Source organism: Triticum aestivum, chromosome 1A (genome assembly GCF_018294505.1).
Source record: "Triticum aestivum cultivar Chinese Spring chromosome 1A, IWGSC CS RefSeq v2.1, whole genome shotgun sequence".
NCBI classification, from domain to species: Eukaryota; Viridiplantae; Streptophyta; class Magnoliopsida; order Poales; family Poaceae; genus Triticum; species Triticum aestivum.
Genome location: NC_057794.1, coordinates 95,628,487 through 95,700,236, shown reverse-complemented (window position 1 = coordinate 95,700,236; position 71,750 = coordinate 95,628,487). Strand labels below are relative to the sequence as shown.

Here is a 71,750-nt window from a genome sequence, read left to right as displayed (position 1 = left end):
ATCAATGTAATGTACGCATGTATTCCGTATATAGTCATACGTGCTTATGGAAAAGAACTTGCATGACATCTTTTGTCCTACCCTCCCGTGGCAGCGGGGTCCTATTGGAAACTAAGGGATATTAAGGCCTCCTTTTAATAGAGAACTGGAACAAAGCATTAGCACATAGTGAATACATGAACTCCTCAAATTATGGTCATCACCAGGAGTGGTCCCGATTATTGTCACTTCGGGGTTGCCGGATCATAACACATAGTAGGTGACTATAGACTTGCAAGATAGGATCAAGAACTCACATATATTCATGAAAACATAATAGGTTCAGATCTGAAATCATGGCACTCGGGCCCTAGTGACAAGCATTAAGCATAGCAAAGTCATAGCAACATCAATCTCAGAACATAGTGGATACTAGGGATCAAACCCTAACAAAACTAACTCGATTACATGATAAATCTCATCCAACCCATCACCGTCCAGCAAGCCTACGATGGAATTACTCACGCACGGCATTGAGCATCATGAAATTGGTGATGGAGGATGGTTGATGATGACGAGGCGACGAATCCCCCTCTCCGGAGCCCCGAATGTACTCCAGATCAACCCTCCCGAGAGGTTTTAGGGCTTGGCGGCGGCTCCGTATCGTAAAACGCGATGATTTCTTCTCTCTGATTTTTTTTCTCTTCGGAAGCGAATATATAGAGTTAGAATTGGCGTCGGAGGGTTTCCAGGGGGCCCACGAGGTACGCGGCACGCCCAAGAGGGGGGGCGCCCCCCACCCTCATGGACAGGGTGTGGGCCCCCTGGTCTTCATCTTTGGCGAGGATTTTTTATTATTTTTTCTAAGGTATTCCGTGGAGTTTCAGGACTTTCCAAGAATATTTGCTTTCTGCACATAAAACAACACCAATGTAATTCTGCTGAAAACAACGTCAGTCTAGGTTAGTTCCATTCAAATCATACAAGTTAGAGTCCAAAACAAGGGCAAAAGTGTTTGGAAAAGTAGATTCGACAAAGACGTATCACCTCGCGAGGGTCCAAGCCTCGTGAGGCGGACGACGCAAGACCTCCTATGGAGTAGCCTAGCCAGGCAGGCTCACAAGGATCGGAGATATCAAGGCGGGGCAAACCTCACGAGGCCCTCGTGACGTGAGCCATGACGCACGACACCAGGCGGGCGCCAGGCGAGCGCCAGCGCATGCAGCGTACTTGTTTCCTCTTTGGTGCTAAGGAGGCTAGCACAGGCGAAGAGTACCGAGGCATTAGGCAAAGGTTTCTATATTGGTGCAACGAGACCAAGACCAGGAAGACGGCAAGACAAAGGTCATCGTGGAGCCCAAGACGGCGTCACCACCAGAGCTTTTCGCAGGCGAAGACCACTTTTGTCAGGATAGCTTGTACTAGCTGTCCCCCTTCAAATTGGCCCGCCGTTGTTGGCTCCCTTCCCGCTCGATATTTAGGAAGAGGACCAGGGCCTATATAAGTAGAGCTAGTCACCATAGTAGAGGCATCTCATCTTAGCTTGATCCAACCCGATCAAGAGCCTACTCACAAGAACACCTCAACCTCAGGAGGCTGTTCTTCCCTTCTACTGTTCATCATCAGCCCTAGAGGCAATCCACCACCACCACACTGGAGTAGGGTATTACACCACAACGATGGCCCGAACCAGTATAAACCTTGTGCCTTTCTGTGTTGCGAGTTCGTCGAATTCGTCCGCGAGATCTTAGCGAGTTAGGGCGTAGATCGGTAGGAAGGAAAGACTTCGCGCGCACCCCAGTGTTCGAACCTTATGGGTTTGCCAGAACCCCACATCCGACATTTGGTGCGCCAGGTAGGGGTGCGCTGGAGCTCCTCCTCCACCAGCCAGCTCGTCGACGCTCCTCAGCCACGATGTCCGGCGACTCAAGGGCCGGCTCCGACCGCTGGGCAGCCCGGCCAGCCCGGGCACTGCCGCCTGCCCATGAAGGTCTCGACCCCGCACTCCAGGCGGCACGGGCGCCGCCAAACTCGGCCGGGCGCGGGCAGCACTGCCAGGCATCATCCACCCTCACCCCATGGCAGGTACGGTCCGCCGCAAGAGCGGCGAGCCATGCCATAGCAACGGCGCCGCACTCAAGGCGGGAGTAAGCAAACATGCGGGCAGCTCTCACCGTGGCAAGGGAGCTACTGCGGTGTAGGCTGATGGAAAGCGGTCGGGACACACTGCTGGAGCGTGTTGCCGAGCTGCTGGATGCAGCGGCGTCGGGAGCACCACCCTTCTGCTTTCGACTTCCTCCCCAGGCCACTGCAGGGCCGCGCGGCGAACCTCACCACATCCGCGTGCCATCAACTACACCCGAGGGCTTCATCAACATCAGCACAGCCAGCGGCGTAGGGGGCTCCGAATCCCCCATGCCGCCCACGGCGGGCACGGGCGCAAGCGTCACCCCCCACGGTCCCAGCCGGATGTCGTGCTGTCATCCCCAGGGCGCCACCATGGGCCGAGCAACATGGAGCATGGGGCACCACGGCGAGGTGTTCGGGGTGACGGCCCCGGAAGCCTACGTGCCCCGCATGATGGACCAAGGGTACGCACCAGAGGACGACCCTGGCTCGTTCATTGGAGAAGATTGGGGAGAGGGGGCGCTAGGAGTCGAAGCCTTCCAAGAACCAACAAAGAACCACAACGATCGCACCGACAACGGCAACTACAAGGTACCGCTAATATCTCAGGAACAGGCTTATGCTAACCATGGGCTGTAGATGAATCAGGTTGCAGCGTCGATCGACGACCCTGGCACGGCGGCACCCGTTCCAACAAGGGAGACATGTTGGGCGCCACCGGGAGGGAGCCAGGAGCAAGGCCCCTTCCCAAGGCACGTGAAACCAGGGGACACCCGGAGGTAGGCCCTCTGTTGGGGTGGCTTCAACAACCCTTCCCCGGCAGAGGACCCGTGGTCGCCGAGGGAACCGCTGGCGCCCCCTTTCCCTCTTTTGTGTCGTCCTGGTGACCGGTCGGCTCAAAGGAGGTTGAGGGTGGCGCAAGGCGGGCCCCTCGTCTGGCGATATGAAGCAAGGCCGGTACCTATGAAGAAGGCCCGGTGCCTGTGAAGCTCGCCGCCCGTGACACTCTCACGTAATAATGAGTTGGGGTTGTACACGCCCCGGAGTCTCAAGAGCGCCGACCTCAGGCCCTAGGGCTCCCTCCCATGCCTAGTGGCAGCACTTAGCTCCGCGCTGGTGAGAATACTTGAAGACCCGAAGACTAGACTAGGTGCCAGACACGGCCTTTTGCTTTGGATCTCTCTTTCTGTGGCTTTGCTTTCTGGATCTGGACTTAAGTTGAAGCTGAATTTTTACCGATGCGCGCGGGGGGTGCCTTTTCTCGTTCGAGCCGTTTACTGCCTTGTGGATCTCATTCGGTTTGGGACTCATGTCCATCGCCTTTCCCTCGCAAAGCTCCTCACGAGCTGGATCGTGCAAAGCGCACGCTCGTCAAGCACGCGCTAGCACTGCGCCTGGTGCTCACCTCTTACGGGGCCCCCTCAAACGGGGCGATAAGCTCCGCAGGATTCTCAGGAACTCATCGCCTCACGACCCAGCCCTAAGCTGGCGCTGACTAAGGTAAACCACGTCGGGGAGGTCACCCCCAGCTTCATGAGCTCATGAGGACACATACCCACATCTCATAGGAAAGTAAAAACTGCAATTTTCTTACACGAGGGGCTCCCCGTCTCAATATGCTCTTACAAAGTCTTCCAAGGGCCACGCCCGAGTTTTGCGTGCAGGATGAAACAACGGGTAAAAATGGGATCAACCAGAGATATCACTCGCTACATCACCCACAGACGCATCACTCGCGTCGTCGTCATCTTCGTCGGTGTCGCCGCCGCCGTCGGCGACGCCCCTGTCACCGTCATTGACCACGTCACCTTCATCTGCGACGAACACCACCACGTCATCCTTCGAGGATGAAGGCCCTGATCAATGCATTGACTTGGTCCTCTACCCAACGCGCCAGGTCGCCCCGGACGGCCGTGGGAACGGGGGCAATGGCGGCGTCGAAGTCGAAGTTGGGGTCGTCATTCAGAAGGTGGCTGAAGACATGGGAGAAGGCGCGCTGAAGCAGGCCACGACCCCTCTCCTCCACAAGCTGTCGAGCTCTGGCAGATTGAGCCTCCAGGCACGTCACCACCTCGATGAAGAGGGTCAGATGGCTGGCGTAGTCATTCGAGTGAGGGGCCAGGGCGGTGTTGGCGTTGTTCCGAAGGTCTTGAAGCATAGGAGCATGCTCGCGCTCCAGCGTTCGGTGTTGGAGCACTTCCTCCCTATTTTGTCGTGCGATGGCCTCGGTATCATCAACTCGTTTCCGGAGGGAAAGTAGCTCGGCGCGGGCGGAGGCCAAGTCCGCCTGTGCCGTAACCAGGGTGGCGGTTGTGGCCTCCGCACGCCTCTCGGCCTCGTCCAACCTGGGCCTGAGGGCGGCGGCCCTACCCGCACCCTCCAGACCAGCGAGCTTCAGCTCCAAGTCATACCTGCCCTCCAGATCTACGCGAACCTCGGCCACCCGGCCATTGATCTCCTCATCGACTCCGGCCTCGCAGGCCCCGAAGGCATCTTCTGCTTGAGCGACTTGACGCTCCCTCGTCTCCAGTCGCTCGAGCTCGAGGCTGCGCTCGATGGCTTCCAGGGCCAGCGTCTCCTCGCGCTGCCGGACCTCCTCTTCCTCCGTAGGCGTCCCCCTTAGCTACCCAAGAGCGGCCCCGCGCGCCTCCACCTGCTGCTCAAGGGACGCGTTCCAGGCCTGAAGCCCCCACGCGCGCTCCTCTGCAGCCTCGCGGTGGCGATCAGCCTCGCAAGCTTCTTCCAAAGCTCATAAGCGGGCCTCATTGGCAATCTTGAGGGACGTCTCGGCCTTCGCGTTCTCAAGGTCGCGCTGATAGCGACCAAGGTTGATGGCCACACGCAGCTTGCGCCGCTCCTCCACCAACCGAAGACCTTCAGCCTCAAGACGCGAGTCGATGCCAGCAAGCTCTTTACCGAGGCGGCTCATCATGCCCATCGCCTCTTGGAAGAGCTCATGACGGACTATGCTGCGTCCGCGCTCGAGCTTGAGCGCTCGACCCGCCTTGTCCTCCACCTCGGGGGCTGCGGGTGGAGCATCAAGTGGCGCTCCACCTCCCGGTTGGGGGCTGGGGGCTGGCGCCGTGCCTGACGTCAGCCCATCCTCACGAGGAGCCCAAGCTGATCGAGGCTTGCTTCTTGAAGAGGAACCGAATACCGAGGTCACCCAGCGACTGCTCGTGAGCAGAGGAGGAGTCTTGGGCATACCCGTCAAGCTCCACGTCAGACCATGGGCGAAGGGAAGCCAAAGCACAGACTCAGCACGTCTCGAGGGTGGGGACGCCCCTCCGACCGACCCTGCTTCAGGGGCGGCAAGCAGGCCAGGAACGCTCAATCCCGACGGGGGAGTTGACGAAGAAGGAGGCCGCCTCTCGGAAGATGCAACAGCTTCAGCAGGAGGAGCCCTAGAGGACAGGCGTCAGGATAAGTAGACCACACGCAAAATGCCACGGCGACAAGATACTTACGCGTCAATAGCGATGTACTTCCATCGCTTCAACGGCCCGAAGATCCTGCTGCCACCGGGGGATCCCTTCCTCTTGCGGAGCTCCTCGACGTCCACACAAAGGCGACCGAAGCGCTGGACGTGACGGCCGGTGCACGGCGAAGCCGAAGAAGACCCAAGAGGGATGGCCTAAGGGGAGCCCGGCTAAGGTGAATAGCCCAGCTCCTTCCCACTTTGACCTCCCGAGGCTCCTGGAGCCTCAGCCTTGGGAGCCGCATGCGCATCTCCTCGGCAACTGATGCCTCAGGAGGGGGGTCGCAGGCCCCTGAGGACGACGCCACCGGATCACCACCTGACATGTGCTCCTCAGCACCTGAGCCGCCGGTCCCCGCCGCAGCTCGCTCCCCCGCACCGTCACCTGGGGCGAGCCCGGCGACGGCGGCGAAGAAGGGGACCATGATGACGGGGTTCTCGCGGGGCCCCACCAAGCCAACTGGTCGTAGCCCCCACTCATCAAAGGAAGGCATGTTTGCGGAAAATGTGACTTTATTCTTGCAGCGTACAACATGCAGTTGTTCCTAGGCATCTCGTCTGGCAGAGGGACACCTGGTAGGACCGTGAGCATTGTCTATCACGCAGCAAGAGGAAGCCCCTCCTTCTGAAACCTCATGTTGTCCTGTCTGCTGAGCAAGTCCCACATCGGGCGAGAATGGTGCTGGAGTGGAGCAACTCGACGCCTGACGAACTCCCTCACCACCATGGGTGCAGTCACGCCAAGGTCCTTCAACCACCTCAGCCTGACCCAGACGGGGGCAAGGCAGGGGCTCGTGAGCTTCTGATGACCCCGGCCGGAGTTTGGAATAGCAGGCCCCACCGGAGCTTGGAGCAGAGGGTTGAGCACGCCTGCGTCAACAAACACCCATCGCGTACGGAACTCGCTCGTGGATGAAGGGAGCTCGAAGTCGATCCCCGCGCCTGCCGTCGCAGCCACGGCCTGGAAACCCACGGACCCTGAGCTCTGTCGGGGACCGGTGAGATGCAACGAGAAGAAGTGGCGGAGTTGTGCCACGGAGGGGGCGATGCTCACCTTGGCCTCGCACACGAAGGCGAAGATGGCGAGAAGGGTCACAGCCTGAGGATCGAGATGAAGCATGTGGATCTGATAGTGCTCGAGCACCACGTTGAAGAAGGCGGAGAAGGGAGGAATCAGGCCAGCCCAGAGGGCATCAATGAAGATCGGAACCTCGGTAACTGCCCGAGCCATGATGGTGCGAGATGCGGGCTAAGCCGGTGTCTCTCCCCACTCATTGAAACTGGAGGCAAGCATGGGGCGCACCTTGTCCATGGCCTCGTCGTTGAGCACCCAAGGCCGGCCGAGCGCCGGCTCGATGGATGGAGGCGCAGTTGGCGAGGATAGAGGTTTCTTCCCCTTTTCGGCTTGTTTTGGCGCAATGGCGGTGAAGCTGGCGGAGCACAGGTCGGATTGAGAAGGTGGAGCAGGGCGTCGAGGCAGCAGGGAGATTGAAGAGTCGGGCGTGGCGAAGGAAGAATGACTGTGTAAGAGGCGGGGCCGCATAGCCAGGCGGATTCAAGGGCAGCGTGGGGAAGCGGAGACGCCCACGTCCAATCAACCACCATGCGTCAATCGAGGCCGCATGATTTTGGGGCCCATGGCGCACCGTACTTGGCCCTTGGCTTCGCCGCGAAGCCAAGCCCGAGCACACCTTGGGCCCGGGGGCTACTATCGGCATTCTGGGAACGGGGGTCCCCAGACTTGCCTGCCTGCGGCCCACGGCGTGGCTAAGCCAGCAGGCCGTACGACCCATCTTCATCAACAAGGCATCCAAGACCCTCGCAAGGGTCCAAGCCTCGCGAGGCGGACGACGCAAGACATCCTCTGGAGTAGCCTAGCCAGGCAGGCTCACGAGGATTGGAGATATCAAGGTGGGGCAAACCTCACGAGGCCCTCGTGACGTGAGCCATGATGCATGACACCAGGAGGGCACCAGCGCGCGCAGCGTCCTTGTTTCCTCTTTGGTGCTAAGGAGGCCAGCGCAGGCGAAGAGTACCGAGGCATCAGGCAAAGGTTGCTATATTGGTGAAACGAGACCAAGACTAGGAGGACGGCAAGATGGAGGTCATCGTGGAGCCCAAGACGGCGTCACCACCAGAGCTTTTCGTAGGCGAAGACCACTTTTGTCAGGATAGCTTGTGCTAGTTGTCCCCCTTCAAATTGGCCCACCGTTGTTGGCTCCCTTCCCGCTTGATATTTGGGAAGAGGACCAGGGCCTATATAAGTAGAGCTAGCCATCATAGTAGAGGCATCTCATCTTAGCTTGATCCTACCTGATTGAGAGCCTACTCACAAGAACACCTCAACTCAAGAGGTTGTTATTCCCTTGTACTGTTCATCATCATCCCTAGAGGCAATCCACCACCACCGCACTGGAGTAGGGTATTACACCACAATGGTGCCCCGAACCAGTATAAACCTCATGTCTTTCTGTGTTGCGAGTTCGTCGAGTTCGTCCGCGAGATCTTAGCGAGCTAGGGCGTAGATCGGTAGGAAGGAAAGACTTCGTGCGCACCCCAGTGTTCGAACCTTAAGGGTTTGCCGGAACCCCACATCCAACAGGACTAGGTACATCTACATTAGCTCTCTGAGAATCTTGCTCAATTCTCTTAGGGTGGCTGTCAGGATACAAAGGTTCCTGAGTCATTTTACCACCTCTAGTCATAACTCTAACAGCATTATCATTCTTCTTATTATTTAATTCATTGAGCAAATCATTCTGAGCCTTAAGCACTTATTCTAGTTGAGTGGTAACCATAGAAGCATGTTTACCTTTAACACTAGCCATATAATCACCCAAGTGTTCTAGCATATCAGCATTGTGTTTCAATTGTCTACCAACATAAGCATTGAAGTTTTCTTGTTAACAATAAAATTATCAAACTCATCTAAGCATTGGCTAGCAGACTTATAACGAGGAATATCACCTTCATCGAATCTATAGAGAGAATTTACCTTTACTACCTGTGTCGGGTTATCAAGACCATGTGTTTCTTCAACAGGCGGCAAATTAAGACCATGTATTTCTTCAACGGGTGGTAAATTCTTAACATCTTTAGTTTTAATACCCTTTTATTTCATAGATTTCTTTGCCTCTTGCATATCTTCAGGACTGAGAAATAGAATACCCCTTTTCTTCGGAGTTGGCTTAGGAGTTGGTTCAGGAAGTGTCCAATTATTTTCATTAGTCAACATATTATTCAATAACAATTCAGCTTGATCAACAGTTCTTTCCCTGAAAACACAACCATCACAACTATCCACGTGGTCTCTGGAAGCATCGGTTAGTCCATTATAAAAGATATCAAGTATTTCATTTTTCTTGAGAGGATGATTAGGCAAAGCATTAAGTAGTCGGAGAAGCCTCCCCCAAGCTTGTGGGAGACTCTCTTCTTCAATTTGCACAAAATTATATATTTCCCTTAAAGCAGCTTGTTTCTTATGAGCGGGGAAATATTTAGCAGAGAAGTAATAAATCATATCCTGGGGACTACGCACACAACCAGGATCAAGAGAATTAAACCATGTCTTAGCATCACCCTTTAATGAGAACGGAAACAACTTAAGGATAAACTAATAGCGAGTTTTATCATCATGTGTAAAGAGGGTGTCTATATCATTGAATTTAGTAAGATGTGCCACAACAATTTCAGATTCATTGCCATAAAAAGGATCAGATTCAACCAAAGTAATTAACTCAGGATCGACAGAGAAATCATAATCCTTATCAGATATAAAGATAGGTGAAGTAGCAAAAGTAGGGCCATATTTCATTCTAGCATTCAAAGACTTTTCTTTAAGCTTAGCTAATAATTTCTTAAGATCAGATCTATCATTGCAAGCTAAGAAGGCTCTAAAAGTTTCTTCATCCATAACATATCCCTCAGGAACAACAGGCAATTCATATCTAGGGGGAGAATATTCGTCATCACTTTCATCAATATTATCAGTTACAATAATTTCATTCTCTCTAGCCCTAGCAAGTTGTTCATCAAGAAATTCACCTAGTGGCATAGTAGTATCAAGCATAGAAGTAGTCTCATCATAAATATCATGCAAAGCAAAAGTGGCATCATCAATAACATGCGACCTATCGGAATCAATAGCAGCAGTGGGTATCGCAAGTTTACTGAAAACAGAAGGTGAATCAAGTGCAGAGCTAGATGGCAGTTCCTTACCTCCCCTCATAGTTGAGGGAAAATATTGGTTCCTTGGTCTTTCAAGTTCTTCATAATGATAAGCAGATATAAATCCCAAGTGACTCAAAGAATAGATCTATGCTCCCCGGCAACGGCGCCAGAAAATAGTCTTGATAACCCACAAGTATAGGGGATCGCAACAGTTTTTGAGGGTAGAGTATTCAACCCAAATTTATTGATTCGACACAAGGGGAGACAAAGAATATTCTCAAGTATTAGCAGCTGAGTTGTAAATTCAACCACACCTGGAAACTTAATATCTACAACAAAGTATTTAGTAGCAAAGTAATTTGATAGTAGTGGTAACGGTAGCAAACGTAATATTTTTGGTTTTATAGTGATTGTAATAGTAGCAACGGAAAATTAAATAAGAGCAGAATAATATAGGAAAAGTTCTTAGGCATTGGATCGATGATGGATAATTATGTCGGATGCGATCGATCATGCAACAGTTATAACATAGGGTGACACAGAACTAGCTCCAGTTCATCAATGTAATGTAGGCATGTATTCCGAATATAGTCATACGTGCTTATGGAAAAGAACTTGCATGACATCTTTTGTCCTACCCTCCCATGGCAGCGGGGTCCTATTGAAAATAAGGGATATTAAGGCCTCCTTTTAATAGAGTAGCGGACCAAAGCATTAACACATAGTGAATACATGAACTCCTCAAACTATGGTCATCACCGGTAATGGTCCCGATTATTGCCACTTCAGGGTTAACGGATCATAACACATAATAGGTGACTATAGACTTGCAAGATAGGATCAAGAACTCACATATATTCATGAAAACATAATAGGTTCAGATCTGAAATCATGGCACTCGGGCCCTAGTGACAAGCATTAAGCATGGCAAAGTCATAGCAACATCAATCTCAGAACATAGTGGACATTAGGGATCAAATCCTAACAAAACTAACTCGATTACATGATAAATGTCATCCAACCCATCACCGTCCAGCAAGCCTATGATGGAATTACTCACGCACGGCGGTGAGCATCATGAAATTGGTGATGGAGGAAGGTTGATGATGACGATGGCGACGGATTCCCCTCTCCGGAGCCCGAACGGACTCCAGATCAGCCCTTCTGAGAGAGTTTAGGGCTTGGTGGCGGCTCCATATCATAAAACGCGATGAATACTTCTCTCTAGTTTTTTTCTCCCTGAACATGAATATATGGAGTTGGAGTTGAGGTCGGTGGAGCGTCAGGGGGCCCATGAGGCAGGGTGCGCGCCCAGGGGGTAGGCGTGCCTCCCACCCTCGTGGACAGGGTGTGGGCCCCCTGACGTGGATTCTTCTTCCAGTATTTTTTATATATTCCAAAAATAATCTCCGTTGATTTTCAGGTCATTCCGAGAAATTTTATTTCTGCACAAAAATAACACCATGGCAATTCTGCTGAAAACAGCGTCAGTCCGGGTTAGTTCCATTCAAATCATGCAAGTTAGAGTCCAAAACGAGGGCAAAAGTGTTTGGAAAAGTAGATATGGTGGAGACATATCAGTACATGCTAGAGGCATTCATATGGAGTCATACTTTGTCATAGGTATCGAGTTTTTATTTTTATTTCTCTTGAGTTATAAGTAATAGAAGTGTGATCATCATCATTATTCATTTTTAGAGCAGTGCCCCAGTGAGGAAAGTATGATGGAGACTATGATTCCCCCACAAGTCAGGATGAGACTCCGGACAATGAGAGAGAAAAAGAAAAAAAGAAAAAATATAAAATTGAAAAAGAAACAAAGAAACAAAGAGAGAAGGGGCATTGTTAGTATCCTTTACCACACTTGTGGTTCAAAGTAGCACCATGTTTTTCATATGGAGAGTGTCCTATGTTGTCACTTTCATAAACTAGTGGGAATTTCTCATTATAGGATTAGATGCACACCCACTTAGTTTTCATATTGAGCTTTCATACACTTATAGCTCTTAGTGCATTCGTCGCATGGCAATCCCTACTCCTCGCAATTATATAGATTGATGGGCATCTCCATAGCCCGTTGGTTAGCCGCGTCTATGTGAGACTTTCTTACTTTTTTGTCTTCTCTATATTTACCCCTATCATCATACTCTATTCCACCTATAGTGCTATATACATGGCTTGCGCTCATGTATTGTGTGAGGGTTGAAAAAGCTGAAGTGCGTTAAAATTATGAACCAATTGCTCGGCTTTTCATCGGGTTGTGCATGATAAATACTTTATGTTAAGAATACAGAGCATGACAAGACTATATGACTTTGTGGGGATAGCTTTCTTTAGCGTTGATATTTTGAAAGACATGATTGTTTGTTGGGAGCCTGAGTATTGATCTTCATGATAGAGAGTCTCCTATGTTGTGACTTTCATATACTAGTGGGAATTTTTCATTATAGAACTTGGCTTGTATATTCCAACGATGGGCTTCCTCAAATGCCCTAGGTCTTTATGAGCAAGCAAGTTGGATGCACACCCACTTAGTTTTCTTTTTGAGATTTCATACACTTATAGCTCTAGTGCATCCGTTGCATGGCAATCCCTACTCACTAACATTGATATCTATTGATGGGCATCTCCATAGCCTGTTGATACACCTAGTTGATGTGAGACTATCTCCTTCTTTTTGTCTTCTCCACAATCACCTTCTATTCCACCTATAGTGTTATGTCCATCGCTCATGCTCATGTATTGCGTGAAAGTTGAAAAGTTTGAGAACATCAAAAGTATGAAACAATTGCTTGGCTTGTCATCGAGGTTGTGCATGATTTGAATATTTTGTGTGATGAAGATGGAGCATAGCCAGACTATATGATTTTGTAGGGATAAACTTTCTTTGGCCATGTTATTTTGAGAAGACATAATTATTTTGTTAGTATGCTTGAAATATTATTGTTTTTATGTCACTATTAAACTTTTGTTTTGAATCTTACGGATCTGAACATTCATGCCACATCAAAAATTATGTTTTTATCATTTACCTACTCAAGGACGAGCAAGAATTAAGCTTGGGGATGCTTGATACGTCTCCAACTTATCTATAATTTTTTTATTGTTCCATGCTATTATATTATCCATCTAGGATGTTTTATATGCATTTATATGCTATTTTATATGATTTTTGGGACTAACCTATTAACCTAGAGCCCAGTGCCAGTTTCTATTTTTTTCCGTATTTTTGAGTTTTACAGAAAAGGAATACCAAACAAAGTCCAATTGACGTGCCAATTTTTGATGATTTTTTATGGACCAAAAGAAGCCCCCGAAGTAAAAGATTGGGCCAAAAGAGTCCCGAGCCATCCACAAGGGTGGGGGCACGCCCTACCCCCTGGGCGTGTCCCCCTATCTTGTGGATGACTCGGAGACCCCCGTGACGTGAGACTGATGCCAAAAATTCCTATAAATACCCAAACCTCCAGAAAATAACCTAGATCGGGAGTTCCGCCTCCGCAAGACTCTGTAGCCACCAAAAACCAATCGGGACCCTAGATCCATCACTGGTGGCCATCTTCATCATCCCGGCGCTCTCCATGACGAGGAGGGGGTAGTTCACCCTTGGGGCTGAGGGTATGTACTAGTAGCTATGTGTTTGATCTCTCTCTCATGTTCTTGATATGGCATGATCTTGATGTACCGCGAGCTTTGCTATTATAGTTGGATCTTATGATGTTTCTCCCCCTCTATGTCTTGTAATGGATTGAGTTTTCCCTTTGAGGTTATCTTATTGGATTGAGTCTTTAAGGATTTGAGAACACTTGATGTATGTCTTGCATGTGCTTATTTGTGGTGACAATGGGATATTCACGTGATCTACTTGATGTATGTTTTGGTGATCAACTTGCGGGTTCAGTGACCTTGTGAACTTATGCATAGGGGTTGGCACATGTTTTTGTCTTGGCTCTCTGGTAGAAACTTTGGGGCACTCTTTCAAGTTCTTTGTGTTGGTTGAATAGATGAATCTGAGATTGTGGGATGCATATCGAATAATCATACCCACAGATACTTGAGGTGACATTGGAGTATCTAGGTGACATTAGGGTTTTGGTTGATTTGTTTCTTAAGGTGTTATTCTAGTACGAACTCTAGGATAGATTGAACGGAAAGAATAGCTTCATGTTATTTTACTATAGACTCTTCAATAGATCGATCAAAAAGGATAACTTTGAGGTGGTTTCGTACCCTACAATAATCTCTTCATTTGTTCTCCGCTATTAGTGACTTTGGAGTGACTCTTTGTTGCATGTTGAGGTATTGTTATATGATCCAATTATGTTATTATTGTTGAGAGAACTTGCACTAGTGGAAGTATGAACCCTAGGCCTTGTTTCAACACATTGCAATACCGTTTGTGCTCACTTTTATCATTAGTTACCTTGCTGTTTTTATATTTTCAGATTACAAAACCTATATCAACCATCATATTGCACTTGTATCACCATCTCTTCGCCGAACTAGTGCACCTATACAATTTACCATTGTATTGGATGTGTTGGGGACACAAGAGACTCTTTCCTATTTAGTTGCAGGGTTGTTTGAGAGAGACCATCTTCATCCTACGCCTCCCACGGATTGATAAACCTTAGGTCATCCACTTGAGGGAAATTTGCTACTGTCCTACAAACCTCTGCACTTGGAGGCCCAACAACGTCTACAAGAAGAAGGTTGTGTAGTAGACATCAAGCTCTTTTCTGGCACCGTTGCTGGGGAGGTGAGTGCTTGAAGGTATATCTTTAGATCTTGCAATAGAATCTTTTAGTTTCTTGTTTCATCACTAGTTTAGTCTATAAATAAAACTACAAAAAAAGGAATTGAGGTTGCCTCATATGCTTCATCTTTTTAATGTCTTTCATGAAAATAAGGATTCCGATAATTGTGCCAAAGTGTTAGAAGAAGAATGTATTAAAATGTTTGGCACTAAATCTTTGGATGATGAGCATGATTACAACGTTGTTAGTATGAATTCTTTGAATATCCATGATGGTAATGATATGCAAAGCCACAAGCTTGGGGATGCTATATTTGATGAAGATGATATTTTTTGTCCGCCAAGTTTTGATGAGCAAATTTATTATGATGAAAGCATCCCTACTATCTATGATGATTATTGTGATGACGCGTGTGTTATAAACAATAATGATATACATGAAACTTGTCATCATGATTTTAACTTTCAATTGGATTATGCCTCACATGATAGTTGTTTTGTTGAGTTTGCTCCCACTACTATTCATGAGAAGAAATTTGCTTATGTGGAGAGTAATAAAAATTCTATGCTTGTAGATCATGAAAAGAATGCTTTATGTGATGGTTATATTGTTGAATTCATTCATGATTCTACTGAAATTATGATGAGGGAGGAATATATGCTTGTAGGAATTGCAATAATATCAAGCTTCCTCTCTATGTGTTGAAAATCTTGAAGCCATGCTTGTTTTGCTTTCCTATGCTAGTTGATTATTGTCCCCATAAGTTGTTTGCTCAAAAAATCCCTATGCATAGAAAGTGGGTTAGACTTAAATGTGCTTGTCATATGCTTAATGATGCTCCCGTTATGTTTCAATTCTTATCTTTTATGTGAGCTTCATTGAAATCATCATGCCTAGCTAGAAAGGCATTAAAGAAAAGCGCTTGTTGGGAGACAACCCAACATTTATACCTACTGTTTTTGTGGGTTCACATGCTTATGCTACTGTAGTAATCATGTTTTATAGGTTTTGTTTCAATAAAGTGCCAAGTAAGACATTTGGGATGGCTTACGGTGATAGTTGTTTGATCTTGTTGCTAAAACAGAAAGTATGCGCTCACAAAAATAATTATCATTTTTTACCAGAGAGCGATAAAATACCAATTCAAGCCGCAGTAGATCAATATACTTTTTATCCTAGTCGGCCTAATTTTTCAGAATTTTTGGAGTTACATAAGTATTGGGGAGTTACAGACTACTACACATTGTTCTGTTTTTGACAGATTCTATTTTCTATGTGTTGTTTGTTTATTTTGATGAATCCATGAGTAGTATCGGAGGGTATGAACCATAGAGAAGTTGGAATATAGTATATATTACACCAATATGAATTTAAAATGAGTTCACAATAGTACCCTAAGTGGTGATTTATTTTCTTATACTAACGGAGCTTACGAGTTTTTTGTTGAGTTTTGTGTTGTGAAGTTTTCAAGTTTTGGGTAAAGATTCGATGGACAATGGAGTAAGGAGTGGCAAAAGCCTAAGCTTGGGGATGCCCAAGGCACCCCAAGGTAATTTTCAAGGACAACCAAGAGCCTAAGCTTGGGGATGCCCTGGATGGCATCCCCTCTTTCGTCTTCGTTCATCGGTAACTTTACTTGGAGCTATATTTTTATTCACCACATGATATGTGTTTTGCTTGGAGCATCATTTTATTTCATTTTGTTTTTCTTGCTGTTTGAATAATATACCAAGATCTGAAATTCTTAAATGTTATAGAGTCTTCACATAGTTACATAATTATTCAACTACTCGTTGATCTTCACTTATATCTTTCGGAGTCGTTTTTCATTTGCTCTAGTGATTCACTTATATCTTTTTAGAGAACGGTGGTGGTTTTATTTTGAAGAAATAGATGAACTCTCATGCTTCACTTATATAATTTTAAGAGTCTCTAAACAGTATGGTAGTTTGCTTTGGTTATGAATTTAGTCCTGATATGATAGGCATCCAAGAGGGATATAATAAAAACTTTCATATAAAGTGCATTGAATACTATGAGAAGTTTGATTCTTTATGACTGTTTTGAGATATGAAGATGGTGATATTAGAGTCATGCTAGTAGAGTAGTTGTGAATTTGAGAAATACTTGTGTTAAGGTTTGTGAGTCCCGTAGCATCCACGTATGGTAACCTTGTGTAACAAATTTGAAGCATGAGGTATTTCTTTGATTGTCTTCCTTATGAGTGGCGGTCGGGGACGAGCGATGGTATTTTCCTACCAATCTACCCCCTAGGAGCATGCACGTAGTGCTTGGTTTTGATGACTTGTAGATTTTTGCAATAAGTATGTGAGTTCTTTATGACTGATGTTGAGTCCATGGATTATACGCACTCCCATCCTTCCACCATTGCTAGCCTCTCTAGTACCACACAACTTTCGCCTGTACCATAAAACCGCCATATACCTTCCTCAAAACAGCCACCATACCTACCTATTATGGCATTTCCATAGCCATTCCGAGATATATTGCCATGCAACTTTCCACTGTTTCATTTATTATGACACACTTCATCATTGTCATATTGCTTTGCATGATCATGTAGTTGACATTGTATTCGTGGAAAAGCCACCATTCATAATATTTTCATACATGTCACTCTTGATTCATTGCACATCCCGGTACACCGCCAGAGGCATTCATATAGAGTCATATTTTGTTCTAAGTATCGAGTTGTAATTCTTGACTTGTAAGTAAATAAAAGTGTGATGATCTTCATTATTAGAGCATTGTCCCATGTGAGGAAAAAACGAGAAAGGCCAAAAAAACAAAAACAAAAACAAAAAACAAAAAAATGAGAGAAAAATAGAGAAGGGGCAATGCTACTATCCTTTTACCACACTTGTGCTTCAAAGTAGCACCATGATCTTCATGATAGAGAGTCTCCTAAGTTGTCACTTTCATATACTAGTGGGAATTTTTCATTATAGAACTTGTCTTGTATATTCCAACGATGGGCTTCCTCAAATGCCCTAGGTCTTCATGAGCAAGCAAGTTGGATGCACACCCACTTAGTTTTCTTTTTGAGCTTTCATACACTTATAGCTCTAGTGCATCCATTGCATGGCAATCCCTACTCACTAACATTGATATCTATTGATGGGCATCTTCATAGCCCGTTGATACACCTAGTTGATGTGAGACTATCTCCTTCTTTTTGTCTTCTCCACAAACACCTTCTATTCCACCTATAGTGCTATGTCCATGGCTCACGCTCATGTATTGCGTGAAAGTTGAAAGGTTTGAGAACATCAAAAGTATGAAACAATTGCTTGGCTTGTCATCGGAGTTGTGCATGATTTTAATATTTTGTGTGATGAAAATGGAGCATAGCCAGACTATATGATTTTGTAGGGATAAACTTTCTTTGGCCATGTTATTTTGAGAAGACATAATTATTTTGTTAGTATTCTTGAAATATTATTGTTTTTATGTCAATATTAAACTTTTGTTTTGAATCTTACGGATCTGAACATTCATGCCACAATAAAGAGAATTACATAGATAAATATGTTAGTAGCATTCCACATCAAAAATTCTTTTTTATCATTTACCTACTCGAGGATGAGCAGGAATTAAGCTTGGGGATGCTTGATATGTCTCCAACGTATCTATAATTCTTGATTGTTTCATGCTATTATATTATCCATGTAGGATGTTTTATATGCATTTATATGCTATTTTATATGATTTTTGGGACTAACCTATTAACCTAGAGCCCAGTGCCAGTTTCTGTTTTTCCTTGTTTTTCAGTTTTACAGAAAAGGAATACCAAATGGAGTCCAATTGACGTGCCAATTTTTGATGATTTTTATGGACCAAAAGAAGCCCCTGAAGTAAAAGAATTGGGCCAGAAGAGTCCCGAGCCGTCCACGAGGGTGGGGGCGCTCCCTACCCCCTGGGCGCGTCCCCCTATCTCGTGGACGACTCGGAGACCCCCCTGACATGAGACTGACGCCAAACATTCCTATAAATACCCAAACCTCCAGAAAATAACCTAGATCGGGAGTTCTGCCGCCGCAAGCCTCTGTAGCCACCAAAAACCAATCGGGACCCTGCTCCGGCACCCTGCCGGAGGAGGGATCCATCACCGGTGGCCATCTTCATCATCCCGATGCTCTCCATGACGAGGAGGGAGTAGTTCGCCCTCGGGGCTGAGGGTATGTACCAGTAGCTATGTGTTTGATCTCTCTCTCTCTCTCGTGTTCTTGATATGGCACGATCTTGATGTACCACGAGCTTTGCTATTATAGTTGGATCTTATGATGTTTCTCCCCCTCTATCTCTTGTAATGGATTGAGTTTTCCCTTTGAAGTTATCTTACCAGATTGAGTCTTTAATGATTTGAGAACACTTGATGTATGTCTTGCATGTGCTTATTTGTGGTGACCATGGGATATTCACATGATCTACTTGATGTATGCTTTGGTGATCAACTTGCGGGTTCCGTGACCTTGTGAACTTACGCATAGGGGTTAGCACACATTTTTGTCTTGGCTCTCCGGTAGAAACTTTGGGGAACTCTTTGAAGTTCTTTGTGTTGGTCGAATAGATGAATCTGAGATGTGATGCACATCGAATAATCATACCCACGGATACTTGAGGTGACATTGGAGTATCTAGGTGACATTAGGGTTTTGGTTGATTTGTGTCTTAAGGTGTTATTCTAGTATGAACTCTAGGATAGATTTAATAGACAGAACAGTTTCGTGTTACTTTACTATGGACTCTTGAATAGATCGATCAGAAAGGATAACTTTGAGGTGGTTTCGTACCCTGCAATAATCTCTTCGTTTGTTCTCCGCTATTAGTGACTTTGGAGTGACTATTTGTTGCATGTTGAGGGATTGTTATATGATCCAATTATGTTATTATTGTTGAGAGAACTTGCACTAGTGAAAGTATGAACCCTAGGCCTTATTTCAACGCATTGCAATACCGTCTGTGCTCACTTTTATCATTAGTTACCTTGCTGTTTTTATGTTTTCAGATTACAAAAACCTATATCTACCATCCATATTGCACTTGTATCACCATCTCTTCGCCGAACTAGTGCACCTATACAATTTACCATTGTATTGGGTGTGTTGGGGACACAAGAGACTCTCTGCTATTTGGTTGCAGGGCTATTTGAGAGCGACCATCTTCATCCTACGCCTCCCACGGATTGATAAACCTTAGGTCATCCACTTGAGGGAAATTTGCTAGTGTCCTACAAACCTCTGCACTTGGAGGCCCAACAACATCTACAAGAAGGAGGTTGTGTAGTAGACATCAGGGCTCCCGCCCCTCCGCCGCCATAGGAGACCATGGACCAGAGGGGGAATTCTCCTCCCCATCTAGGCGGGAGGCCAAGGAAGAAGAAGAAGAAGTAGGGGGGCTCTGTCCCCCTCGCCCCCGGTGGCACCGGAGTGCGCCGGGGCAACGATCGAGATGGCGATCTACATCAGCAATCTTGCTATCGTCAACACCAACTCTCCCCCCCTCTATGCAGCGGTGTAACACCTCTTCTCCCCGCTATAATCTCTACTTAAACATGGTGCTCAACTCCATATATTATTTCCCAATGATCTATGGTTATCCTATGATGTTTGAGTATATCCATTTTGTCCTGTGGGTTAATCGTGATCTTGGTTGGTATGATTGTATATTTTATTTATGGTGCTATCCTACGGTGCCCTCCGTTCTCACGCAAATGTGAAGGCCCCTGCTGTAGGGTGTTGCAATATGTTCATGGTTCGCTTATGGTGGGTTGCGAGAGTGACAGAAGCTTAAACCCGAGTAGGTGGGCTATGGCGTATGGGATAAAGAGGACTTGATACTTAATGCTATGGTTGGGTTTCACGACCTTAATGATCTTTAGTAGTTGAGGATGCTTGCAAGAGTTCCAATCACAAGTGCATATGATCCAAGTAGAGAAAGTATGTTAGCTCATGCCTCTCCCTCATATAAAATTACAAGAATGATTACCGGTACTTATTATCGATTGCCTAGGGACAAATAACTTTCTTGTTGACACAAATCCTTTTTATAATCACCTAACTTTTATCATCTTGTAAAATACTTCTAGTTTTATTCTTGCAAAATACTTCTAGTTTTATTCTTGCAAAGTAGTTCTAGCATCACACCTACAAAATGGTTTCATACTTTTTTCCGATAAAGTAAACGTCAAGTGTGCGTAGAGTTGTATCGGTGGTCGATAGAACTTGAGGGAATATCTGTTCTGCCTTTAGCTCCTCGTTGGGTTCAACACTCTTATTTATTGAAGAAGGCTACAAATGATCCCCTATACTTGTGGGTTATCACAAAGCAATATGACAATGATGAAATGTGTCATAATAAACGGAACGGTGGAAGTTGCATGGCAATATATCTTAGAATGGCTATGGAAATGCCATAATAGGTAGGTATGGTGGCTGTTTTGAGGAAGGTATATGGTGGGTGTAAGGAACCAGCGAAAGTTGTGCGGTACTAGAGAGGCTAGCATTGGTTGAAGGGTGAGAGTGTGTATAATCCATGGACTCAACATTAGTCATAAAGAACTCACATACTTATTGAAAAAATCTATTAGTCATAGAAACATAGTACTACATGCATGCTCCTAGGGGGATAGATTGGTAGGAAAAGACCATCGCTCGTCCCCGACCGCCACTCATAAGGAAGACAATCAATAAATAAATCATGCTCCGACTTCATCACATAACGGTTCACCATATGTGCATGCTACGGGGATCACAAACTTTAACACAAGTATTTCTCTGATCCACAATTACTCACTAGCATGACTCTAATATCACCATATTTATATATCAAAACAATCATAAGGAATAGAACTTCTCCTAGTACTCAATGCACTTTATATGAAAGTTTTTATTATATCCCTCTTGGATGCCTATCATATTAGGACTAAATTCATAATCAAAGCAAATTACCATGTTGTTTAAATAGACTCTCAAAATAATATAAGTGAAGCATGAGAGTTCAACAATTTCTATAAAATAAAACCACCACCGTGCTCTAAAAAGATATAAGTGAAGCACTAGAGCAAAATTGCCTAGCTCAAAAGATATAAGTGAAGCACATAGAGTTTTCTAATAAATCACGATTCATGTGTGTCCTTCTCAGAAGGTGTGTACAGCAAGGATGATTGTGGCAAACTAAAAAGCAAAGACTCATATCATACAAGACGCTCCAAGCAAAACACATATCATGTGGTGAATAAAAGTATAGCCTCAAGTAAAGTTACATATAGACGAAGACATAAGAGGGGATGCCTTCTGGGGCATCCCCAAGGTTAGGATCTTGGTTGTCCTTGAATATTACCTTGGGGTGCCTTGGGAATCCCCAAGATTAGGCTCTTGCTACTCCTTATTCCATATTACATCAAATCTTTACCCAAAACTTGGAAACTTCACAACACAAAACTCAACAGAAAATCTCATGAGATCCGTTAGTATAAGAAAATAAATCACCACTTATGGTAATGTTGTTAACTCATTCTTTGTTTATATTGGTGTAATATCTATTGTATGCTAAATTCTCCATGGTTCATACCCCCCCCCCATACTACCCATAGATTCGTCAAAATAAGCAAACAACACAAAGAAAATAGAATATGTCAAAATAGAACAGTCTGTAGCAATCTGTAACTCTCGAATGCTTCTGTAACTCCAAAAATTCTAAAAACTTAGGACAACAGAGGAAATTAGTATATTAATCTTCTACAAGAAGAACCAATATTTTATCACGCTTCTGTTAAAAATCAGAATTGTTTTCCTGAGCATAAAAGTTTCTGTTTTTCAGCAAGATCAAATCAACTATCACCGTAAGCTACCCCAAAGGTCTTACTTGGCACAAACACTAATTAAAACACAAAAACACACCTAACCATTGGCTAGATGAATTATTTATTCAAAAACATAAAGGAAATATATTGGGTTATCTCCCAACAAGCGCTTTTCTTTAAAGCCTTTTAGCTAGGCATTGACAATTTTAATGATGCTCACATGAAAGACAAGAATTGAAGCACAAAGAGAGCATCATGTAGCATGTGAAAAAAAAGTTTAAGTATAACATACTTCCTATGCATAGGTATTTTATAAGCAAAAAAATTATCAAGACAAGCAAAAACTAGCATATGCAAGGAAGAAGAAAGAAACAATAGCAATCTCAACATAATGAGAGGTAATTTAGTAACATGAAAATTTCTACAACCATATTTTTCTCTCTCATAATAATTACATGTGGGATCATATTCAAATTCAACAATATAGCTATCACATAAAATTTTCTCTACATGATCCACATGCATGCAAAGTTGACACTCTTCCAAAATAGTGGGAATATCATTAACTAAAGTCGTGACCTCTCCAAACCCACTTTTATCAAAAACTTCATAAGATTGTACATTATCCAAGTATGTGGGATCTAAAGTTGACACTCTTCCAAACCCACTTTTAGTATTATTGCAAACACTATTATCAATCTCATATTCATCGTCGGGCTTAAATAAGTTTTCACGGTTGTAAGAAGAATCACCCCAATCATGATCATTGCAACAAGTGTTGGACATAGAAAAACTAGCATCCCCAAGCTTAGGGTTTTGCATATAATTAACACAATAGTCATTAATAGAATTTATACTCATATCATTGCGATCATCCTTTTCATTCAAGGAGCTATCGTGAATCACTTTATAATTTTCTTCTTTCGGCACTTCATCACAATTTTCAAATTCATGAATTTCAAGCAAAACCTCATAAAGATAATCTAGTGCACTCAACTCACTAGCAATTGGTTCATCATAATTGGGTATTTTAAAAAGATTAGCAATTGGATGAGGATCCATATCAATAGATTTTTAGCAAGCAAAGATGCAAGCAAATAGAAGGCACATGGCAACACAAGCAAACATAAGATCGAAAGAGAAAAAGCGCGAAGAAAATTGCAAATATTTTCGAAAATAGTTTTAGAAGTGGGGGAGAGGAAAACGAGAGGCAAATGGATAATAATGTAATGCAAGAGATGAGAGTTTATGATGGGTACTTGGTAGGCTTGACTTGGCGTAGATTTCCCCGGCAACGGCGCTGGAAATTCTTCCTGCTACTTCTTGAGCTTGCGTTGGTTTTTCCCTTGAAGAGGAAAGGGTGATGCAGCAAAGTAGACATAAGTATTTCCCTCAATTAAGAACCAAGGTATCAATCAAGTAGGAGAAGAACACGCAAATCACCAATACCTGCACAAACAATAAAACACTTGCACCCAACGCGATAAAGGGGTTGTCAATCCCTTCACGGTCACTTGCAAAGGTGAGATCTGATAAAGATAAATCAAACTAAACAAAAGATAACTAAATATTTTGGGTTTTTTTGGTTTATATATCTGAAAATAAAAGATTGCAAAATAGTAGATCGGAAACTAATATGATGGAAAATAGACCCGGGGGCAATAGGTTTCACTAGAGGCTTCTCTCTTGAAGGCAAATAATACAGTGGGCGAACAAACTACTGTCGAGCAATTGATAGAAAAGCGCAAACTTGTGATGATATCCAAGGCAATGATCATGTAATATATGCATCATGTCTGTGTCAAGTAGACGGACTCCTGCCTGCATCTACTACTATTAGTCCACACATCGACCAATTCCTGCCTGCATCTAGAGTATTAAGTTCATGAAGAACAGAGTAACGCTTTAAGTAAGATGACATGATGTGGAGGAATAAACTCAAGCCATATGATGTAAACCCCATCTTTTTATCCTTGATGGAAACAATACAATACGTGCCTCGCTACCCCTACTTTGTCACTGGGTGAGGACACCGCAATATTGAACCCAAAGCTAAGCATTTCTCCCATTGCAAGAAAAACCAATCTAGTTGGCCAAACTAAACCGATAGTTCAAAGAGAATTACAAAGATATCAAATCATGCATATAAGAATTCAGAGAAGATTCAAATAATATTCATAGATAAACTGATCATAAATCCACATTTCATCGGATCTCGACAAACACACCGCAAAAGTGGATTACATCGGATAGATCTCTAAGAAAATCAAGGAGAACATGGTATTGAGAATCAAAGAGAGAGAAGAAGCCATCTAGCTACTAGCTATGGACCCGTAGGTCTGAGGTAAACTACTCACGCTTCATCGGAAGGGCAATAGAGTTGATGTAGATGCCCTCCGTGATCGAATACCCCTCCGATAGGATGCCGGAAAAGGCCCCAAGATGGGATCTCGTAGGAACAGAAGGTTGCTATCGGCGTCCTAGGAACGGGGGTCCCCTGACTTGCCTGCCTACGGCCCATGGCGTGGCTCCACCAGCGGCCTTGTACGGCCCATCTTCACCAGCAAACACTGAAGACCCTTGCGAGGGGCCAAGCCTCGCGAGGCGGACAATGCAAGACCTCCTCGGGGGTGGCCTCACTAGGCTGGCTTGCGAGGGGCGGAGAGATCAAGGCAAGGGGCACCTCGCGAGGTTCCTATGATGCAAGCCATGACGACCTAGGCCAGGCGGGCACCAGGCGGGTGCCAGCGCGCGTAGTGTCCTCATTTCCTCTTTGGTGCTAAAGAGGCAAGCGCAGGCGCAGAGTCCCGATGCGTCAAGCAAAGGTTTCCATATCGGTGCAACGAGACCAAGACCAGCAGGACGGCAGGACGGAGGTCGCCGTGGAGCTCAAGATGGCGTCATCACCAGAGCATTTGGCAGACGAAGACGATCTTTTGTCAGGATAGCTTGTACTAACTGTCCCCCTTCAAATTCACCGTTGTGGGATCCCTTCCTGCCTAATATTTGGGAAGAGGACTCGGGCCTCTATATATAGGACTAGCCACCATCGTAGAGGGAGGATCTGATCTGGGACCGGATCAACTCCACCAAGGCACACACTCGCCAAGCACAAGAGCACCTCTCCTCGGGAGGCTGTTATTCCCTTGTAACTGTTCATCCTCAGCCCAAGAGGCAATCCACCACACCACACTAGAGTAGGGTATTACACCACATCGGTGGCTCGAACTAGTATAAATCTTGTGTCCCTTTGTTCTGCGAGTTCGATGTGCTGAGCCTTGAGATCATGGTGAGGGTGAGAGCTTGGGGGAGGAGAGATCTTCATGCGTACCCTAGTGTTCGAACCTTAAGGGTTTTGCCGGAACCCGAAATCCAACATTTGGCGCGCCAGGTAGGGGTGCGCTAAAGCTTTCCTTCCGTTGATCCATGTTCCACCGCTTCACCGCATCCATGTCGGACGCGCGCCGAGCGCCAGGCCGCCCTCGCCGCCTGTGTCACTCAGACAGCCCCTGTCGGCGGGCCTCCCCGTCGTTCTCCATCTCCTGTTGCCAACGCCGCTACCGGCCCGGCGGCAAACGAGCAGCAAGCGTCCTCACTGAACCCCTCCGTGCAGCGGGACAGCCGCACCGCCACCCCATCGCTGACTCCGGCCGACTCATCGTCTCACGCTCGCCGCGCAACCACGGATGTGCAGGCTGCGCTGCTCATGGCACACGAGCTCCTGCGTTACCGTCCGGTCGACGACCTCTACGAGGACTGGTTGGACCGCATCGCCGAGCTCGTCAGCGCCGCTGGAGGCTCTCCTGCACCATCCCTCTCGCTGCCTCACCCACTTCCGGCCACGGGCGATGTAGCTCACGGAGCGCCTCCGCTGCCTCCGCATCAAGACGGCACCCTTGCGCCGAGACGCGCAGCTCACAGAGCGCCATCACCCCCTCAGCGTCAAGACGGTGTCCTCGCCCCAAGACGTGTGGCCCCGCGGCGTGATCCACCGCGCCATGTGCCCGCGCACGAAGAAGGAAGCTGCCAAGAGGTTCCCCAGCCGTAAGAAAACACTCCAGCGCTCCCAGCACTACCACGACAAGACCGTGTGCCGCCTGCGGCGGCGGTGCGCGGACATCCGGGCCAGGCCCCGCATCAGCAAAGGGCCCCGATGTCCACGGCAGGTTGTCGCGCCTTCACTCCCGAGCTCTGTAGCATCGTCTGGCCAGGCAAGTTCAAGCCGGATCTACCTCCTCGCTATGACGGCACCCCCAACCCTGCAGTGTTCCTGCAGCTCTACGAACTGATCATCGAGGCGGCCAACGACGACGAAAAAGTCATGGCAAACTGGTTTCCCATGGCTCTCAAGGATGGCGCTCGCTCATGGCTCCTGAACCTGCCTCCAGGCTCGATCTCCTCCTGGGATGAGATGCGCGGCCGCTTCGTCGCCAACTTCCAGGGCACTCGCGACCGCCCTCCGGCTGCAGGTGACCTGCGCCGCATCAAGCAACAGCCGGAAGAGACCCTGCAGAAGTACATCCAGCGCTTCAACAGTGTTTGTCTCAAGATCCCCAAGGTGACGGACGAGGCCATCATCTCAGTGTTTTCCGATGGCGTCCGCGACATCAAGATGAAGGAGGAGCTCGCCATCCACGAGGAGCTATGCACGACTCTAGAGCTGTTCAACATAGCAACCAAGTGCGCAAGAGCTGAGGAAGGGTGTCTCTCCCTCCTCGAGCTCCCTGCTGCCAATCCAGAGGAGAAGAAGGCCAAGGTCAAGGACGTGAAGCGCAAAGGAGTGGCCGTACTCATGGCAGAGCCAGACACAAAGCGCGGTCGGGACCTCCCTGAGTCATCCAAGGTCGGTCATCCATTCTGCGCCTTCCACAACATGCGCAGCCACAACACCAACGATTGTCAAGAACTCAGGGCCATTCGAGATGGACGCTTCGGTCGACGCCCGACCACAACGACCGGGGCTATGGCCGAGGCGGAGGACGCTAGGATGACCGCGGCCCCCGCCAGGAGTGGCGTGACCAACCTCGTGAGGATCACTGGCAGGACCAGCCTCGTGAGGGCACCTGGAGGGACCAGCCTCGCGAGGACGTCCTCAGGGCAATCCTAGTCTCCCTCTGCTGCCGTCACTACCAAGGAGGAACGACGAACACCATCAGGACGAGAGGGCTGGGGGGCTTCCAGGAGCCGCGCGCCATCACTTGCATCTTGGGTGGTGCTCAGGCCCCGGCTTCCCAGCGCATCTTCAAGTAGTTCTCTCGCGAGGTGAATGCAGCCCTCCCCAAGCTCGAGGCCACGCGCCTGCTCAGATGGTCCAAGTACGCCATCACCTTCAGCTCGGCGGACCAACTCAAATGTGCTTCGACCGCCGGCGTCCTCCAAATGCTCTGCTCACCCATCATCAGCAATGTCCAAGTCACCAAGACCCTCATCGACGGCAGCGCGGGGCTGAGTGTCCTATCCATCGAGATGTTCGACAGCCTTCAAGTGCCCTATGATCAGCTGCAGCCTACAAAGCCCTTTTCAGGAGTGATCGACGGCTCCACCACCCCGATAGGGCAAGTTCGTCTCCCTATCACCTTTGGTCAGCGCGACAACTACCACACCGAGCTCGTCGACTTCGACGTCGTTCACATCCGTCTGCCGTACAATGCTATCCTCGGGTACCCAGCGTTAGCCAAATTCATGGCAGTGACCCACCATGGCTACAATGTCCTCAAGATGCCGGGAAGCGGTAGAATCATCACAGTCCCCTACGAAGAAAGAGATGCGGTGTGCTCCCTCGAGCGCGCCTTCCAAGCCGCAAAAATTGAAGACCCTGACAGCGAGGGTGCGCAGTACCCTCCTGAGGCCATCCCCAAGAAGAAGAAGCAGCTACTCCGCACAGGGCCTCAGGGGAGCGGCACCTCTAGCGGTGCCACCTCAGGATCAGCGCCCTTACCTAGGGCACCTTCCTCCCTCGCATAGAAAGGCGCTCCCGGCGCCCTCCTCGGGCAGAGCTCGGGGGCTCTCTTCTGGAGGGCCTCAGACCTGGCCAACAATCACGAGGAAGGCGCTCGGGCACCACGTGGAGGCGTGCTTCGTGGCATGTTTCCCTTAGGAGGGCACCTGGCGAGGAGTGCCCGGTGCGCAAGAATTCATCACCAAGGCCACCTAGGAGCTTCAGGAAGCAAGGGCGATACACGACGACCGCCGCCCACCTAGTGTAGCTCCCCCCCGGGCGAGGGTGGCGAGCTGCGCATCTGCATCGACATCCCGGGGCTCAACAGGGCTGCATCTCAGGAGCGCTTTTGGCCTTCGCGTGCTGGCCGGTGTGAGCTTCCACCTCACAGCTACGTTCGCATGCCGTTCGGCCTGCCGAGCGTAGCATCCGCCTTCCAGCACAATCTACGGAGCATCCTGGTGACCCAAGAGGCCAGGCATCACGTGGTCCTGGAAGAGATGGAGACGGTCCTCAGGGAGCCACCTGAGCCCCCAGAGCCTCCCGAGGCTCAGGGTCTCGACGGCTTGTGAGGAGCGACTTCTTCAGCGCGCGCCTTCAGCTACCCGAACGCTCCTTCGACAACAAAACCAGGTGACATTTTCCAAGTTCATTCAGCTAGGAGCGCCCCCTGAGCTGCATCATTCCCAGGTCACGTGGGCCTGTCCCCGCGTCATGTATCCTTTTTATGCCTTTAAGCTTACTTTACTGGGGGCACCCCTCGGGCTGCATCATCCCCAAGCCGCTTGGGTCCGTCCCAGCGGCATGTATCGTTCTCGCATCTATCTAAGCTATTCGGTTCCCATGCATAAGTTATTTATAGTCATCACCTGCTTGATTGCCACCCACCCCGGGAGTCATTCACGCCGGCACGGCGCTTGTGCTCGGGTCCATCCCTGCAACGCTGACAAATCTGAGCGGTCGAGCTCTGGCTCGCGGCACGTCCTGATACGTCTCCGTCGAATCTATAATTTTTTATTGTTCCATGCCAATATTCTACAACTTTCATATACTTTTGGCAACTTTTAATACTATTTTTGGGACTAACATATTGATCCAGTGCCCAGTGCCAGTTCCTGTTTGTTGCATGTTTTTGGTTTCGCAAAATATCCATATCAAACGGAGTCCAAACGAGATAAAAACGGACGGAGATACTTTTTGGAATATTTGGAAATCTGGAGGAAAAATCAACGCGAACCAGTGTCCGAGGTGGGCACGAGGTAGGGGGGCGCGCCCCTGACCCTCGTGACCCACCTGTAAGGCGGTTGACGCTCTTCTTTTGCCGCAAGAAAGCTAATTTTCGGTAAAAAAAATCACGGCAAAGATTTCAGGCCAATCGGAGTTACAGATCTCCATATATACACGAAACGGTGAAACAGAGCCAGAAGAGAACACAGAAACAGAGAGAGACAGAGAGACAGATCCAATCTCGGAGGGGCTCTCGCCCCTCCCGTGCCATGGAGGCTATGGACCAGAGGGGAAACCCTTCTCCCATCTAGGCAGGAGGTCAAGGGAGAAGAAGAAGGAGGGGGCTCTCTCTCCCTCGCTTCCGGTGGCACAGGAGTGCCACCGGGGGCCATCATCATCACCGCGATCTACACCAACACCTCCGCCATCTTCACCAACATCTCCATTACCTTCCCCCCCCCCTATCTACAGCGGTCCACTCTCCAGCAACCCGCTGTACCCTCTACTTGAACATGGTGCTTTATGCTTCATATTATTATTATCCAATGATGTGTTGCCATCCTATGATGTCTAAGTAGATTTTCGTTGTCCTATCGGTGGTTGATGAATTGCTATGATTGATTTAATTTGCTTGTGGTTATGTTGCTGTACTTTGGTGCCCATCATATGATTGCGCGCGTGGATCACACCCTAGGGTTAGTTGTATGTTGATAGGACTATGTATTGGAGGGCAAGAGTGACAGAAGCTTCAACCTAGCATAGAAATTGATGCATACGGGATTGAAGGGGGACCAATATATCTTAATGATATGGTTGGGTTTACCTTAATGAACATTAGTAGTTGCGGATGCTTGCTAATAGTTCCAATCATAAGTGCATAGAATTCCAAGTCAGGGATGACATGCTAGCAGTGGCCTCTCCCACATAATACTTGCTATCGGTCTAGTAAAGTAGTCAATTGCTTAGGGGCAATTTCACAACTCCTACCACCACTTTTCCACACTCGTTATATTTACTTTATTGTTTCTTTATCTAAACGCCCCTACTTTTTATTTATGTAATCTTTATTATCTTGCAAACCTATCCAACAACACCTACAAAGTACTTCTAGTTTCATACTTGTTCTATGTAAAGCGAACGTCAAGCGTGCGTAGAGTTGTATCGGTGGTCGATAGAACTTGAGGGAATATTTGTTCTACCTTTAGCTCCTCGTTGGGTTTGACACTCTTACTTACCAAAAACTGTTGCGATCCCCTATACTTGTGGGTTATCAAGACCTTTTTCTGGCGCCGTTGCCGGGGAGCAATAGCGTGGGGTGAATATTCTCGTGTGTGCATGTTTGCTTTATCACTAAGTAATTTTTATTTGCTGTTCTTAGTTGTTCTCTATCTTCAGTTATGGATATGGAACACGAAATACCAAAAAAATAGTTGTACTTGCTACTCATGGAGATGGGGAACCTCCTAAAACCCTCGATGCTGGTTATGTGAAAAATATTATGTACTACTTTAATAATCCTGAGAAAACCCCATTCAATTATTTAATGGGAGTAACGTTGGATTAACATGAATACTTTATGGATTACCGCTTGACACAAAAAGGGAAACTATTATGGGATCAAATTCATATATTGAAGTGGTATGCTCGATGCTTGAGTTATGATTATACTTGTTGCTCTAGGATGAAGGCTCCACACCTTCCCTTTTTATGCAAATTTAATGATAATGAAACCTTAGCTTCTTATGCTAATGGTATATATGATTACTATGATGTGGAACAAATAGAAGAATTTGTTGCTTTTATGGGTGCTTATGAAATTGAATCTATGTTTAAAGAGTTTGAAGATTTTGATGATGCTGTTTATAGACTTGAAAATTTAGCTATCCTGAAATATTGTTATGAGAATTATGAATACAATTATGAAATTAATGCACTTATTGAGAAAGTCTCCGCTGTCCAAGAAGAGACTAATATTTTTCAGGAGTCTATGGAAGAAGAAATTGATGAAACTGTGAGCTCATTGGATGAAAAAGATGAGGAGGAGAGCGAAGAACAAAAGGAGGAAGAGCAGATTAGCTACCCATGCCCACCTTCTAATGAGAGTAACTCTTCAACTCATACGTTGTTTAATTTCCCTTCGTGCTTACCGAAGGATGATTGCTATGATGATTGTTATGATCCCATTGATTCTTTTGAAATATCCCTTTTTGATGATGCTTGCTATTCTTGTGGCCAAGATGCCAATATGAATTATGCTTATGGTGATGAACTTGCTATAGTTCCTTATGTTAAACATGAAATTGTTGCTATTGCACACACGCATGATAGTCCTATTATCTTTTTGAATTCTCCTGACTACACTATATCGGAGAAGTTTGCACTTATTAAGGATTATATTGATGGGTTGCCTTTTACCATTGCGCATGATGATTTTGATGAATATAATATGCATGTGCTTGCTGCTCCTACTTGCAATTATTATGAGAGAGGAACCATATCTCCACCTCTCTATGTTTCCAATATGATAAACTTGCAAGAAACTGTTTATACTATGCATTGGCCTTTACTTTATGTGCATGAATTGTTCTTTTATGACATGCCGATGCATAGGAAGAGAGTTAGACTTCGTCATTACATGATATATGTTACCTTGTGCTCACCACTAAATTACAAATCATTGTTAATTAAAATTGGCTTTGATATACCTTAGGATCCGGGTGGAGCCATTACTTGAGCACTATATGCCTAGCTTAATGGCTTTAAAGAAAGCGCTGCCAGGGAGACAACCCGGAAGTTTTAGAGAGTCATTTATTTCTGTTGAGTGCTTTTATATAGTTTAAAAACAACAAAAATAAAGAGGGGAACCCAAAACTTTTTCAAAAAGGAAAGCGAAAGTGAGAAAGACAAGCATTGTTGAAGTGGAAGCTAGCCTTGAACTTTGTTCATGCTCACAGAAACTTTGTGAATCTTGATTACAGAAACTTTTCAATAAAAATAATTATACCCTTGTACAATTCCATTGTATTATAAAAATAATGTGCCAAGGTTTGCCTTTAGGATGTTTACATTTGCTTGATGGTTTGTACGGTGCAGGACAGAAACTTTGGCTGTAGTGCGTGATTTTACATTTTTAGCTGGAACGTCAACTGGTTCTGATTCTTTTTGCACTGTCTTTATATACAAATTGTTTATTTTTCAAAATTTTGGTAGAATTTTTCAAGTATCATAAGTATGGTAAATGTTCATATTACTACAGACTGTTCTGTTTTAGACAGATTCTGTTTTTGATGCATAGTTTGCTTGTTTTGATGAAACTATCAATTTATATTAGTGGATTAAGCCATGAAAAAGTTATACTACAGTAGACACAATGCAAAAACAAAATATGAATTGGTTTTCAACAGTATTTAGAGTAGTGATTTGCTTTATTATACTAATGGATCTTACCGAGTTTCCTGTTGAAGTTTTGTGTGGAAGAAGTGTTCGATGATCGAGAAGGTCTCGATGTGAGAAGAAGGAAGAGAGGCAAGGGATCAAGCTTGGGGATGCCCGAGGCACCCCAAGTAAATATTCAAGGAGACTCAAGCGTCTAAGCTTGGGTATGCCCCGGAAGGCATCCCCTCTTTCTTCAACAAGTATCGGTATGTTTTCGGATTCGTTTCGTTCATGCGATATGTGCAATCTTGGAGCGTCTTTTGCATTTAGTTTTCATTTTTTTTCTTTTATGCACCATGCTGGTATGAGATAGTCCTTGGTTGATTTATAGAATGCTCTTTGCACTTCACTTATATCTTTTGAGTATGGCTTTATAGAATGCTTCATGTGCTTCGCTTATATCATTTGAAGTTTGGATTGCATGTTTCTCCTTACATAGAAAACCGCCATTTGTAGAATGCTCTTTTACTTCACTTAGATTTGTTAGAGCACATGCATATCTTTTGTAGAAAGAATTAAACTCTCTTGCTTCACTTATATCTATTTAGAGAGATGACAGGAATTGGTCATTCACATGGTTAGTCATAAAATCCTACATAAAACTTGTAGATCACTGATATGATATGTTTGATTCCTTTCAATAGTTTTGCGATATAAAGATGGTGATATTAGAGTCATGCTAGTGGGTAGTTGTGGATTGTAGAAATACTTGTGTTGAAGTTTGTGATTCACGTAGCATGCACGTATGGTGAACCGTTATGTGATGAAGTCGGGGCATGATTTATTTATTGATTGTCTTCCTTATCAGTGGCGGTCGGGGACGAGCGATGGTCTTTTCCTACCAATCTATCCCCCTAGGAGCATGCACGTAGTACTTTGTTTCGATAGCTTATAGACTTTTGCAATAAGTATGTGAGTTCTTTATGACTAATGTTGAGTCCATGGATTATACGCACTCTCACCCTTCCACCATTGCTAGCCTCTCTAGTACCGCGCAACTTTCACCGGTACCATAAACCCACCATATACCTTCCTCAAAACAGCCACCATACCTACCTATCATGGCATTTCCATAGCCATTCCGAGATATATTGCCATGCAACTTCCATCATCATCATATACATGACTTGAGCATTCATTGTCATATTGCTTTGCATGATCGTAAGATAGTTAGCATGATGTTTTCATGGCTTGTTCGTTTTTTGATGTCATTGCTATGCTAGATCATTGCACATCCCGGTACACCGCCGGAGGCACCCATATAGAGTCATACTTTGTTCTAGACATTGAGTTGTAATATTGAGTTGTACGTAAATAAAAGTGTGATGATCATCATTATTAGAGCATTGCCCCAGTGAGGAAAGGACGATGGAGACTATGATTCCCCCATAAGTCGGGATGAGACTCCGGACTTCACAAAAAAATAAAAGAGGCCAAAGAAGCCCCAAAAAAGAGGCCAAAGAAGCCCACCAAAAAAATAACAAAAAATGAGAGAAAAAGAGAGAAGGGGCAATGTTACTATCCTTTTACCACACTTGTGCTTCAAAGTAGCACCATGTTCTTCATATAGAGAGTCTCTTGAGTTATCACTTTCATATAGTAGTGGGAATTTTCATTTTAGAACTTGGCTTGTATATTCCAACGATGGGCTTTCTCAAATGCCCTAGGTCTTCATGAGCAAGCAGGTTGGATGCACACCCACTTAGTTTCAGCTTGAGCTTTCATATACTTATAGCTCTAGTGCATCCGTTGCATGGCAATCCCTACTCACTCACATTGATATCTATTGATGGGCATCTCCATAGCCCGTTGATACGCCTAGTTGATGTGAGACTATCTTCTCCTTTTTGTCTTCTCCACAACCACCATTGTATTCCACCTATAGTGCTATGTCCATGGCTCACGCTCATGTATTGCGTGAAAGTTGAAAAGGTTTGAGAACATCAAAAGTATGAAACAATTGCTTGGCTTGTCATCGGGGTTGTGCATGATGTGAGTATTTTGTGTGGTGAAGATGGAGCATAGCCAGACTATATGATTTTGTAGGGATAACTTTCTTTGGCCATGTTATTTTGAAAAGACATGATTGCTTTATTAGTAGGCTTGAAGTATTATTGTTTTTATGTCAAATGATAGACTATTGCTTTGAATCACTCGTATCTTAATATTCATGCCATGATTAGATATGTGATCAAGATTATGCTAGGTAGCATTCCACATCAAAATTATCTTTTTATCATTTACCTACTCGAGGACGAGCAGGAATTAAGCTTGGGGATGCTGATACGTCTCCGTCGTATCTATAATTTTTGATTGTTCCATGCCAATATTCTACAACTTTCATATACTTTTGGCAACTTTTTATACTATTTTTGGGACTAACATATTGATCCAGTGCCCAGTGCCAGTTCCTGTTTGTTGCATGTTTTTGGTTTCACAGAATATCCATATCAAACGGAGTCCAAACGGGATAAAAATGGACGGAGATACTTTTTGGAATATTTGGAAAATCTGGAGGAAAAATCAACACAAACCAGTGTCCGAGGTGGGCACGAGGTAGGGGGCACCCCCCCTAGGGCGCGCCCCTGACCCTCGTGACCCACCTATAAGGCGGTTGACGCTCTTCTTTTGCCGCAAGAAAGCTAATTTTCTGAAGAAAAAAATCACGGCAAAGGTTTCAGGCCAATCGGAGTTACGGGTCTCCATATATACACGAAACGGTGAAACAAAGCCAGAAGAGAACGCTGAAACAAAGAGAGACAGAGAGACAGATCCAATCTCGGAGGGGCTCTCGCCCCTCCCGTGCCATGGAGGCCATGGACCAGAGGGGAAACCCTTCTCCCATCTAGGGAGGAGGTCAAGGAAGAAGAAGAAGAAGGAGGGGGCTCTCTCCCCCTCGCTTCTGGTGGCACCGGAGTGCCACCGGGGGCCATCATCATCACCGCGATCTACACCAACACCTCCACCATCTTCACCAACATCTCCATCACCTTCCCCCTCTATCTACAACGGTCCACTCTCCCTCAACCCGCTGTACCCTCTACTTGAACATGGTGCTTTATGCTTCATATTATTATCCAATGATGTGTTGCCATCCTATGATGTCTGAGTAGATTTTCGTTGTCCTATCGGTGGTTGATGAATTGCTATGATTGATTTAACTTGCTTGTGGTTATGTTGCTGTCCTTTGGTGCCCATCATATGATTGCGCGCGTGGATCACACCCTAGGGTTAGTTGTATGTTGATAGGACTATGTATTGGAGGGCAAGAGTGACAGAAGCTTCAACCTAGCATAGAAATTGATGCATACGGGATTGAAAGGGGGACCAATATATCTTAATGCTATGGTTGGGTTTTACCTTAATGAACATTAGTAGTTGCGGATGCTTGCTAATACTTCCAATCATAAGTGCATAGAATTCCAAGTCAGGGATGACATGCTAGCAGTGGCCTCTCCCACATAATACTTGCTATCGGTCTAGTAAAGTAGTCAATTGCTTAGGGGCAATTTCACAACTCCTACCACCACTTTTCCACACTCGTTATATTTACTTTATTGTTTCTTTATCTAGACAGCCCCTACTTTTTATTTACGTAATCTTTATTATCTTGCAAACCTATCCAACAACACCTACAAAGTACTTCTAGTTTCATAGTTGTTCTAGGTAAAGCGAACGTCAAGCGTGCGTAGAGTTGTATCGGTGGTCGATAGAACTTGAGGGAATATTTGTTCTACCTTTAGCTCCTCGTTGGGTTCGACACTCTTACTTATCGAAAACTGTTGTGATCCCCTATACTTGTGGGTTATCACGCCCGCGCACATCACCTCACCAGGCCCTCAGTGCCTTCACCTTCTTGCGGAGCGACCAGTGGCAGACCGACAATCATAGTGGCAATTTGTGTCCCTCCTCACGCTAACCTGCAGGAACCTCTTGAGGACAACAGCGGACGGCACCACGGGCTCCCTCTTCTCCCACGCAATTCTCTTGCGCGTTAAAACGGGGGGCTCCTGAGCATCGCGACTCAGGAGCTCTAACTGGCTCTCCAGCCCTCACCCCCTGCCCTTGACCATGGCAACGCGACCTGGCATACCAATGGCGGCTGAGCTCGCTCGAGGGCCGGGACCTGAGGACGTAGAGCACATAGAAGAGTGTGGATAAGAGGGGGAGGCTCGTACGGGCCTAACCTGGCTACACTACGGCCGTCGGCGCACGAGTCTGGCGCAACACAAGGAAACAACTCCGGACTACCAAGATAAGTTTCACACTCGGGTCAGCCAAGCGCTATGGCATAAGATTCCCACCTCTCGCAGCCCTGCTGCAGCGGCGTTGCCTCCCTTTCCCACATTTTAGGTAGCTGCTTGTGCGCTAAAGGGGACCTCTTGAGCATCGTGCCTCAAGAGCTCTTACTAGACCTCGGGCCGCTCACCTCTTGGCCTTGACCACGGCATCGCGACCTGGCATACCAGCGACGGCTGCAGCCTGCCCGGGGACTGGGACCTGTCGGCGTAGAGCACCAAGCTGCCACGGGGTTGGAAAGGGGAGACCGAGCCGAAGCAGGACATGCGTTCGCGAATTTTCATAATAAGGACAATATCAACAAAAGACATTACAGATCCTTTACACGCCCCCACGGGGTCGTCTTGATTCCTCGTAGGGAACATAAGAAGGGAGTTTCTAGGGGCCCTATCTACACAAGCCAAACGCTGCCGATGCCATCATCAACAGTGGGCCACGGGAGGCCGACACCAACCCCATCCAGATCAGCGACGGCGGCGGCCGGACGCTGCGGCCTTGCTCTGGGCGCGGCGAGAACTCGGGGGCATGTAGATGTCGTCGCTTGTCTCCGGAGTCTCGTCGGGCTTGGGAGAATCGCTAGACCACCAGGAGTCACCGCTGCTGCTGGAGGAGTTGTTAGTGAAGCCAGCGGCAGGCTCGGCGTTGGCCGCTATACCGTCCTGACGACCCCCTTCAGGGTAGCACTCCAAGCGGCGGCCTTCCTCGTCGAAGACCTTGAAGAACATCGTGGAGGTGCCATCATACTCAAAGTGGATGGAGAGGGCGCCTTCCGCACGACAGACTCGAGCGACCTCGCCCCAGCCGCAGGTCATGAAGATCTTTCCTGAGGAGATGGCTTCGACCTTCGCTCTAGTCGCCGGGGCATCGCAGTCGGCATGCTGCAGCCAAAGCTCGAGGGGGCCCCTGAACGGCATCTCGGAGGTGAAGAACTGCGGGAAGCGAATCCAAGTGAGCGGAGGCATCGCCGCCCACATCACAAGTTCGCGCCAGGAGTCCGCGGCGTGGGCTCCTGGGGCAACGGCGTACGCCACCACGGCACGGCGACCACGGCGACAGCGTGGGCGGTGCCATTCGCTGCCTCTCCCTCTGGAGCCCTCGGCTCGGGCATACAGAGGCAGCGGATATCCGGGAGGTGGTCGCTCGCACCAAGGCCTCGACACCTCCGGCCTCACGACTATATCGCGACGATGGGTCAGCCTCTTCATTGGCAGAAGTAGATCGGGCTCGTCGAGGGGGGTTTTTCCCTTCTCTGCAGACGAGAACCTCCATATTGGTGCCATGATCATCGCTGCTAGCGATGGATCAAGGAAGAAGAAGATGCAGGAGGAGCGAAGGAAGAGATGGATGACGGGGGCTCCGCTTCCCCCTTCCCATTTATAGCCAAGAGGAGGCCATCCGCCGGCCTCCACAATCTAAGGTAATAATGACCTTTTTCTTGCATGCAGCAGGGTCTCGTCAAGTCGGGCAGTTGCCGAGGCAGCATGGGGAAGCGGAGACGCCCACGTTCCATCAATCTCCACGTGTCAACCAAGGTCACAGGCTGTTGAGGCCCGCGGCACTCCGCACTTGCCCCTTGGCTTCGCCTAGAAGCCAAGTCCGAGCGCACCTTGGGCCCGGGGGCTACTGTCGGCGTCCTGGGAACGGGGGTCCCCAGACTTGCCTGCTTGCGGCCCACGACGTGGCTCCACCAGCGGCCCTGTACGACCCATCTTCACCAGTAAACACTCAAGACCCTCGCGAGGCGGACAACGCAAGACCTCCTCGGGAGCGGCCTCACTAGGCTGGCTCGCGAGGGGCGGAGAGATCAAGGCAAGGGGCACCTCACGAGGTTCCTGTGACGCAAGCCATGACGACCTAGGCCAGGCGGGCGCCAGCGTGCGCAGTGTCCTCATTTACTCTTTGGTGTGAAAGAGGCAAGCGTAGGTGCAGAGTCCCGAGGCGTCAAGCAAAGGTTTCCATATCGGTGCAATGAGACCAAGACCAGCAGGACGGAGGTCACCGTGGAGCCCAAGACGGCGTCATCACCAGAGCCTTTGGCAGGCAAAGACCATCTTTTATCAGGATAGCTTGTACTAGCTGTCCCCCTTCAAATTGGCCGTTGTGGGATCCCTTCCCGCCTAAAATTTGGGAAGAGGACCCATGCCTATATATATAGGACTAGCCACCATGGTAGAGGGGGGATATGATCTGGGACCGGATCCACTCCACCAAGGCACACACTCGCCAAGCACAAGAGCACCTCTCCTTAGGAGGTTGTTCTTCCCTTGTAACTATTCATTCTCAGCCCAAGAGGCAATCCACCACACCACACTGGAGTAGGGTATTACACCACATTGGTGGCCCGAACCAGTATAAATCTTGTGTCCCTTTGTTCTACGAGTTCGACGCGCCGAGCCTTGAGATCGTGGTGAGGGTGAGAGCTTGGGGGAGGAGAGATCTTCGTGCACACCCCAGTGTTCGAACCTCAAGGGTTTTGATGGAACCCAAAATCCGACAGTTGCGGCGGTGGAAAAGTGTTTTTGTGGATGCTTCTGGTGTTTCTAGAATACATGTGAATATATAGGGCCAAGGGCTAGGTTAGAGGAGTCCCGAGGGGGTGGCAAGGTAGCCCCCCCTAGGGCTCGCCCTCCACCCTTGTCGCCGCCTCGCGACTCTTCTGACTTGCACTCCAAGTCTCCTCGGTGTCTTTTAGTCCAAGAAAAATCATCGCGAAAGTTTTATTTCGTTTGGACTCCGTTTGATATCCATTTTCTGTGAGGCTCAAAAAGAAGGGAAAAACAGAAACTGGCACTGGGCTCTAGGTTAATAGGTTAGTCCTAAAAATAATATAAAATAGCATACTAGTGCATATAAAACATCCAAAATAGATAATATAATAGCATGGAACAATCAAAAATTATAGATACATTGGAGACGTATCACTTGTACACCGTCTATCGCACCCATCTAGATCTGGGTAACCATTCATGTTATTTTGTCTCATCACAAACAGTTTGTATGGATCAACTATATGCCACGTATTGCACAAGCAACTCTTTTCTGAACCGTATTTGATGGATCCGACATCGCACATAGTTCGTTTTATTGGTGAAGGTTTTATCACCATACTGTTTGTGATTAATGCATCACACACAATTTGGTCGATTGGTCTCCTATGCATGTGTCGCGTTAGGACCTTCCTATAGTAGTGATAGCAAACTCATATTTACTCCAGGGACCATATCTCTCTGTGTGCACTAGCCAACACATTAGTCCCTCATTGTTTCTGTCCAGCAATCTCCAAACACTCAAGGGCACTCGATTGCAGCAACAACAACTCTATTCTCAACCATATGGTGGTACATCCCCAATACAAAACCAGGAAATGGACGACAAAGGTCAAATGACATCTGTAGACGGCCATTACACAAAGCGCAATCAACGGGCTACATGCCATCGTCGACAAAATATAGAGGATGAAAAAGGCAATACATGGCAGATTAAGACGCGCATAATTGCATGGTCTAGGACAATAAAGTAAATAAGAACAATCGATACACCTCCATCATAAAATGTTAAGTCTCATTGTCTACAAAAGCTATCATGCATCAACAAAGAAGCATAAGTATTACATATACAACGATCAAAGATATGATCAATTCGATTGAAATTGGGAAACTCGTGCCATGGCAGCAATCTTTTCAGCAATGGTAGGGTTTTTAGAAGTGCTGCAATGGCGACCAAATTTGCTGCCATGGCGACCGAATTTGCTGCCATGGCACCAATTTGTTTCACTTTCTTGATTCTATCTCCCTCCTTCTATGATCAATACAACAACTTCTTGGCCCTCTGCGAACCCGGCTAACGTACCCGACGGGCAGAACCGTACGACATGGGGAAAGAGATAAAATGGCGGCACCATCGTAGCAATGCATGTCATGAGAAGAAGCAAGTGTGCATCTCAAATAGAAGCCCACAAAACCTACAAGCATGATGAAGAACAAAAAGGATGGCAACCGAGAAAAATAAGAACAAAGACAACATAGCTTAGAAGGCACTTACCACGGTACCGGCCTCTTCCTTGCACTAAAGACGCTACGCTGGCCTATCATCACACCAAAGAAAGTCCACCTCGATGTCCCAAGCCAGTGCACGACAAACTTATAGGAAAAATAACCATCTTAAGGAAAGAACCAAAATGCCTTTTGAAACAACCATCTTAAGGAAATCCTATATTGGCTGGATATGATGAGTCAGGCGCATGCGCGTGCTCGGGTCAAACACAACGGCACTTGGCCAGACAAGTATACCCAGATCGTGAGGCCGGGCATGCGAGGCGCATCTGACCAGGTGCCCGTGTGGGCCCATCTGGTGCGACCAAACCGTCCTAGCAGGGGGCGAGTGCGCCCGCCTGGCACGACGTAGACCCAGCCTGGTCGCATCGGGAGTTGTGAAGGTTTGAAAGCCATCTCAAGGTCTACCACTAGTGATTGCGATCACATTCGTTGTGATATCTGAAGGATAATGGGTGAGCCTTCGTGATAACACCCATTCCTCCAACAGTGACTAGCTTCCCTCCAAGGAAGTGAACATTGAGATACATCCTCGTCTCCGTGTTGTCGGTTTTAAATAACTCTAGCTCCCTACTTGTGGTTTACTTTGGTCATGAGACCTATCATTCACTATAACTTGTTGAGCACACTACATTGGATTACTTATCTCGGCGTATCAATTGTTTAGGCTCACCTTTATATTCTGCATTGCCTAAGCTTGCTAATAATCAACTTAAAATTGTAATTGTACCTATTCACCCCCCCCTCTAGGTCCATCTTGATCCTTTCAACCATATAATCTGAGAACCACCAACCAATACACCACCATTAATCCTCCCTTGTTACAAACCCCGAGGAACAAATCCATAATACTCACACTTATCTTAGCATGTTTTAAAGTAACAATTATAGTTATCTAGTCCATGCTAACATAACAAAGCGGTCACATAAGGCTGGTCATAGTGAGGAGTAACTTATACTAGTGTCATGCATATGACACTAGTCTAAATTACTACTTTCATAGTGCAAAATAACATAGTAGTATTGTCATAGATGGATTCATTTATTAGTTTGTAGACTCATCCTTTCTCGGAAAGTGCTATGTTACAGTAACATATTATGTTACTCTAAGCATCTCTCTACTTATTAACAACATGCCACATAAGCAAAATTTTCTTGAAATGCGCTATGTTACTACCTAAGTTACTCCCACTATGACTAGCCTAACTATGCACATAACTATTGGAGTAGATTTAAATCGCATGGGTGTACTTCTTTGCCCACACGCACCAATCGTCTCTTAGTGCCAACTAGCAGCACGCTTCACATTGTATGTTGGCAGAGGGTGATCAACCATGACTCTTACCTTACACACGACCCGATGTCATCCATACGAGCTCTATCCATAATCGTGAGTTTACCTGAGTGCTCCGATATATACTCAAGTGTTGCACAATGCACCCAAGCCCCAATTAGTAAGTCGGGCCACCCTTATATTGAGGTATCATTCTCCACATCTCCTTTCAAGTCACATGACGAATGAAAATCCCGGACTATTGCCATTGGTAGACTGGTCTGAGGTAACTTAGCAAGTCAAGAGGTTACCCATATGACCTTGTGTGGTTGTACGCTCGGTCTTGAATCAATGAAACGAGAACTCGGTCCTTAATCGCTGTAAATGAGAGAACCCATCACGTTCTCCAACATGGCCTCTCACTTTGGCCTCTAATCACGTTTAGCTCCGATTACCTCCAGTAATATTTACCTCATCCCACTATTCATGTTCAACTAGTCCTGGCCATCTCCGGCCCGGCCCTGTCGGCCCACCCAGACCCGGCCCTAAAATCCAGGGCCTAGGCCCGATGGGCTTGCCCGTGGGCTGAGCTTGGGCGTGAGTTTTGAGCCCACCAATAGGGCCTGGACGGGCTTGGGCTTGGCATATTGGCATTTTAACGAAGAGGCCCAGCCCACGGCCCTAAGCCCTAAGGGCTTTTCAGGGCTTTTTACCAGATGAGCCGGGCTTGGGCTTGAAAAGTAGGACCAATGGTAGGGCCTGGGAGGGCCTAGGCCTCAGTTTTTTGCCGTGGGCTTTTTTAGGCCCGGCCCATGGCCAGGTATATGTTCAACTACCAAAATGTGATTCCTCAAACTCATTCAATGGATCAAGACACAAACTCTATTAAGCGTGACTAAGTATAGCAAAATAAGTAGGGGGAGAGAACTAGGTATAGATCAAGCAACTCCTAATCATGCTAGGATTGTAAGGAACATGGATTTAAGATTACAAGATCAGGTCATGCAAGGGTAGGCTTAAATACTATCTAACATAACATAGCAGTTAAATCGAAGGGTTTAGAATCAAGGAACCATGAGTACGATTTTCGCGTTAGTAGCAACAAAAAGAAAGAAAAGAGACTGAACCATATTATCACCAACGTCGGCAGATAAGGAGGGACAAAAAGCGGTGCGGAAACTAGATAATGATTTTTATTTGAAAAACATGGAAATATGAGATCGATTTTTGTCGTACTAGCAATAATAACAATAAAAAGGTGGAACACATTAACACCAATGTCAGCAGATAAGGAGGGACAAACAAGGGTGATCTAGATTTTTTTTTTGAAAAATAGGCAACTACAAGTTTATTTTCGCCTTAATATGAACAATAACAAAATAAAGAGATGGAAACGCATTAACGCGCATTAACACCAACATCAGCAAATAAGGAGGGACAAAAAGTGGTGGATCAAAGTAGATAACGGCCGAGCCACTACACGTATGACCTTATACATATAATCAAACCACATGTTTCGTCACTCCTACAAAACGGGTTGAGCATTCATTTTTGCTCCAATATTATGTAACAAAAATTCCGTGCTAGGATTGTATGTTTACGATCTTTACCAGAAATTTGATGGACTTTTCTGCCTCAGAATTTGTTGGAACTTTCAACTATGTTGTTGCTACGATGGTATCAACAAATTTCAATATCAAAGTAATTATAGCAACATAGCTACTATAAAATATGGGTTAATCCCAATGTGTGTTCTCCACTCTGAATCTGATGGACCTTTCCATTCTGTTGCTACAATGTTAGCAACAAATATCAATATGAAAGTAATTATAGCAACTTTAGTTGGTAAGAGGAGACATGGGCATGTATTGAACTTATTCGTCATAAAACCACATGTTTTCATGCTCGGCAAAATATGTGGAGGATCCATTTTTGCTCTAGCGTAATCCGCAATGAGAGCGTCCGCTTCATATTTACCGGAAACGGGAGTACTTTTCGCTCCGTTTTCGCCCTTGTTGCTAGCAATGGATAAGGAGACTAAGAACATATTAATACAGGGGCTAGAAGATAAGGAGGGAACTTGTACAAGTACCCTACCAACTTGCAGCCTAGCCAGAGATCAAAAACAAAGCTTGCAGCTTAGCCTTGGTTGCTATCTCTTCTCCTCTCCCCTCCCCGCCCCAACTACTCCCTCTCCTCCCACATACGCTTCTTCAAGAGAGCAGAGCAAACCCAGCACGACACCCTCATCTCCGACCAAGATCACCGCCGAGCAGACCACCCGTCCAGCGCCACCGATGGATTCGTCTCACCACAAGGTTCATCTCTCTGCCCGGCCGTCTTCTAATTGAAAAAAAGAAAGATCTTCTTATGCTCTGTGGCTGCTGATGTGTTCCTGGCCTCTGCCTCGTCTCCCTCAGGTGATCGGGGTCGCTCCGGCGGCGGGGGAAGGAGGGAGGATGTGCTGCGTCGAATGCCGCACCACCACCACCCCCATGTGGCGCAGCGGGCCGACGGGGCCGAGGGTGAGTTCCCCACTTCTCCCCTCTTTTTCCTTTCTTTCTTGTTTGTGCTTGTGGCCTGTGGGGGAGGTGATCGGTGGTGTCAACCATGGCCTGATCACCACAGTTCTTGCGGTTCATACTGCGATCAATTCTTGATTATATCGTTCAGGCTGTTCCTAGAGCGATCATGCTAGAATCATTAGAGCCTCTGGTTTTGGCAGAGTATAAGATAGGGTGGCGATTTTAATCCGGGTATTTGCGTGGGAGAGGAAGATCATAAGATATGGCGGCGATTTTTATCTAAAAAAAGATATGGTGATGATTGTTCTAATCAGGGCAGCTTGGAGCTTTGGATAAAGTCCCACGGCAAAGGGAGGAAAAAAAAAAGAGAATCAGTGTGTGTACTCAGTTTTGATTCCATTTGGAGGTTAGGTGAGCTGTTCCTCGCAACAGTGCTAACCTCCAATCCCCCCTAATATTCCCAAGTGGCATGTGTGAGATGGGATATTTAAAAAGGGGCCAGCTTTTCTCTGGTTGTTTTCTATTGGTTGGGCCAATTCTTTAAGGGATATCCTTATCACCATGATAGTTTTTCACTTCATTCTGGCACCGAGCCGTGCACCCATCAACCAGTAATCTCTCCTTTTTAGTTGGCAAAACTGATATGTTTCTCTGATCTGAAAAGTAACAATGGAGTTAGTGGTCCTAGTCTGGTAACAAAAATAGAGCTGAATGTGTATTGAACATCTTTTTTTAAAATTGTGTATTGAACTTTTTCACTTCCATCCTAGACGCTTTGCAACGCGTGCGGTATCCGATACAGGAAGAAGAGGAGGCAAGAGCTAGGTCTCGACAACAAGCCACAGAACCAGCAGTTAAACCAACAACAACAACACCAACAACAGCAGCAGCAGCAGCAGCAACAACAACGAGAAGATCACGGAGAGGCAACAAGTGCAGTAAAAGACAGCAGCAGCAGTAGCAACAACAAAAGCAGTAACCTCCAAGTGGTGAAGAAGAAAAGGACGGTCTCAATGGGGGTGGAGGAGGCTGCATTCTTGCTCATGGCCTTGTCCTCCTCATCTACACCCCCACTACTACATGGCTGACGACCCCCCACAATTGGTGCGCCATGTACATACATACATGATATACAAGGCAGCCTAAACAGACCACCAAGTGATTCCAAACCAGTCATACAGATTTCTTAGATGGATTATCAGGATGGAGCAGCAGGGAAATGATGTCTCTTTCAGGCTGATGATGTTGATGTGATGGGGGGCTGGATTTTGTATTTGGATCCACCTGCGCCGTAGATCTTGGATCGTGTCAGTGTGTCGCATTCGGGACCGAAAGGGAAGGTGCTCTGGGGCAAATGTTTGCTCCGGAGAGGGAAAAAGCTGGTCAGTGGCTGTATGTTGTTCTGTCATGGTAGGCTCAAACTGTGATTAGTCCAGAGTTTGTTTTAATTTTACCCCTGATTCAATGTGTTCCCTATTTTCTGTTTATTTCCATGTAAGTGTTTTGTTTCCATTGTTAATTCAGAAGGATGGGTGATCAAAAGCAAGCATTGCCCTCCTTCATGTGTAATAAAGATCAAAGCAATAAAAATGATTCATTCCTTTCAATTCAATCAGTGCAAATCAAGACAGAAGTTTGCGTTTCTTATGCTGATTGATGCTGATGAATCCAGATTTTATTTGCAGCCATAACCATTCATGCATATGCAAATGCAAAACATACAGTACATACAAAGCAGAAATAACCACCATGAAATTACACCTGCCATACCAAAGTGATAACCTTTGGTATTAGTTAGACATGCTCAGCATATACAGAGTTGGACAAAAGGAAAGATCAATCCAACTATCACTTTATTCAGCCCTACTGCAGTTGATGTTGGTTCAGGCTACTGCTGCCTCTCTACCATGTGCGGTAGTCTGCTTCTTGCACACATTTGATCAAAATTACAACCATCTAATCATCACAAAAACCTTCAGGCTATTCCTGGTTTATCTCACAAAATATAGTGGTAACCTATGGTTTTGGGAGTGGTAATTCTCCAGGACTTTTCATGCATAGCATGGTTTCCCTGAACAAGCATATGTGACAAGGGTTGCGATTTAACTGTAAAAACTCATTCCATCTGGCCAGCCAGTTCAGCTTCCTCATCACCATCAAACTCCTGCTCCACTCCTTTCACCTACCAAAGAATGAAACATGAAAGTTTGTGAAGCCTGCCAACGGCGACATATCGATCGAAGATGAATAAGTTACTCTTTTAAGCAAGCTGGGCATAAGAAGCAATAGCAATGTTAACAGATTTCTTGAATAGTACCAGATAATCAGCATTGTAGCTATCAAATAATGGACAGCCTTTTTCACTGAACACACACACAAACACACAATGGGAGCTGTTCCAAGAAAGGGGAAACAAAGCACTGAATATTACCTCGGGCACATAGTGCATGAGCATGTTCTCTATGCCAGATTTCAACGTGACTGATGAACTCGGGCAGCCACTGCAGGCACCTTGCATTTTTAGCTTCACTATTCCTGTTTCTCTGCAAGGATAGTATCACAGTGAGACAATGTAGCCAACATTCTTTAAAATCAGCATCATACATGAACATCAGGAGAGGGAGGTACTAACGGCTCAAATCCTCGGTATTCAATGTCACCACCATCATCTTGAACAGCCGGACGAATACGGGTCTCCAACAGTTCTTTTATCATAGCAACTATTTCTGAATCATCCTTCGACACAGACAAACGTTGCATGGCAGATTTAGAATCTCAAGCACAGGTTTTCAATTATTCATGATAACAAATGTTATTTTGCATCCCCACAGAGAACAAAAAATAGTGTGTCAGTGCTACTGCTACCTACCTTCCTGTCACACACAAGAATTAACAGTATGAACAAGTTCGTTAGCATTATTCAGCAGTATTGTGCTGGTGGTGTGAACCTTGATTCACAACGTGATAACTGCCGTGCTGAAGATAACCAGATGGCATGGATGCGTTGCTCAGGTCACCAACCTCTCCTAATTGGACTTGCTAGATCTTTCCTAAGACAACTAAACTCTTCCATAATTCTGTACTTTCCTAATGAACTCTTAATATCCGTCTCTCCCATGGACTTATGTTTTATATTGTTACTGTATGCTTACATCTTGCATAAAACCAACACCATTTATACTTCACACCCTAGATGAACACTTCTATAAAAAGCGATATGACTAAAAAGCATAAAGGTTCTGCCAACAGTAATCTTTTCTTATAATTGTAGTTTAGAAATATTGTATGGCACAGGAAATGACCATGCTGCAGAAGAACAAAGCTATGGAAACAAACCATGAAATAGAAAGAATGTCCATGAATACCTCATGAATTGCTGTGTCCATAGCAGCTGCGGTATTTGAGTCCAGGAAAAGTGGCTGTCCAGATGAGTAGAAATCCATTATCGCAGCAAAGACCTCAGGCTTAAGATAGTCCCATGAAGTCTCATCAGATTTTGTCACAGTTACAAAATCAGATCCAAAGAATACTCTTGTAACTCCTGCATAGAAATTGAATCCAGTCAATACCATGACCAAATGGAATATTTCACTGAGAAATTTTGGCGCCAATTTCAGATGTTGTGCTGTGACATCTTTGCTGTTACATATTTACCGATCCTAGCATTTATTTTGTCGTTATGGTTCCAAAGAATATACAAAGAATGCCAAACTAAGCCTGAAGCATTTGCATGGATGTACTATTTTGTAAGAAGTCAAATCCCTTATTAAACAATGATAAAGTTGCACGTCCTCATCATGGTGATGCATTTGAAAAATAAAGAACCATCAGCTCCAAATATGTCTTGCCTAACAGATTTCAAGATAAGATCAGGATTCTTGCTTTTGGAATGACTTCCTTCTGCCCTATGAACAAATCAACCGTGTGCATTTTTGCATACTATTCTTCAAATTTAACCCACCTCAATGCCTGCATTAAGTTATCATGCCCTTTGCCCACGTTAAATAGGTCTCCCTCAATTTATGTTTCACCAATTTATTGTATTCAAGTCCCCTTACTCTTCTTTTGTGCCCAAATGGTTGCTTGGATGTCCAACAAACCATAGTGCTTACTTAGTTGCTAATTTATTTGGTAATAATTCAGTGCATGGCTCTCTGTAGTTTGTAAGCCACTTTTTTCAATTACATCTCATAATAGTTCCCTTTAACAGCTAAAAGGCTTTTAGTTCAACAACAGAAGATCAACACGACAAAATGAAAAGGAAAACTAAAAAGTAATTGAACAGAATGAATAGTTAACATTGATTCATTAAAAAAACTGTTTACCAAACACAGAAGACTAAAAAGATCTGTTCTTCCAACTGAATTTCATGGCACAACCTCGTATGCCTTTACAAGTAAACCTTATCTACACCTATGTCAGACACAGAGCGCCTGCTTGTAACACAAGGGGGGCTGGGTAGGTTTTTAAACTTTGCAGGGGCATGTAAGGACTAGACACATAGCAACAGATCGTTTGTTGTGACGATGGTAACTAACTGATTAACAGGAGGACTGGTAAATACGCAAATTGAAATGCTGAAATATAAAATAATGCAGTAGATTACTAGGGCGGCTGCTTGATGTACCTTCGATCGCAAACAGTGCCTTCGCCAAAGGTGATGTCATCGCAGTCCGAGCATTAGGGAAATCAGAGCTCCCAACTTCCATAACCGGCTTTCCAGGATGGAACATGAGCGACTGCGGGTTGGGGGTCGACTGCGTCTGGATGAACATGGTCCTCTTCTGCCCTGTCCATGACACCAATTTTGCAAGCAAACAAACATGAGCACATGAGCTAAGGCACTGACACCAACATATTCACGAACAATCAGGTCGTCTAATGCAAGAACAAGATCACCTAAGTGGAGCCCATTTCAGCTCAAAATGCAATGCAAGCAATCAGAGAACATTACTGACCTACAAACGAACGCGTCGTCGCTCAGATGAAGAAACCGACCTACCACGTGCTAAACTAATTCGCTAGCCGACCCTAAAGTTCACATCTCCACGCGTCCAATCCGTGAATCCGACCTCCCTAGCATGCCAACCTCGCAGAGCCAAATTCGACACAAGGAGAAGGGGAGCGGCGAAATCTAACCTCCGAGCCGATCCCATGGGGAAGGGGAAGCGGGATTCCTGGGCGCGGCCGGGCGTGCGAAGGGCGGCGAATTGAGGCGGTCTAGAGCGCCGCCGGCCGCCGACGAGAGGAAGCGCGGCGCGGGGAGAACCCGCCTCTGGAGGAGCTGGGACACGAGCGCGAGGGCCCTCCTCCTCGCCATCGCCATTCTTTGCCTCTTTGCGTTGCGCTCTTCTCTTCCTCTTCCTCCTCTTCTAGGTCGGCTCACAAATTCGTGACTTCCTTTTGGGCCGGTGATAAGATTCTCGGCTCGTATATGATCTGGACCCTGGTGGGCCCAATGGTTGGGCCTTCAGCTCGAAAGAAATAGTCGACGTTTTCGCGAGGAAGACTGAAAACTCGAGCGGTTCTCGTGTGCGGCGGCGGCAGATCGAGGACATTGGCGGCGGCGGCAGATCGTCTGAACCAGGTACCTCCTCCCCCCCCGCCCCTCTCAACGGCCCGCCGCCGCCGCCGCCAGTCTACGAAACCCGCCGGCCGCCCTGCTCCGCTCTTGTCTGAGTCACCGTCGCCGGCTAATAGTGATAGGCCCATCAGCCATCTTAGCTTTGGTGTTCCACCTTTTGCAGGTTTTTGCATTTGTTGCTATCTTATGGACGACAAGAGTAACGTGAAGAAGGAAATAGATGGCTCCCTTGCGCCCCGTCCTCGCAAGGTTAGTGTTCACTTTCGTTGTTCCTAATGTATATTCCATTGTTTCAATTTGATGGTTACGGTTTTTGCTTCTTGCATTTTAAGGGGGGACTTAAATTCGCACCCAAAAAGCCTCCAAAGAAACCTGCAAAGGTTGTCCCAAAAACGTATGTTTCTTCTGTCTAGATTTTCTTTCACAATTCCAGTTATTCAAGGTTTTCTAGATGGGCAGGCACGGTATCATGGGATTTAGTTGATTATAAACTGTCTACAGGGAGCCTGTTGAGGAGAGCAAGGATGAAATCATTGATAAGGAATTGTTGATGAAACTGAAGACATCACAGGTGCCTATATTAGTCTGTTGGCCGTTTGTTGTATCTGCAAGCTTTTTGTTTGATGGCTGATTCGTGTGTTTTATATTTTGTTTCATCTGTAGAGCACTGATCCCTTTGGAAGAAGACCTAAGGTTGAGAAAAAAGGTAAATGTGGTTAATTGATATTGTGTTCCATGATCCTACTCTTTGAGCATGCTCAGCGCCTATTTTCTCTCATTTGCATTGGCTCATCAGTCAACTATTGTTGCGAAAAAAGCACCTCTTAAGTTCTAAATCTTCATACTTGACTATATGTCTGTAAGAATCTTGGGGGCTGTTAATTGAGGAAGTCGCATCTTCCTCATCACTAGACAAAATTGACCAATCAACTTCCCTTTTAAGTCATGGACTTCTTTGAACAATTTCTAGTTACTAGTTTATGTGTGTTTCATCCCTAATATACACAATGTTGTTCTACCAATACACCGGTCCTGGAAAGGAAACTGTGGAATGTTTCAGAGCTGGCCAAGCACAAGTGTTTGGTACTGTAGTTTTGTTGGCCTCTGAGGGTGAAAACATATTGCGAATAACTTGTGAGGAAACTGTAACTTACAAGGCTTCATGTGCTCATCTTCAGGAATGCAATATGCAGAGGTTGCACCAAATTAGAATCTTGTTCTCTTGCATAGTGTAAAATTACTGCACGTAGTAAAGTGTATCTTATTATAGAGTAGATGTTAAAGAAACTCTCTTAGCTTAGCTCTTTCTTCTGTGAATATGTTAGATTATTACAACCATCAAACTAGTTTGGTCTTGTTGATGAATTCAGCCACTGTTTCTAATATTGCTGGCATTTTCTCTGTAAATTTGGATGTATTACTAATGATATATCAATCTGCTGGCACAACAGAAATCAATACACAGGTTGCATTTGGGCAAGGGAACTCTTCGTACGCAAGATCTTTTCCTACGCGGAAGTATTCGGCAGGTATTATTGCGACATATTTATCTAGATCGTTCTATGTTTAGTTAAACGTTCCACTAAATGGTAATATCTGTTCGTGAAAATTGGAAAAAGAAAATAACTTGTGCTTTTTGGTAGTTTGTTGGCTGGCTTTGCAATTTTGTTTCTCCTTTTGAACAAAACAGAGAACATGGAACACTTATTTGCTGTACATATTAGTGTATTTGGCTGAAGACCTTGCACTCTTGTAGTTGTTAGTCGGGCATTGCAATTTTGTTTCACTTTCAGAATGGAACACAGATCATGCAACACTATTTTAACTGTACATATTGCTATTTTTGGAGCTTTAACACCCTTTCTTTTCATGCATGCTCTGTATGATGTTACAGCGCCAAAAGCACCAAAAGAATATGTGGATCCATGGGTGAGTGGAGTTACCAAGTGCGAATCAATATGAATGTCTTCCTGTGCATGCATTATTAATTTGATTAATTTCCATCTTTTTACAGGATTATACCCATAGCGACTATCCTATAACTCTCCCACTTAGGAGGCCCTACTCTGGAGATCCTGGTATTCTATTGGTCCTTCTGGTCTTATGTTGTAAGATTATTTTTCTTTAACCCTCCATTATTTCTCTCCTACGTACGTCATGTAGAGATTCTTGATGAAGAGGAGTTTGGAGAGAAATCGGCCAGCAGAGCTCAGGATGGCGAATTAACTGCAGCAGAAGAACTTGGATTAATGGTAATTTATTATCAAATTGTTACAGCATGTCATTTCTTGTCCTATGCTTTAGAGCAAAATCAGAATTTTGAATTTACATATTATTAGTATGCAACCTGGTGTCTAACTGCTTGAACCTTTTAAAATAAGCACAGCACAATACAATTCAGCAACCACAAACAGACGACTATAGCTGCTTTTTATATTGACTGTTGTGCTGACAGGATTGGTCCGACACACCACAGTTACTCTTCTTCCAGTTACCTGCGTCTCTTCCTTTACCAAAGCAAATGGAATCTGTTGAAGAACCAAATACTGGCTCTGAGGAGAATGTTGAACCTGCCACAAGCTCTAAAGTGGCACGTGGGCAGACACTCCCTGGCTCTAAGATCAAAGATCTGCCAGGAGGTCTCATGGGGAAGATACTCGTTTATAAAAGCGGTAAAGTGAAGATGAAGATAGGAGATGCACTGTTTGATGTGAGTATGAAAACTGTAAACTGCTGCATTTTGTGTTTGTGTATATGTTTTCCGTGCAACACTAACAATTACAAACTTCCCAGGTATCTCCCGGTTCAAATTGCATGTTTGTCCAGGAGGCTGTGGCGGTTAACACCAGAGAAAATCATTGCTGCACCCTGGGAGAGGTCAGTAAGCGCGCGGTTATTACCCCGGACGTTGGCTATCTGCTGGGCTCTACTGACAAGATGGAAGAATAAGTCCATGTTTGCATGGAATATTGTTCAGGAGAACAACCTGTGAGTATACTTGCCCTTCCTGGACTTCATTCTAGGAGGGAGGTATCAGCTTTTCCTCTATCCCAATATGATAGTCTTTGGTTTTTCGAGGAAATGCATTGAAAGGTAGTTGAATTGATCAGTCAGTGACAAATAGATCAGTGCTGAAGTGAGAGGAATGGCATAAAGTCGCAATTTTGGTAGTAAAGATAAGCTCGTGAATTGATTTTTGTGCCTTGTTCAGGCCGCTCAATCAAGTTTTCTCAGTAAAGTGAAGGTGCTTATATTTGCAAATCTGCTCTTCTTTTTTTTGCCTTGCCATGCGTGGTAGAATGAGTGCAATTGAATGTGAAAAAACATGATGCTACAATCTTAGATTGCGCCCTTACTTTCCTAACAGATGTGCATCTCCATTTGTGTCACCAAAGGCACAGCCAATTATAATGTGATGTGATCACAGCAGCAATTCCTCACCACGTTAGGCTTTGTTTGGTTTGTCGGGTGGTCGCCACTTCCTCACCCATTCCCTGTAGGGATTACACCACTAAATTCTCCTCAATCCCTCCCTGAATTTTTGCTTGGTTAACCCCTCCCAGCATGCACCTATTAATACCACCCATCATACACCATGCAGCAAGATAAGAGTTATGTTTCACTGTGTCATCATTTGAACTGAACAAACATGAATAAGAGAAGATAACCAGTCAGAATCAAGTACAAAAGGATCACACATTTTGTGAAACTTCAGTTTTTTATAGTACCACTGACTAGAAAGCAGATTCAGTTTCATTCAGAAGCAAAAGATGGATAGTCCAGACCATGTTCTCTCTCTTGACCAAAGCAAACTGCCTAGTTACTGGCAAAGAATTTTGAATAGCTAAGCGTCGTCATCATCTGCACAAAAATAGAATAAAATTTCAATGAGTACAACAATTTAATAAAAGGGTGTGATATCTGTAGCTATTGATATCACTGAGCATCAAATCAAGCAAACGGTTCCTTTGGAAATGCATTTTACTGTATATAACAGATACCAGATCGTGATAGAATAGCCAAAACATATCTGTAGCATCCGGAAAAAAAACTTCCATTTACAAAATTGCTATTATGACGAAATGAAACTATAGTGGTAGTACTAAGCAGGAGGTAAATGAGGGATCCATCCATAATGAGTTGCACGGCAGTTGGAACATACCCTAGCGAAACTTTGTTAACTGTAGTAGTCTTGAATTGAACATACCCTAGCAATCCACATCAGTGTTTGCTAGAGCTCCTGTCCTGCTAACCAAAGTATATGCAGATGAACATGGGGGGTTAATCCAATGTTTGGTGATAAGCTATGCTATCTACCTCAACAATTGCAGAACCACCTGCATCTTTTGAATTTTGCTGGACCATAGAGGAAGCAGCAAGCACTGAAGTCATTTGACTGTACTATATGCTACTCCCTTTTTTCACAAATATGAGATGTTTTGGATATTTCAATATGGACTACATACGGATTGAAATGAGTAAACAAACACACTAAAATACGTAAACACTGGAGCGATGCGTTCAATTCAACACTAAAGTGAATATTAAATGGTCTTTGGTTTCGCTATCTAAAAGTGGTAGCTCCCCATCATTTTGATATGTTAGCTAGATGCTACGAACATGATCAGGAGTGGTGATTGCTCATGTATGTGTACATATCTTGCTTGCTTGCATTATAAATAAGGTGGACAAAGGGATGAAAGAAACTATAATAAAGCTTCAATTCCGAAACATGGATCTGAATGTTTTGTCATTTAATAGAGATGAGTTAAACAATAAAACAAGTATTCCTCCGTAACAAAATCTAAGACATTTTTTGGTTTTGCATAGGCATGAAAAAACGTCACATTTTGTTACGGATGGAGTAACAAAAGATGGGATTAAGGACCCTGCTTAGTTGTTGTTCTGAGACAGCTAAGATATGATGACCCTGTCTGTCAAAGATTTTATGATGAGCAATGTCATGGCGGTATGACGGATTCCATCCGAATTCGGTACGATATATTTGTCTGACCCGCTGGATCCTCACCCCTTTTAATCTGTGTTGCTCAGAAATACAGTATCCTACAATTTCGTTTGTGCATGTGCTCAAAACATATTTTCTTTTGTTCCTTGCGTGGTTTGTATAATTGCACAAAGATGATTTTTTATTTTAAAAAAGGAGTCATAACTAGATTGCACTAAAATCAGCATGCTTCATCAAACTACAAGAAAGGTAACCTACACAAACTGTAGCTTTGCCGTAAACAGAGGCATGAGTTGTTACCAATTCCCTGAATTTTTGTACCAGCTTTCCCCACCTCCACCCCAGCTCCCCTCGCCGCCGCCAGGTGAATCCGACGGGCAAAGCCCGCTCGGCGTTCGGCGGCGGCGGGGACTTCTCCTCGCGGGACGCGTAGCGGCGGCCCTGGACGACGCGAGGCGACTGGCGGCGGCGGCGTCTCGCCGGCGCAGGCAAGCCGGGGCGGTGGCCCCGGGCATGGTGGCGGCGCCGTTCTCTCCTCTCCTCTCCCTGTGAGTCGTGTGGGGCGGTGCTGGGCCGGCCGCCGCGGATCTGGCGCCAGGAGGCTGGATCCGTCGATGGGGCTGCCCAGGCGTGTGGCTCCGGTGGCTGCACGTCCGGCTGGTTGAGCTGCGGTGGTGGCGGCGTGCTGCAGCTCCTGGATGGCGGCGCGGCGGCGCCGCGTAGGTGGAGGTGCTGCGGTGGTCGTGGGGAGCGGTCCCTGGCCTCCGGGGCGGTGTGTGTTGTGCCAGCTCCGGCCGTGCGAGCAGTGTAGAGGTGGTCATGGCTGTTGGCGGCGGCTCCGGGGCGGTGTCGTGTGGCATGGCCGCTGGTGCTTCCGATGAGGGTGGTGGCTCCCTGGATGTGTCAAGGGCTGCGGCGCGGTGGGCTGTCTGTTGGAAATATGCCCTAGAGGCAATAATAAATTAGTTATTATTATATCATATTTCATTGTTCATGATAATCGTTTATTATCCATGCTAAAATTGTATTGATAGGAAACTCAGATACATGTGTGGATAAATAGACAACACCATGTCCCTAGTAAGCCTCTAGTTGACTAGCTCGTTGATCAATAGATGGTTACGGTTTCCTGACCATGGACATTGGATGTCGTTGATAACGGGATCATATCATTAGGAGAATGATGTGATGGACAAGACCCAATCCTAAGCCTAGCACAAGATCGTGTAGTTCGTATGCTAAAGCTTTTGTAATGTCAAGTATCATTTCCTTAGACCATGAGATTGTGCAACTTTCGGATACCGTAGGAGTGCTTTGGGTGTGCCAAACGTCACAACGTAACTGGGTGGCTATAAAGGTACACTACAGGTATCTCCGAAAGTGTCTGTTGGGTTGGCACGAATCGAGACTGGGATTTGTCACTCCGTGTAAACGGAGAGGTATCTCTGGGCCCACTCGGTAGGACATCATCATAATGTGCACAATGTGACCAAGGAGTTGATCACGGGATGATGTGTTACGGAACGAGTAAAGAGACTTGCCGGTAACGAGATTGAACAAGGTATCGGGATACCGACGATCGAATCTCGGGCAAGTACAATACCGCTGGACAAAGGGAATTGTATACGGGATTGATTGAATCCTCGACATCGTGGTTCATCCGATGAGATCATCGTGGAACATGTGGGAGCCAACATGGGTATCCAGATCCCGCTGTTGGTTATTGGCTGGAGAGTTGTCTCGGTCATGTCTGCATGGTTCCCGAACCCGTAGGGTCTACAAACTTAAGGTTCGGTGACGCTAGAGTTGTTATGGGAAATAGTATGTGGTTACCGAAGGTTGTTCGGAGTCCCGGATGAGATCCCGGACATGACGAGGAGCTCCGGAATGGTCCGGAGGTGAAGATCGGTATATTGGACGAAGGGTATTGGAGTCCGGAATTGTTCCGGGGGTACCAGGTGATGACCAGCGTGTCCGAAAGGGGTTTCGGAGGCCCCGGCAAGCGTTGGGGGGCCTTATGGGCCAAGGGGAGAGGGAACATCAGCCCACTGAGGGGCTGAGCGCCCCTCCCACCCCATCTCACGTAACCAGGAGAGGTGGGGGCGCCACCCCTAGGGCAGCCGCCCCTCCCGGCTTGGGGGGCAAGTTTCCTAGGGGGTGGGGGCGCCCAAACCCATCTAGGGTTTCCCCTGTGGCCGCCGCCCCTCCCCTAGGGAACCCTAGGGCGCCTCCCCCTCCTCCCTTCCCCCTATATGTAGTGAGGGAGAGAGAGGGCAGCCGCACCCTTCCCCTGGCACAGCCCTCTTCCTCCTCCAACACCTCGTCCTCCTCCGTAGTGCTTGGCGAAGCCCTGCCGGAGAACCACGAGCTCCATCACCACCACGCCGTCGTGCTGTCGGAGTTTTCCCTCAACTTCTCCTCTCACCTTGCTGGATCAAGAAGGAGGAGACGTCTCCCAACCGTACGTGTGTTGAACGCGGAGGTGCCGTCCGTTCGGCGCTAGGATCATCGGTGATTTGGATCACGACGAGTACGACTCCATCAACCCCGTTCACTTGAACGCTTCCGCTTAGCGATCTACAAGGGTATGTAGATGCACTCTCCTTCCCCTCGTTGCTAGATTACTCCATAGATTGATCTTGGTGATGCGTAGAAAATTTTGAATTTCTGCTACGATCCCCAACAGTGGCATCATGAGCTAGGTCTATGCGTAGTTTCTATGCACGAGTAGAACACAAAGTAGTTATGGGCGTCGATATTGTCAATTTACTTGCCGTTACTAGTCTTATCTTGATTCGGCGGCATCGTGGGATGAAGCGGCCCGGACCGACCTTACACGTACTCTTACGTGAGACTGGTTCCACCGACTGACATGCACTAGTTGCATAAGGTGGCTAGCGGGTGTCTGTCTCTCCCACTTTAGTCGGATCGGATTTGATGAAAAGGGTCCTTATGAAGGGTAAATAGAAATTGGCAAATCACGTTGTGGTTTTCGCGCAGGTAAGAAACGTTCTTGCTATAAACCTATAGCAGCCACGTAAAAACTTGCAACAACAATTAGAGGACGTCTAACTTGTTTTTGCAGCATATGCCTTGTGATGTGATATGGCCAAAAGGATGTGATGAATGATATATGTGATGTATGAGATTGATCATGTTCTTGTAATAGGAATCACGACTTGCATGTCGATGAGTATGACAACCGGCAGGAGCCATAGGAGTTGTCTTAATTTATTTATGACCTGCGTGTCAACATAAACGTCATGTAATTACTTTACTTTATTGCTAAAGCGTTAGCCATAGTAGTAGAAGTAATAGATGACGAGACAACTTCAAGAAGACACGATGATGGAGATCATGGTGTCATGCCGGTGACAACGATGATCATGGAGCCCCGAAGATGGAGATCAAAAGGAGCAAAATGATATTGGCCATATCATGTCACTATTTGATTGCATGTGATGTTTATCATGTTTTACATCTTATTTGCTTAGAACGACGGTAGCTTAAATAAGATGATCCCTCGTAATAATTTCAAGAAAGTGTTCCCCCTAACTGTGCACCGTTGCGAAGGTTCGTTGTTTCGAAGCACCACGTGATGATCGGGTGTGATAGATTCTAACGTTCGAATACAACGGGTGTAAGCCAGATTTACACACGCAATACACTTAGGTTGACTTGACGAGCCTAGCATGTACAGACATGGCCTCGGAACACGGAAGACCGAAAGGTCGAGCATGAGTCGTATAGAAGATACGATCAACATGAAGATGTTCACCGATGTTGACTAGTCCGTCTCACGTGATGATCGGACACGGCCTAGTTGACTCGGATCATGTTTCACTTAGATGACTAGAGGGATGTCTATCTGAGTGGGAGTTCATTAAATAATTTGATTAGATGAACTCAATTATCATGAACATAGTCTAAATTGTCTTTGCAAATATGTTGTAGATAAATAGCTCACGTTGTAGCTCCCTGTTTCAATACGTTCCTAGAGAAAGATTAAGTTGAAAGATATTGTAAGCAATGATGCGGACTAGGTCCGTAGTCCGAGGAGTGTCCTCACTGCTACACAGAAGGCTTACGTCTTTGATGCACCGCTCGATGTGCAAACCCCTACAACGTCGTCTGTGGATGTTGTGAACACCTGACAGACACATCCTGATGACTACTTGATAGTTTAGTGCACCATACTTTACGGCTTAGAATCGGGATTCCAATGACGTTTTGAACGCCATAGAACATATGAGATGTTCCAAGAGCTGAAATTGGGATTTCAGGCTCATGCCCGTGTTGAGAGGTGTGAGACCTCTGACAAGTTCTTTTGCCAACAAGATGGAGGAGAATAGCTCAGCTAGTGAGCATGTGCTCAGAATGTCTGGGTGCTACAATCACTTAAATCAAGTGGGAGTTAAACTTCCAGATAAGATAGTGATTGATAGAGTTCTCTAGCCACTATCACTAAGCTACTAGATCTTCGTGATGAACTATGACATGCAAGGGATGGAGTTGATCCCGGAGCTGTTCGCGGTGCTTAAGACCGCAAAAGGTAGAAATCAAGAAGGAGCATCAAGTGTTGATGGTTTAACAAGACCACTGGTTTCAAGAAGGGCAAGGGCTAGAAGGGAAACTTCATGGATGGCAAACCAGTTGCCGCTCCAGTGAAGGAACCCAAGGTTGAACCCAAACCCGAGACTAAGTGCTTCTATTGTAAGGGGAACGGTCACTGGTAGCGGAATTACCCCAAATGCATGGTAGATAAGAAGGCTGGCAACTTCAACAAAGTATATACGTGTTATTAATGTGTACCTCACTAGTACTCCTGGTAGCACCTGGGTATTGGATACCGGTTCAGTTACTATTATTGGTGACTTGAAGCAAAAGCTACGGACTAAACGGAGACTGGCTAAGGGCGAGGTGACGATGTGTGTTGGAAGTGTTTCCAAAGTTGATGAGATCACCATCGCACGCTCCATCTGCCTTCGGGATTAGTATTGAACCTAGATAAATGTTATCAGGTGTCTACGTTGAGCATGAATATGATTAGATCATGTTCATTGCAATACGGTTATTCATTTAAGTTAGAGAATAATGGTTATTCTGTTTACATGAATGATACCTTTCATGGTCATGCACCCTATGTGAATGGTTCATTGAATCTCGGTCGTGGTAATACACATGTTCACGCCAAAAGATGTAGAGTTAATAATGATAGTACCACTTTCTCGTGGCACTGCCGCTTAGGTCATATTGGCGTAAGATGCATGAAGAAACTCCATATCGATGGATGTTTGGAGTCACTTGATTTTGAATCACTTGACACATGCGAGCCATGCCTCATGGGCAGGATGATTAAGACCCCGTTTTCAGGTACAATGAAACGGGCAAGTGACTTGTTGGAAATCATACATGCTGATGCGTGTGATCCAATGAGAATTGAAGCGTGCGGTGGATATCGCTATTTTCTCATCTTCACTGACGATTTGAGTAGATATAGGTATATTTACTTAATGAAGCACAAGTCTGAAATGTTTGAAAAGTTCAAGCGATTTCAGAGTGAAGTTAAGAATCATCATAACAAGAAGATCAAATTCCTACGATCTGATCAATGAGAATTTCTGAGTTATGAGTTTGGCAATCACTTAAGACATTGTGGAATTGTTTCACAGTTGAAGCCACCTGGAACACCACTGGGTTATGGTGTGTCCGGACGTCGTAATCGAACCTTATGAGATATGGTGCGATCTATGATGTCTCTTACCGATCTACCGTTTCATTTTGAGGTTATGCGTTAGAGACAGCTGCATTCACTTTAGATAGGACACCATCTAAGTCCGTTGAGACGACGTCGTATGAACATTGGTTTGGCAAGAAACCAAAGTTGTCGTTTCTTAATGTTTGGGGCTGCGATGCTTAAGGCTTCAGCCGGAGAAGCTCGAACCCAAAGCGGACAAACACATCTTCATAGGATACCCAAAGGTGACAGTTGGGTACACCTTCTATCTCAGATCCGAGGGCAAATTGTTTGTCGCTAAGAACGGGTCCTTTCTCGAGAAGGAGTTTCTCTCGAAAGAATTGAGTGGGAGGAAGATAGAACTTGATGAGGTTGTCGAACCTTTACTTCAACCAGAGAGTGATGCAACACAGAAAGATGTTTTCTGTGGAGCCTACGTCTGTTGAATAGGAAGTTAATGATAGTGATCATGAAGCTTCGGATCAAGTTGCTATCGAACCTCGTAGGTCGACAAGGACATGTACTACTCCTGAGTGGTACGGTAATCCTGTCTTAGATATCATGTTGTTAGACAACAATGAACCTACGAGCTATGGAGAAGCGATGGTGGGCCCGTATTCCGACAAATGGTTAGAAGCCATGAAATCCGAGATAGGATCCATGTATCAGAACAAAGTATGGACTTTGGTGGACTTGCCCGATGATCGGCAAGCCATTGAGATAAATGGATCTTTAAGAAGAAGACGGACGTGGGCGGTAATGTTACCGTCTATGAAGCTCGACTTGTGGGAAAGAGTCTTTTCACAAGTTCAAGGAGTTGACTACGATGAGAATTTCTCACCCGTAGCGATGCTTAAGTCCGTCGGAATCATGTTAGCATTAGCTGTATTTTTCGATTATGAAATCTTACAGATGGATGTCAAAACAAGTTTTCTTACCAGTTTTCGTAAGAAAAGTTGTATGTGATACAATAAAAGGTTTTGTCGATCCTAAGGATGCTAAAAGGTATGCTGGCTCCAGCAATCCTTCTATGGACTAGAGCAAGCATCTCGGAATCGGAATATATGTTTTGATGGAGTGATCAAAGCTTTTAGGTTTATACAATGTTTGCTAGAAACTTGTATTTACAAGAAAGTGAGTGGGAGCACTACAACATTTCTGATAAGTATATGTGGATGACATATTGTTGATTCGAAATGATGTAGAATTTCTGGAAAGCATAAACGGTTGTTTGAAGAGTGATTTTCAAAGGAAGACCTGGATAAAGCTGCTTACATATTGGGCATCAAGATCTATAGAGATAGATCAAGACGCCTGATGATACTTTCAAAGAACGCACACCTTGACATGTTTTTGAAGGAGTTCAAAATAGTTCAGTCAAAGAAGGGGTTCTTACCTGAGTTGTAAGGTGTGAAGTTGAGTAAGACTCAAAGATTGACCACGGCAGAAGAAAGAGGAAGGACGAAGGTCGTCCCCTATGCTTTTGTCATAGGCTCTATACGGTATGCCATGCTGAAGTACCGCACCTGATGTGTGCCTTGCCACATGTCTGGCAAGAGGGTACAAAGGTGATCTAGGAGTGGATCACCAGATAGCAGTCAAAATTATCCTTAGAGGAATAAGGAAATGTTTCTCGGTTATGGAGGTGATAAAGAGTTCGATGTAAAGAGTTACGTCGATGCAAGCTTAACACCTATCCGGATAGCTCTGAGTAGAGATACCGGATACGTATAATGGAGCAACAATTTGGAATAGCTCCAAGTGGAACGTGGTAGCAGCATCTACGATATGACATAAAGTTTTGCGAAATACATAGGGATCTGAATATGGCAAGACCCGTTGACTACAACCTCTCTCACAAGCATAACATGATCAAACCCAGAACTCTTTGAGTGTTTATCACATAGTGATGTGAACTAGATCATTGAGTCTAGTAGACTCTTGGATGTTGGTCACATGGCGATGTGACCTGTGAGTGTTAATCACATGGCGATGTGAACTAGATTATTGACTCTAGTGCAAGTGGGAGACTGTTGGAAATATGCCCTAGAGGCAATAATAAATTAGTTATTATTATATATTTCATTGTTCATGATAATCGTTTATTATCCATGCTAGAATTGTATTGATAGGAAACTCAGATACATGTGTGGATACATAGACAACACCATGTCCCTAGTAAGCCTCTAGTTGACTAGCTCGTTGATCAATAGATGGTTACGGTTTCCTGACCATGGACATTGGATGTCGTTGATAACGGGATCACATCATTAGGAGAATGATGTGATGGACAAGACCCAATCCTAAGCCTAGCACAAGATCGTGTAGTTCGTATGCTAAAGCTTTTCTAATGTCAAGTATCATTTCCTTAGACCATGAGATTGTGCAACTCCCGGATACCGTAGGAGTGCTTTGGGTGTGCCAAACGTCACAACGTAACTGGGTGGCTATAAAGGTACACTACAGGTATCTCCGAAAGTGTCTGTTGGGTTGGCACGAATCGAGACTGGGATTTGTCACTCCGTGTAAACGGAGAGGTATCTCTGGGCCCACTCGGTAGGACATCATCATAATGTGCACAATGTGACCAAGGAGTTGATCACGGGATGATGTGTTACGGAACGAGTAAAGAGACTTGCCGGTAACGAGATTGAACAAGGTATCGGGATACCGACGATCGAATCTCGGGCAAGTACAATACCGCTGGACAAAGGGAATTGTATACGGGATTGATTGAATCCTCGACATCGTGGTTCATCCGATGAGATCATCGTGGAACATGTGGGAGCCAACATGGGTATCCAGATCCCGCTGTTGGTTATTGGCCGGAGAGTTGTCTCGGTCATGTCTGCATGGTTCCCGAACCCGTAGGGTCTACACACTTAAGGTTCGGTGACGCTAGAGTTGTTATGGGAAATAGTATGTGGTTACCGAAGGTTGTTCGGAGTCCCGGATGAGATCCCGGACATGACGAGGAGCTCCGGAATGGTCCGGAGGTGAAGATCGGTATATTGGACGAAGGGTATTGGAGTCCGGAATTGTTCCGGGGGTACCAGGTGATGACCAGCGTGTCCGAAAGGGGTTTCGGAGGCCCCGGCAAGCGTTGGGGGGCCTTATGGGCCAAGGGGAGAGGCACATCAGCCCACTAAGGGGCTGAGCGCCCCTCCCACCCCATCTCACGTAACCAGGAGAGGTGGGGGCGCCACCCCTAGGGCAGCCGCCCCTCCCGGCTTGGGGGCAAGTTTCCTAGGGGGTGGGGGCACCCAAACCCATCTAGGGTTTCCCCTGTGGCCGCCGCCCCTCCCCTAGGGAACCCTAGGGCGCCTCCCCCTCCTCCCTTCCCCTATATATAGTGAGGGAGAGAGAGGGCAGCCGCACCCTTCCCCTGGCGCAACCCTCTTCCTCCTCCAACACCTCATCCTCCTCCCGTAGTGCTTGGCGAAGCCCTGCCGGAGAACCACGAGCTCCATCACCACCACGCTGTCGTGTTGTCGGAGTTTTCCCTCAACTTCTCCTCTCACCTTGCTGGATCAAGAAGGAGGAGACGTCTCCCAACCGTACGTGTGTTGAACGCGGAGATGCCGTCCGTTCGGCGCTAGGATCATCGGTGATTTGGATCACGACGAGTACGACTCCATCAACCCCGTTCACTTGAACGCTTCCGCTTAGCGATCTACAAGGGTATGTAGATGCACTCTCCTTTCCCTCGTTGCTAGATTACTCCATAGATTGATCTTGGTGATGCGTAGAAAATTTTGATTTTCTGCTACGATCCCCAACACTATCCTCGCGGCAGTACAGTGATGGTGGTTGTCGTGGGGCTCTGGACGAAAGTTTATGCCCGACTCGATCGGTGCCGGCGACGGCGGCGCTGTAACGCCCCGTGACCGATGTGCCAGGTGTCATCCAGTGATTCGCTGTTGTTGCGTTGTCATTGCTTGCGTGTCTTGCATTGCATATCATGTCATCATGTGCATTTCTTTTGCATACATGTTTGTCTCATGCATCCGAGCATTTTCCCCGTTGTCCGTTTTGCAATCCGGCGCTTCGTTCTCCTCCGGTGGTCATTTCTACCTTTCTTTCATGTGTGGGGATTAAACATTTCCAGATTGGACCGAGACTTGCCAAGCGGCCTTGGTTTACTACCGGTAGACCGCCTGTCAAGTTTCGTATCATTTGGACTTTGTTTGATACTCCAACGGTTAACCAAGGGACCGAAAAGGCCTCGTGTGTGTTGCAGCCCAACACCCCTCCAATTTGGCCCAAAACCCACCAAAACCCTCTCCATCATCTAGAGCGTTCGATCACGATCGCGTGGACGAAAACCGCACCTCATTTGGACTCTCCTAGCTCCCTCTACCTATATATATGTGCAACCCTCCCGAAATTCGCGGTCTAACCCTAACCTTCCCCTACCTCGCGCACCGGACAAAATCCACCACCCAGACATGTCCGACCACCGCCTCCGACGAATCCGCCGCCGCCACGTCAGCGCGCCGCCCTTCTCTCTCATCCCCGCCGCCGGGCCCGAGGGAGCCCAGATCGGGCCCGCCCCGGGCCAGATCGGGCCGCCACCGCCGCCCGGGATCTCCGCCGCCCAGCCCGGTCGCCCCGCCGCCTTCAACCGTAGGCGCCGCCCCACCCGCGACCGGCCATCACCGCTGGCCGCCTCGCCGCCACCGCGCGCAACCGCCGCCATCAGGCTCCGTGCCTCACGCCCGTGCTCGCCGAGCTCCGCCGCTGGCCGAACCACCACCGCCGGCGCCCGCCTCGCCACTGTCGTCCCTCGGCGGAGCTCACGGAGCTCGCCGGAGTAAACTCCGGCCGGATCCGATCCGGATCGGGACCAGATCCACCGGTCCCTGATCCAAACGCCCTCGCCCGTCCCCGCACCGCTCCGTCCTGGATATCCCCGTTCGCCGTTGACTTTTTCCGCGGGGTAAATTTCACTAAGTCCCCGGAAATTCCAGATCCAAGTGCTCATATTCGTCGTGCCGTAACTTTGCATTCGTAACTCCGATTCATGCATATAGCATATCAAAATGTTCACCTCAGAGAGTACATCATTTCATTCCATTGCATCATTTTCATTTGGGTTCATCTTAATGCCCGAAATGCTATTAGAAGAGTGCTACTTGAGATATTTGTCAGATCTACTGCTCCATTTAGATATTTGTCATTTTTGCTATGATTATTGTGTGCATGATATGCCCTGATGCTCTACATATGTTTTGTTAAGGGTTTTGTCATCTTTCCAGATGTGCAACCCATGTATTTTTGTGATGTGTGTGGTGACTAGTGCAAGCTTGCAAAGTGGTGCACTTGCTAATTCTGTTTTCAGGGACTTAGCAATTCCACTAAGTCCTTGAGCTGTTTATCTCATCATGCCATATGTTCTTGTTGTTTCCTAGTGATCCGTGCCTCTTTTGAGGATAATCAGTAAGGATGTTTTGTTAATCTTGTAGTGCTCTATCCATTCATGTCTTTGGTTGCAATTATGGAGCATCCTATCTTGAGTCAATAGAGCTCTACTTTTGCTACTTTGTGAATCTGGACAGATTGTCAACTTGTTTGCAATTTTGCCGATGATGTTGTAGTTGATCCGTGCATGCTATGCCATTGTTCTTGCCATGTCTAGCTTGCATTTTGTGTATTCTTGATAGATGTATGCTTGTCTTGCCATGACTTGCTCTACAGTGAGAGCATTGAGCTCGTAAACATGCCTACTTGAGTTATATTTCAGCATGTGCCAGTTTTCACTAAGTCTGAAAACTGATTATGTTTTGCTATGTTCACATGCTTGCAATTGTATTTTCTGATCCCTTTTGGCTCAAGGTCACTAAGGGAATTTTGTTAAGCTATTTGAGTATCTCCATGCCATGCTTTACTTTGCCATGTTCAGCTCCTGTAGCATGTAGTTTTGTTGCTCCGAAGAGTGCTATCTGATCTGAAATTCCAGACAAGTGTTAATTTCACTAAGTCTGAAATCTGTTTACCAAATGCATTTTTGCCATGCTTGTTTGAACCTGTTAATGGATGAATTGGCCGTAGCTTAGTGTTCATCTTTTGTTAAGCATCATAAATGGATCCCTGCCATGTATTTTTTTTGCCATGTTTGAGTGCTGTAGCATGTTCATCTTGTTGCATTTAGATGACTACTTGCTGTATATCGCAGACCGGTGTCATATTTGAATTGCTTGCCATTTCCAAACCATAACTCCGATTCCGGCGATCTTTATATCGTTTTCAAGCGATTTCATCTCACCTTTCCAGTGGCATACTTGGATTTCCAAGTTGAGGCCAGGTTCATGCATTCCTTGTCAAATCATGCATATGCATCGCATCCCTCATCCCGCATATCATACCATGTTCATGTGTTGGTTGTTTACTATGTTGTGTGCTTCTTTCCGGTGTTTGCTTCTTTGGGTTGGTTCCGGTAACGTCGCGTTTGTGAGGACCCGTTCGACTACGTCCGTTTGTCTTTTTCATGGACTCGTTCTTCTTCCTTGCGGGATTTCAGGCAAGATGACCATACCCTCAAAATCACTTCTATCTTTGCTTGCTAGATGCTCGCTCTTTTGCTATGCCTATGCTGCAATACCTACCACTTGCTTATCATGCCGCCCATATTGTTGAACAAAGCCTCTAACCCACCTTGTCCTAGCAAACCGTTGTTTGGCTTTGTTACCGCTTTGCTCAGCCCCTCTTATAGCGTTGTTAGTTGCAGGTGAAGATTGAAGTTTTGTTCCTTGTTGGAACATGGAGATGTTGTTCCTTGTTGGAACATGTTTACTTGTTGGGATATCACAATATATCTTATTTAATTAATGCATCTATATACTTGGTAAAGGGTGGAAGGCTCGGCCTTATGCCTGGTGTTTTGTTCCACTCTTGCCGCCCTAGTTTCCGTCATATCGGTTTTATGTTCCCGGATTTTGCGTCCCTTACGCGGTTGGGCTATAATGGGAACCCCTTGACAGTTCGCCTTAAGTAAAGCTCTTCCAGCAATGCCCAACATTGGTTTTACCATTCGCCACCTAGCCTTTTTTTCCCTTGGGTCGGCCGGCCCGAGGGTCATCATTATTTTACCCTCCCGGGCCAGTGCTCCTTTGAGTGTTGGTCCAAACTAGAGTCCTGTGTAGCGCCCCCTCGGGGAAACTCGAGGTTTGGTTTTAGTTGTATGGAGAGCTCATCTGAGTGTTCCCTGAGAAAGAGATATGTGCAGCTCCTATCGGGATTTGTCGGCACATTCGGGCGGTGTTGCTGGTTTAGTTTTACCCTGTCGAAATGTCTTGTTGTACCGGGATACCGAGTCTGATCGGAATGTCTCGGAAGGAGGTCTATTCCTTCGTTGACCGTGAGAGCTTGTGATGGGCTAAGTTGGGACACCCCTGCAGGGATTTGAACTTTCGAAAGCCGTGCCCGCGGTTATGGGCAGATGGGAATTTGTTAATGTCCGGTTGTAGATAACTTGAACCTTAACTTAATTAAAATGAGTCAACTGCGTGTGTAACCGTGATGGTCTCTTTCCGGTGGAGTCCGGGAAGTGAACACGATGTTGGAGTTATGCTTGACGTAGGTTGTTAGGATCACTTCTTGATCATACTTTCTCGAACGTGCTTTGCCTTCTCTTCTCGCTCTCATTTGCGTATGTTAGCCACCATATAGGCTAATCGCTTGCTGCAGCTCCACCTCATACCTTTACCTTACCCATAAGCTTAAATAGTCTTGATCGCGAGGGTGCGAGATTGCTGACTCCCCGTGGCTCATAGATACTTCCAAAACTAGCTTGCAGGTGCCGATGAGGCCGTGCAGTTGACGCAACCAAGCTCAGGAGGAGCTTGATGAAGATCTTGTCCTTTGTGGTGTTTCGTTCTAGTTGATCAGTAGTGGAGCCCAGTTGGGATTCGATCGGGGACCTTGTCGCATTTGGGGTTCTTCTTTTATCTTGGTTCCGTAGTCGGACCTTGATTGTATTTGGATGTTGTAATGCTTTATTCATGTAATTGTGTGAAGTGGTGATTGTAAGCCAACTATGTAACTTCTTCCCCTATTTTATTACATGGGTTGTGTGAAGATTACCTCACTTGCGACATTTCTTTCAATGCGGTTATGCCTCTAAGACGTGCTTCGACAACGTGGGAGATATAGCCGCATCGAGGGCGTTACAAGTTGGTAATCAGAGCCTTCCCCGACCTTAGGAGCCCCATTGCTTGATCGTTTTTAGCGGCCGAGTTGTGTCTAGAAAAATGTTTTGAGTCATTTAGGAATTATATATCGGAGAGTTTAGGAATTCTTTTTACTTCCCAGTCTCCTCATCGCTCTGTTAAGGCATCTTGACGTAGAGTTTTGACTCTTCTCTTCTCAAATTTCACTAAAAAAATTTAGGATCACGCAGGTATCTTGGAATCATTTCGATGGTTTTATGACGAGAACATTGTCTTGGTGCCTCCTGTCAGGGGTTTTGTGGAAGTGTCCCGGGGAGTTGAGCTCTGAGGTGTTGTCATCATAATTTTATCGTTGCAGTTCTGGAATACCTGAGTTTAGTACGCCGACATCGAAAATCTCTTTTATGCAGTTCGTTGGTGAGATAACCTCGACGCCACCCAGTACTGGGGCGGGAGTTCGGGAGTATTGCCATAACTCGTATAACGGATGCTTTTCGAAGGTTGAGGTAGATGATTTCCGAAGGTTTCTTGGTTATGTGTTGAAGGATGGATACAGCTGGATGTAGGATTTGTTAGTTTTGGGTGAGATATTATGCTTCCCTTGTATCCCCAACACCTGATTGCATAATCGGAAAATTTCGGGAGTTTATAAGTGGGAATTCAAGTAGCTCTTAGGATATCTTTCGACAAATGTATGATTTGAAATTGGGGTTCGACGTCTAGTGGTCCGCCTATTCACGGTCGTTTTTACAGTGGTCTCGTTGTGTCTTAAAGAGTCCTTGGCTATGCCGACTCGGGGACACTTCGTATGTCATGTGCACTGCCTTGTAAATGATGGTGCTGTACGATCGAGCCCGTGTAGGCCCCACCACGAAAACTTCGGACGAAATCTCAATCATATGTTTGTTCCGGCTTATTCTGCAAGCCAATCCTTTGTTTTTGTTTTGAGTTGTGGTATTCGAGTTGCTTCGAAGTCAAATGTTGATTCCATACCTTTTCCTAAATGGTGTTCTCATATTCCTATGTGAATACTAGTCCTTCTCGATCATCAAGTTTGTCATGTTAATCCTTTTCACCGGTGTGTTTCTCTTGAAGTGGATCCGAACATTTCAACATCCGCAAGATCCAATCTCAGCTCTCTCAACGGTGTTTGTTTCATCCTTCCCAAGTTGCCTTTGTTTTCCCGCCCTCCCTCCCTTGTTTTTCTTCAACGACTCAGTTTTCTTAATCAAGTATCCATTTTACTGATGTGAAGTCTCTCCATTCTTTTCAATCAATATCCTTATCTGGTGATTCTCAAGAAGATTCTAACGGAGCTTCAAGTTCGTCACTCTTCACTCGTTCTCTTCTCCGGTGGATTCAAAGAAAGCTTTTGGTGTTTGATCATATTCTTTTCCTTATTTCAAATGTCTTCTCTTGCCGGTGCACCTCTCAATCATTAACTTTTCGCTATTCATTTGTTCCGGAGTGCTAAAGATATCTCGAAGATTCGTGTTTTCCACTTTGCATTCGTTCAAGATCTTTCCAAGTTGTTATCTCATTCAAGTCGTTTAATTCTACCGGTGCAACCTCTCTTTTAAATCGTTCAACGGTGTTCCTTTTGAGTGGGCCCTAACCCACAGGTCTATTCCCAGGATCTTACCTGCCTCTTCTTATTTCCCGGAGATATCCTCAAATTTCTTGTCAAAGTTTGACGCAAGAATGAATTATCATTAGTCAAATGCCTCTCTCCAAGATCTTCCAAATTCTTTTCATCGTGGTTTCAACTTTTCCATTCTTCTGCATTCCAGAGCATCTCAACAATTCAGGGTGTTGTTTCTCGTCGTCATTCTCGGATTTTGAAGACCGAAGAAGAGTTTCTCTTTAATCTTGCTCCATTCTCTTCAAGATTCGTGATTCTAGCTTGTTGCCATCCTCTCATAATTGTTTTGATCGTGAAAAATTCTTTTCACCTATCCGGAGCAATTCAAGAGTCTTTTCAGTTTGATTCTCCGGAGGCCATCATCTCATTATTATTCATTTCAGCCGGCAACTCACATTCTCCAAATCTTACCGATGCATCATTCAATATTCTCTAATCAATTCATGATCTCTTTGTTCTCATGTATCTAAATCATAGCAAGCATCTTCATTCATTTGCTATTCTTCCCGGTGATTCGTTATCTTTTATTCGTTCTTTTTCAATCCTTACGGTGGTTCGTTTAAGAATT

The 71,750-nt window shown here is 46.0% G+C and overlaps 3 protein-coding genes across 4 annotated transcripts; 2 read left to right on the top strand and 1 right to left on the bottom strand.

The window, feature by feature from the left end:
• The first annotated feature begins 44,632 nt into the window (after window positions 1–44,632).
• Window positions 44,633–46,697, top strand: LOC123191788 (GATA zinc finger domain-containing protein 6). Its single transcript, XM_044604394.1, has 3 exons — window positions 44,633–44,878; window positions 44,981–45,085; window positions 45,856–46,697. The coding sequence occupies exons 1-3, from the start codon at window positions 44,858–44,860 to the stop codon at window positions 46,171–46,173; spliced, it is 444 nt and encodes a 147-aa protein (XP_044460329.1). The 5' UTR covers window positions 44,633–44,857; the 3' UTR covers window positions 46,174–46,697.
• Window positions 46,698–46,813: 116 nt separating this feature from the next.
• On the bottom strand, window positions 46,814–50,474 carry LOC123191777 (nifU-like protein 4, mitochondrial). The gene is made up of 6 exons (XM_044604387.1): window positions 50,225–50,474; window positions 49,713–49,874; window positions 48,451–48,626; window positions 47,718–47,821; window positions 47,517–47,628; window positions 46,814–47,267 (listed from the first exon to the last, which is right to left on the bottom strand). The coding sequence occupies exons 1-6, from the start codon at window positions 50,409–50,411 to the stop codon at window positions 47,202–47,204; spliced, it is 807 nt and encodes a 268-aa protein (XP_044460322.1). The 5' UTR covers window positions 50,412–50,474; the 3' UTR covers window positions 46,814–47,201.
• Window positions 50,462–56,454, top strand: LOC123191762 (DNA-directed RNA polymerase III subunit RPC4). Of its 2 annotated transcripts, XM_044604383.1 has the most exons (12): window positions 50,462–50,672; window positions 50,833–50,918; window positions 51,002–51,063; window positions 51,171–51,240; window positions 51,333–51,375; window positions 52,121–52,198; window positions 52,564–52,598; window positions 52,684–52,747; window positions 52,833–52,921; window positions 53,125–53,379; window positions 53,463–53,657; window positions 55,500–56,454. In XM_044604383.1, the coding sequence occupies exons 2-11, from the start codon at window positions 50,856–50,858 to the stop codon at window positions 53,616–53,618; spliced, it is 915 nt and encodes a 304-aa protein (XP_044460318.1). In that variant the 5' UTR covers window positions 50,462–50,672; window positions 50,833–50,855; the 3' UTR covers window positions 53,619–53,657; window positions 55,500–56,454. The 2 variants fall into 2 exon arrangements, with proteins under 2 accessions (XP_044460318.1, XP_044460315.1); XM_044604380.1 differs by lacking the exon at window positions 55,500–56,454 and having other exon boundaries at window positions 53,463–54,011.
• Window positions 56,455–71,750: the final 15,296 nt, after the last annotated feature.

Excerpts from the sequence above, each read along its gene's own strand:
- LOC123191788 (XM_044604394.1), top strand. The coding sequence starts at position 44,858 with ATGGATTCGTCTCACCACAAG. Across the intron at positions 44,879-44,980 it reads TGGATTCGTCTCACCACAAG|GTGATCGGGGTCGCTCCGGC; the intron begins GTTCATCTCTCT and ends CGTCTCCCTCAG. Across the intron at positions 45,086-45,855 it reads GCGGGCCGACGGGGCCGAGG|ACGCTTTGCAACGCGTGCGG; the intron begins GTGAGTTCCCCA and ends CTTCCATCCTAG.
- LOC123191777 (XM_044604387.1), bottom strand. The coding sequence starts at position 50,411 with ATGGCGATGGCGAGGAGGAGGGCCCTCGCGCTCGTGTCCCAGCTCCTC. Across the intron at positions 47,822-48,450 it reads TGGACACAGCAATTCATGAG|GATGATTCAGAAATAGTTGC; the intron begins GTATTCATGGAC and ends TCTGTGTCGAAG. Across the intron at positions 47,629-47,717 it reads GAATACCGAGGATTTGAGCC|AGAAACAGGAATAGTGAAGC; the intron begins GTTAGTACCTCC and ends CTATCCTTGCAG.
- LOC123191762 (XM_044604383.1), top strand. The coding sequence starts at position 50,856 with ATGGACGACAAGAGTAACGTGAAGAAGGAAATAGATGGCTCCCTTGCG. Across the intron at positions 51,064-51,170 it reads GCAAAGGTTGTCCCAAAAAC|GGAGCCTGTTGAGGAGAGCA; the intron begins GTATGTTTCTTC and ends AACTGTCTACAG. Across the intron at positions 52,599-52,683 it reads AAGAATATGTGGATCCATGG|GATTATACCCATAGCGACTA; the intron begins GTGAGTGGAGTT and ends ATCTTTTTACAG.